Source organism: Pelobates fuscus, chromosome 2, assembly GCF_036172605.1.
Source record: "Pelobates fuscus isolate aPelFus1 chromosome 2, aPelFus1.pri, whole genome shotgun sequence".
In the NCBI taxonomy this organism is placed as follows: domain Eukaryota; kingdom Metazoa; phylum Chordata; class Amphibia; order Anura; family Pelobatidae; genus Pelobates; species Pelobates fuscus.
This window is the reverse complement of record NC_086318.1, coordinates 12,752,957-12,825,045: the sequence shown is the minus strand read 5'-3', so window position 1 is coordinate 12,825,045 and position 72,089 is coordinate 12,752,957. Positions and strand designations below refer to the sequence as shown.

At 41.1% G+C, this 72,089-nt stretch overlaps 2 protein-coding genes across 2 annotated transcripts in view; one reads left to right on the top strand and one right to left on the bottom strand.

The window, feature by feature from the left end:
- Positions 1–8,456, top strand: part of LOC134586076 (olfactory receptor 2D2-like) — a 14,512-nt gene extending 6,056 nt beyond the window's left edge. Inside the window, exons 2-3 of the mRNA XM_063441586.1 lie at positions 6,389–6,454; positions 7,500–8,456. Coding sequence (XP_063297656.1) covers positions 6,389–6,454; positions 7,500–8,456 — 1,023 coding nt within the window. The remainder of the gene's footprint in view (positions 1–6,388; positions 6,455–7,499) is intronic.
- Positions 8,457–30,825: 22,369 nt separating this feature from the next.
- LOC134586075 (olfactory receptor 2D2-like) lies at positions 30,826–60,802 on the bottom strand. Its single transcript, XM_063441585.1, has 5 exons — positions 60,614–60,802; positions 51,355–51,456; positions 50,148–50,284; positions 48,036–48,150; positions 30,826–31,782 (listed from the first exon to the last, which is right to left on the bottom strand). Exons 1-5 carry the CDS (start codon positions 60,800–60,802, stop codon positions 30,826–30,828), a joined length of 1,500 nt encoding a protein of 499 aa, XP_063297655.1.
- Positions 60,803–72,089: the final 11,287 nt, after the last annotated feature.

Below are 72,089 nucleotides of genomic sequence, written 5' to 3'. Positions count from 1 at the left end.
AAACATGTCCTTGACAGACACCTGACTGTGGGCAGATGAGCGGGAACTGCTCAAGGCGAGAGACGGAGTGTCAAATGGTTGAGAGGGGGAAAGGAGGACAGCAGTGGTTGACGTGGCTGAAGATGCTGGACCAGGAGGAGGATTGCGTTTCCGTGCTGCTTGTACTCATGTGTTGATCCCATAGGCGTTTGTGCGATCATGTGCCTACGCAAAGCAGTTGTACCTAGGTGGGTTTTGGACTTCCCACGACTCAGTTTCTTTTGGCACAGGTTGCAAATGGCATCGCTGTTGTCAGAGGCAGACACACAAAAAAAATGCCACACTGCTGAGCATTCTGGTGGTGGACACAGCATGCGTTGATTTGCGTGCTGTCGGGCTGACCCCGGGTGCTGATGCATGCTGTCTGACTGTGCCACTAGCTCCTTGCGACGACCTCCCCCTGCTTTCAACTCATCTCCTCCTCCTCCTCTCTGTCTCCCCATCTGAACGTTCGCCCTGTTCTTCTTCTTGCCGAGCGGGCACCCACGTGACATCCATGGACGCATCGTCATCATCAACCGCTTCACTTGTATCTGACAACTCAGCAAAGGAAGCAGCAGCGGGTACAACATCATCATCATCACACCGTACATCCATGTGTGTAATGCTGCCTGCCTGAGACATATCCCTGTTATCTACATCCTCTGGCAATAATGGTTGCGCATCACTCATTTCTTCAAACGGATGTGTAAATGGATGTGTAAATAACTCCTCTGACATACCAAGTGAAGCGGCTGTGGTGCTAGTGTTTGTGGTGGCGGCAGGCGGGTGAGTGGTATCTTGAGAGGTGCCCGAAGCTAAGCTGGAGGAGAATGGTGCGTCAAGGTTCCGAGCTGTAGAAGATTGGGTGTCCTGTGTTAGCCAGTCAACTATGTCCTCAGAACTTTTCAAGTTCAGGGTACGTTTCCTCTGAAAACTGGGCATTATTCTAGGGCAAAAGGGAATCACAGCACCACGACCACGATGGCCCCTGCGGGGTGGCCTGCCTCTGCCTGTCATTTTTTTTTGGATTAGTGGTACTATGCGTGCAAGCTACTGTGAGACCAGATATGAGTGGCAATGTGCACTGGCAGAGGTTGGCAGAGTACACACTGTACACCCGCTTGAAGACAACTAACTTCTATTCAATCTATAACAGTGGAAAAAGTTTTTTGGTTTTAAATGCACGCTATAGTGACACCAGATATGAGTGGCAATGTGCACTTGCAGAGGTTGGCAGAGTACACACTGAAGGCCTGACACCCGCTTGAAGGACACTGACTGCTATTAGCATACAGTGAAAAACTTTTTTCTTTTTAAAGGCACGCTATTGTGACACCAGATATGAGTGGCAAAGTGCACTTGCAGAGGTTGGCAGAGTACACGCTGAAGGCCTGACACCCAGACGCTTGCAGACAACTAACTGCAATTAGCTTACAGTGAAAAACTTGTTTTCTTTTTAAAGGCATGCTATTGTGACACCAGATATGAGTGGCAAAGTGCACGTGCAGAGGTTGGCAGAGTACACGCTGAAGGCCTGACACTCGCTTTAAGGACACTGACTGCTATTAGCTTACAGTGAAAACCTTTTTTCTTTTTAAAGGCACGCTATTGTGACACCAGATATGAGTGGCAAAGTGCACTTGCAGAGGTTGGCAGAGTACACGCTGAAGGCCTGACACCCGCTTGAAGGACACTGACTGCTATTAGCTTACAGTGAAAAACTTTTTTCTTTTTAAAGGCACGCTATTGTGACACCAGATATGAGGGGCAAATTGCACTTGCAGAGGTTGGCAGAGTACACGCTTAAGGCCTGACACCCAGACGCTTGCAGACAACTAACTGCAATTAGCTTACAGTGAAAAACTTGTTTTCTTTTTAAAGGCACGCTATTGTGACACCAGATATGAGTGGCAAAGTGCATGTGCAGAGGTTGGCAGAGTACACGCTGAAGGCCTGACACCCGCTTTAAGGACACTGACTGCTATTAGCTTACAGTGAAAACCTTTTTTCTTTTTAAAGGCATGCTATTGTGACACCAGATATGAGTGTCAAAGTGCACTTGCAGAGGTTGGCAGAGTACACGCTGAAGGCCTGACACCCAGACGCTTGCAGACAACTAACTGCAATTAGTTTACAGTGAAAAACTTGTTTTCTTTTAAAGGCACGCTTTTGTGATACCAGATATGAGTGGCAAAGTGCACTTGCAGAGGTTGGCACTGTGAGCCTGACACAGAAGCTGGCAGGCAGGCAACTGCAATTACATTACACAGGAGAAAAAAAAAAGCAGACTGATGTTCTAGCCCTAAAAAGGGCTTTTTTACAGCAGAGATCAGATGAGTCCTTCAGGACTGTAGTGGACACTGAATACACTAGCCTAGCTATCAATTTCCCTATCAAATGAGCAGCAGCTACACTTTCCCTCCTCTATCTAAGAATGCATCTTCAGAATGAATCTAAAATGGATGCTGTACAGGAGGTGGGAGGGTCTGGAAGGGAGGGTCTGCTGCTAATTTGCTGGAATGTGTCTGCTGACCGTGAGGCACAGGGTCAAAGTTTACTCAATGATGACAAATAGGGGGCGGATCGAACCGCACATGTGTTCGCCTGCCGTGGCGAACGCGAACACGCTATGTTCGCCAGGAACTATTCACCAGCGAACAGTTCGGTACATCACTAATGACAAAGTGGACAAAAACCAGGGACGGAAAGTGGAGCTGGAAAGGGTGTGGATAGGAGTGATAAACCTCAAGTTGGGAGAGTAGTTTCAATAGATTGCAGGTGGAATATCTGAGATTGCTGTCCAGAAGAGTGCAGTTCTAGGAACAGCTAATTTACTGCACAAAAACCTCAGACTCTCAGGGCTCTGGAAGAGGATCAGAGAATACAAACTGCTCACCAGTTCTCCTTAACCTTGTTTTGAAAGATAGTAAGTACATGTATACTATATTTATTTGACAGAAAATGGAGGGACAGAACCTTAAAACTTCTTGAATCATAGATATCCATTATAATCAACTCTAATTGTTTTAGTGGTTAAACTGATCCTTTCAGTTTTGAAGATTGGTTTGATTTGTCCCCTTTTTGGCATACCAAACATTTGCATGTCTCGAAGGATTGATACACTCGTGTTGCCCTGTTTACCTATTCAGATCCCTAGCGAGGGACAACATAGTTCAGCTTTCAAATCCTCATTGAGTTATATGTGTATAAAAGATCATATTGAACACTGCACGCTTAATCTTGATATGATAACAGGTACTTCCTTTCTCCCAGAAAACTTCATCAAATGTCTGTATTTTTGTAACATTTAAGACTTGGAAAACTTCAAGATCAGAACTGTTTATACTTCTTGCAATGCAGGAGAATTGATTCCAGGAATCATGCATTTATATCTATCTTAACTAGACTATTACACAACAGAGTGTATCAGACAATTGTTATATTTCACTACATAGCAGCAAACTGTTTATCTACAGAAACATTATTATGGGAAACATTTACCAAAATAGGCAAATACAGTGTCACGCGTTTTAGGTTTTTATTATTACTCTTAACAAGGTACTGATAGTTAATCCTTTAATTGCTCGAATATTGTGAATAAAATATTTTCTTATACTAAAAAAATAGTGATTGCAGCAAAACTATATTGAGGTAAAGTATTTCAATAAAACTTTAAAGTTGTTATCGAAGTAAGTTGTTTTACAAATGTAACTGACATAGAGGGACAGTCAGTGACGTGATTTTGTTGCTATTAAAGTTATCCTCCTATTCAATATAGGAGAACAGTCATACATACTCTACCATATAAAAAAAGGTCATCAATTTTAATAAAAGCTGTAATGAAGCACATTATCTCCTCGGTGTTAGCTGTCATATCATGCTAAAACCGTTTGACACCCTACGGTGGGATGGTATCAGGGCACTCCTGGTACCATAACCACTACATCAGGATTTAGTAGCTATATTTTTTGGAGTGTTCCTTTAAATGAAACCAGTAGCCAGTATCCTGCTCTTATGGTAAAAGGTTATAGCTAACAATCAAAATGTTGGGACTTTAGATTCCATCCAGTCTCTCTTGGCTAATGTATACAATGTATGTATCGTATTGTGAGTATGCTACTGGTTTAATATGTATTTATTATTGTTTATTTCAGTTAATTCATGGAATAACATGTATTAGTGTCATTTTCATGTTTCATGTTCATATGCAGCCCCTCCAGGATTTTCTTGAATCTATTTGGGAGCAGAATTTAATAGCGCACACCCAAAGATATGTATTCTGTTATTCCATTTATATTGTACAAAGCTCAATTTTATTTATGTTTCATAGGCATTTGTTTGCTATTTATTTTCTGTTTTTTTCTCCTTAGTAAAACGTTAAAGCGATACAGAATATTCTTACTCTGTATAAATTATACGCTAGCGAGCAGTGACTGGATCTCTGCAATCGTCATGAATTGTTGGAGAATCGACCATACTTTTAGTTGTCAATTATTGAATAAAACTATCAAATTATTAATATTGTGCTATCTCATAATTGTTTTAAAATGAAAAGAGCACTTTCTGATTCCTTTCACACATATTAAAAGGGAAATACAGAAATGTAAAGATGATGTTAGCACCTAGTGTAGCTCTAAAAAATAAATAGATCTCAAAAGAATAAACTGAGACCTACATTTTTGGGTTTAAAAAAAAAATTGATATTTGTATGGACTGCTAATACCTAAGTGGCAAGAAGGTTTTAAATTTTAAAAGTATTGTCAATGGAGACACCGATTAAAAAAATTATATTTTATTTGTTATTTTTACACATGGTATATTTATTGGAGTGCCTTTGTAGAGAGGGGGAAATAGGACTAATAGAATTAACAAAATCTAAATTTTGGATTTACCGGTATAGAGCATGAAGTTTAAATATTGATATTGATTTTGATTGTTTGATTTTGTGAGTTTGTATATGTATTTTTCTAACTATGTATTAATTTATTTTCATTATAATTTGAAAATTCTTTTTTTTAAAATATATTGTTTTATGTTACCATTTTTAGATTTTATTTGTATTACATTTTTTTTATACATTTCATAATTTTTTTTAGATATTTATACTTACCGTAATCAATATATGTTTTTTGATTTGTTCCTATTTTTATTACTATTTTACCATTGATTATTTATCAACTATTAATAATTTTCCATAATTTTTTATTTGTATTCCTTTTTTATTATATTTATTTATATTTTTTATGGATTTTATATATCTGTTTTATATTATTTCCACTAAGTAGTGAGGGTAGTGGATACATGGAATAGCCTTCCAGCTGAAGTGGTAGAGGTTAACACAGTAAAGGAGTTTAAGCATGCGTGGGATCGGCATAAGGCTATCCTAACGATAAGACAAGGCCAGGGACTAATGAAAGTATTTAGAAAACTGGGCAGACTAGATGGGCCGAATGGTTCTTATCTGCCGTCACATTCTATGTTTCTATGTTTCTGTAAGTATTATTATTATTTTAAGCTTTATATATTTGCAATTATATATTAATCTCCCCCATGTACTCCATTCAATTTGGAGTTGTGATATATCTCACTTCCAGATAGAATGTTTACAGATTTGCTGTTGACTTTAAATTACTATGGTGAGCAGCCAGACAGAGTTGTATGGTATCACCTGAACCACCTGAAAGAATCAAAGAAGCAGTTTTGTATATGCCATATCTCTATGTCAACCCTACATAATAACGTAATCATGTGACATCAGAGCAGCAATAAGGATCAAGACTGTACAGGAGCCCTGAATGTAGACTGTCCATTTGGTCCATCTATCAGGACAAAATGGGTTATTAAAATGCCGGCATTTGCAGCGAGACATCATGGATTTATATTACAGGTTTTTATTGTGTTTTAATATAATCAGGAATTCTACTATTTTGCACTGAGGACCCCTGAGGAAGTCTGAACAGACAAAACACAAAGGGTGAGATAACAGTAGCAGCTAAATATCTGGTGAATTCTTGTAACTATTAATGCATCATATCCCTATTTCCATAACAATATTACTCTATTCTATATTTTTTTTGTATTTTTCCTTTCTCTTTTGTTTGTAGTTCTGATTATGTTTAGGACTTGGGAAGCAATTTGATTATTAAGTATCATTTTTCACTATCACTGGTGTTGTTTTTGGAGCACTATTTGTTTGCTTGTTTGTTAGTGAGGGATGTTATAATTTAGATGAACTGTGTTTTAGTTCAGTGTAATTGTTTCTGGATCTCACTGTCTTAGAAGAAAATATATCATTATAAATACATTGTCACTTTTATTTTTAACCATTAGTTTGGGAAACTACATTTTTTTTCAACTTAAATTTTAGATTTATGTTTTGATGGGACTTAACAAAAATGTGTTTCCAATGCTCCCTATTATCTACTATGAAAAGGTGGGTTTCAGAGAGTTTATAAATACAATTATAACAGAGCAATGATCTAAAAAAAAAAAAAATACTTAATGAGTTATAGTAGCATTAGTTACATTGTAATATATTTAATAACATATTGAACTTCACATTTCTTGTGTTACATAGTTACATAGCTGAAAGAGACTTGCGTCCATCAAGTTCAGTCTTCCTCACAATTGTTTTTTGCTGTTGAGATAATATTACCCAGCATAAAGCTCTTATCATCAGTGCATATACCAAGCGAGCATAATCAATTTATTATTTAACAGCTTCTGAACTTCAGTAACAAACTTCCGTAATATGTGATATTGCCAAAGTAAAGCCAGCCTTTCAATCATTGATAGAATCCTTCATTGAATAGTTAGACTGGTGCACAGTGAGACATCTGGGTCCATTTTCTATGAAGATAGAAAAATTTTCGGGACAGTTGAGATTAAATCGGATGCTGATTTGGCTTGGCCGAATGACGATTTCAACAATTGAATCAAAAGAACAAACCAAAAAGGCTACATGAACTTCTATTTTTCATTACACGGATAGGTCACAAAACAAAAAATGAAAAATAGAAGGAGAAGTGAAAAAACGGAAAAATAGATATTTTTACTGCCCCTCCTGTTTTACTCTCTGTGAAAAAAATGAGTGACAATTAGTAATCAAAAATTAGCCATTAATCGACAATTGTTCGCCCATCAGTCATCTCTTTTTTCCGCCACTTGCAGAATTTAGAAAATTAACCCCTTATCCCCAAACATGTACAGCATTTAATCCTTTGTTTCTGCTAGTCTGTACCCCAGGTAGTTCTGATTGGAATTTGCGGATTGTGCAGAACGCCGGATTGGACAAAATTCTGCTGAATTGCAGTTCAGTCCAAAATTAATTAATCTATTAGTCTAATAATAGTATAGTGACAATAATATAATCTGTTTGGGTAATTGATAAGGACTGCGATCAGTGTAATATTACTGATAATCCACATTTATATTATTTGATTTCACACATTTATAACGTTCTTCGTGTCTTTCTACAGAGCAAGATGGCCTCACATAAATTGTTTAAGGAAAGTGGGAACGCCAGCATTGTGACCGAATTCATCTTGCTTGGACTCTCTACAGACCTCAATGTACAAGTCTTATTATTCATAGTCTTTCTGATTATCTACATGGCCACACTGGCCGGTAACATTCTTCTCATTACAGCCGTGAAAACTGACATACATCTACACAGTTCAATGTATTTATTTCTCGCTAATCTCTCTTTTATGGATATTTGTTATACCTCAATCATCGTTCCCAGAATGCTTAGGGATTTTCTCACCATGAATAAACTTATTTCACTCAAGGTTTGCACAGTGCAAATTTTTTTCTATCTTTTTCTGGGAGAAAGTGAATGTATCCTTTTGGCTTTTATGGCATACGATCGTTATGTTGCGATCTGTAACCCCCTACGCTATAACATAGTTATGAACATTCCATTCTGTACTCGGATGATAGCTGCTGCGTGGATGACTGGTTGTGTTATATCGTTTGTTGATGCTTTATTTTTCTATTGGTTGAAATTCTGTGGTCCTAACATCATAGATCACTTTTTCTGTGAGAGTACGTCTCTAATACATCTAGTCTGTAGTGATACCCCTGTGTTTACTGTTGTAATATATGTTGGTGATGCAATTCTTCTTCCCATTCCTGTGTTCCTTGTTTTGTTTTCTTACATTCGTATTATTGCTTGTATTGTGAGAACACGTTCTGGAGGCTCAAAATCATTCTCCACGTGTTTTTCACATTTGATTGTCGTGGTCCTTTTTTATGGAACAGCAATGTTCACATACATGCGACCGAGGCATGCGGTAACAAATGCAACAGATAAACTGGTTTCAGTATTTTATACCATAGTCACCCCCATGTTAAACCCTCTGATTTATAGCCTGAGAAATAAAGATGTACAAAGAGCTGTAAAAAAAATTGGAAACTGTATTTCTTGTATATAAACTTTGAGAAGGGAGCATGGTTTGACCCAGTTTTAGGAACATTAAGAGCACTGAAAGAATGGAATTCAGAACATACCTTCCAGAAGCCAAGCAAGGCATATTTTTACGAAGAAAGAAGAGTTTTAAACTATGAAAGAAGCCTTGAATTCTTCGATATAACTTTGTAATATTGGGATATGTAACACACTTCAACAAAACTGCAGCACAGCCAAAGAGGTCAGATGGAAGTTTAAAATACACACACACACAATGGGCAGCAATGAGGCGGGTCGATAAGCATACACAGAAACAGGGTTAGCGGTGCAGACCAATACAGAGAGAGCTTAGATCACTATGTGCCAAGGAATCGATGTACGCAAATGTAACAGTATAAACAGTGTAAATGCCTATTCCTTTGTTCAATATGTGATATAATGTATCGTGACTGTACTCCCTTCCCCTCCTATCTTCCTTCTGTACCCAATCCCCCTTCCCCCCTCCTATTTACGTGTACGTTTATGAAAAAACAACAAACTACAAATTTCAAAAAAATACACACACACACACACATAGATATATATATAAATTGGAAAAGAAAGGGATATTAGGTGTAGTGCTCTGATGGTAGTGGATATATAGAAATAATCAAGGGAAACCTTGCTGTACCTTGACAGGTCATATACACTTATGGATAGTCCCAATGTTTTCAGGTTAACCTTAAATAAAAAAACACAAATATACAGAACATAGTGTAACCTGTATACAGAGTGTAAATGAAAATGAAGTGCGTCGATCACTAACTCACACTTTTTTGAGCTATCACACTAGCTCAGGTGTATGCGCCTTAGGGTCCGTAGAGGCGACCCTCACCCTCCTTTAGGTCCAAGTTTTCTCCAGGTGCAGTGTCCTAGGTAATAGGTATAGGAGGGAACATATAGCGTAGTACAGTCTGTGTATATAGGGTGTATATTATGAGGTAATGCTTATATACTCACAAACCCTGAGCCTATGTGTCGGCTCGCTTCATAAGGTGTATGTGGTTAAGGACCACATTCCTTCTTTATAAAAGCAGGTAGGAATAAAAGCCGTACGTGTAAAAAATATATATATGTCATTTATTATGTATAAAAAATAATATAACATGTAATATTAAAAATAGTATATAGATAAAATAACACTTGTGGCTATAGTCCAAAAGCAATTCTGTCTGCTCACTGTTCATCCAGGATGCGTTTCACCAAATTGGCTTCCTCAGCTGGAAAAATGTTCAGAAGACATTGAGGACTCCTTCCTGCTTATATATCCTGTTGATTGTAGGCTTCAGGCTTGTGTTTTTTTCGCGGGGAATCTCCATGGGAAAGGAGATGCCCTGCGTTTCAAGCCTCCTTTTCATTCAGCTGCTTCCGGGTATGATCAATTCCAATTCCGGCTCCATTTGCATCATGCGTTTCACGGTGCGTTCCACCGTGCGTTCCACCGTACGTTCCACCTATATGGCCGTATTAGAACTGTTCTGTGCCATATTAGTAGATATAGTCCTCGAAAAATTCATAAAGATACATCAAAGGGGACAATTATTCATCTAATATTGATGTACTAGCTCATATAACACTAGTAATGGAAAGTATATATACATATATTAATAACATGTGTAGCTAAAACTTAAACTTAATCTGTACTGAAGAAGAGGAAAAGGCAAAAGGGAACAGGCAATATCTAAGAATATAAAAATATACTATATATAAAGAACCCCTAGTGGATTACCATACTAGATGGAAGCATAAAGGGATATAATTATAGCTTGTGAAACCAAATGAATATAAGTGCATACAAAATGTATGGGAGCAAACCTATGTATAGAAAAACTCCAAGTTGAATAAATACACCCCAACACAAATAAGTCTAGAGAAAAGGGGGTTGTAGTTGAGGAATGAATATATATAAGACAAATAAAATAAAGGGGTAAATTAAAAGCAAACTAATATCATAAAAGGTGAACTCACTATGTATAAAAGAAATAATAAGAGGAGTTAATAAAGCTGATCCATTAAAAAATGGCACATTTTGAAATCTGAATTTAGACCATTGGGGATAAGACTGTTTAATTTAAAAATCCATTCCATTTCAACTTTACTGAGTTTTAAATTAAAATCACAATTATGATAGGTTTTATAGTGTAATGACACACTGTGTTTTTCAAAACCTTTACTAATGTTTCGACCATGTTCTTCTATTCTTAAGTGTAAAGCTCTTGTGGTCTTACCTATGTAATTTAGCCCACATGGGCATTGAATGAGGTAGATAAGGTTTTTAGAATGGCATGTTATAAATTCTTTAATCGGATATTCCTGCCCTTCATTACATATGAATTTTTTTTATGTGCCTTTTTTATTTTCAGTTCTTTTGCAGGCTAAGCACGTCCCACAACCAAAGAAACCTTTTTCTGTGTTTAAGAAAGTCATACTAGTTTTGGGTTTGTCTTTTATAAAGCTAGAAGTTAAAGACTTCTTTAAATTATTAACTCCTCTATGTATAAAGCGGGGTTTCTCTGGGAGAAAGGTCTTTAAAGCTGGATCTTGTGCCAGTGGAGGATGTGCCAGTATTTTGACACAGTCTTTCTTATTTTATAATTATTAGAGCTATAACTACAAATAAATGGAATTTCATTATTAGCATGTTCCTCTTTCTTTTTATATTGTAAGATGTTAGTTCTCTCTATTTCTTTAATTTCCTGTCTTGATATTTCCAATTTCGTTTCTTCATACCCCTTTTCTATAAAATCTAATATAATTTTATTGGACTGAATTTCAAACATTTCTACATCTGTGCAATTCCTTCTTATTCTACGGAATTGTCCCTTGGGGGCATTTTCTAGCCATGGTAGAAAGTGACAGCTGTCTCTTCCTATAAAACTATTGGCTTCAACAGTTTTGAAATGATTTTTTGTTTTAATAAAATTATTTTCTATATATATATATATATATGTAGATCTAGAAAGATTACTTCTTTTTTACTCCAATTACTTGTTAATTGAATCCCCCATGTGTTGGAATTTAAAATGTTTAAAAAAGTAGATAAATCTTCTTCTGGTCCCTCCCATATAAAAAAGATATAATCTATATAACGTCCATAAGTAACCAAGTTCTCCACCCAGTCATGCTGCCCATAAATAAAATGGTCTTCCCAGAATGCCATAAATAAAGTAGCATAACTGGGGGCGAACTAGGTTCCCATGGCCGTACCTTTAATTTGGAGAAAGAAATCTTCATTGTACCAAAAATATTTTTTGTTTAAAATAAGCTCTATAGCTTCTAAAATAAATTGTATTTTTATAGGGGTAAGATCTGAACGGTTTTCCATAAAGTGCTTAGTTGCTTCATATCCGTACTCATGCGGGATATTGCTGTATAGAGCTGTTACATCACAAGTGACTAAAAAACAATTCTAAATAACTATTTCTCCTCCGTATATATTAAAGAAGAACCCATGGCAATAGATGTGCAAATGATTGCTACTAAAAACTTGCAGAATAATTGTAATTGGTTAACTCAAGACAATGTGCTGCAGCAACTAAAGAAAGTTAATATAAACAAAGCTCCAGGGCCTGACGGTATCCATCCACGTGTACTTAAGGAACTAAGTGTAGAAATAAGTGAACCTCTGTTTTTAATCTTTCAAGATTCTTTTCTTTCAGGAAGTGTTCCGGAGGATTGGAGGAAGGCAGATGTGGTTCCTATATTCAAAAAGGGTTCAAAATCCTTGCCTGGAAATTATAGACCTGTGAGCTTAACTTCTGTGGCTGGTAAAATATTTGAAAGGTTATTAAGGGATAATATTCAAGAATTCCTTGAGAAGAATATGGTTATCAGCAAAAATCAGCACGGTTTTATGAAGCACAGGTCATGTCAAACTAACTTGATTGCGTTCTACGAAGAAGTAAGTAGAAGTATAGATCAGGGTGTTGCAGTGGATGTGATCTATTTAGATTTTGCCAAGGCATTTGATACAGTTCCACACAAAAGATTAGTGTTCAAACTCAAGGAAATCGGTCTCGATGAAAATGCTTGTTCTTGGGTAGAACATTGGCTTAAAAACAGAATACAAAGAGTTGTCGTTAATGGTAAATTTTCAAGCTGGACAGAGGTGGCAAGTGGTGTCCCTCAGGGGTCTGTTCTGGGACCCCTTCTATTTAACATTTTTATAAATGATCTTGAAGACAGCATTGAAAGTCATGTTTCAGTGTTTGCAGATGACACAAAACTTTGTAAAATAATACAATGTGAGCAAGATATTACTTTGCTGCAGAAGGATTTAGATAGACTGGAGGACTGGGCACTCAAATGGCAGATGAAATTTAATGTTGAAAAATGCAAAGTTATGCACTTCGGCGTAAAGAATACACAAGCAACGTATACCCTTAATGGAAGTGAATTAGGGATAACAAAACACGAAAAGGACTTGGGAATTGTTATAGACAACAAACTATGCAACAATGTGCAATGTCAATCAGCAGTGGCCAAGGCCAGTAAGGTATTGTCATGCATGAAAAAGGGCATTCATTCTCGGGACGAGAATATCATTTTGCCTCTCTATAAATCACTGGTAAGACCACATATTGAATATGCTGTGCAATTTTGGGCACCTGTTCTAAAGAAGGATATCATGGCACTAGAAAAAGTGCAGAGGCGGGCTACAAAATTAATAAAAGGAATGGAACATAACAGCTATGAAGAAAGGTTAACAAATTTAAACCTATTTAGTTTAGAAAAACGTCGCCTGAGCGGGGATATGATAACATTATACAAATATATTCGGGGCCAATACAAACCATTGTGTGGAAATCTATTCACAAACCGGACTTTACATAGGACACGAGGCCATGCGTTTAGACTGGAAGAAAGAAGATTTCGTCTAAGGCAAAGGAAAGGTTTTTTTACTGTAAGAACAATCAGGATGTGGAATTCTCTGCCTGAAGAAGTGGTTTTATCAGAGTCCATACAGATGTTCAAACAGCTACTAGATGCATACTTGCAAAGACAGAATATTCAAGGATATAATCTTTCAATGTAGGGTAATAACTGCTTGATTCAAGGATAAATCTGACTGCCATTCTGGGGTCAAGAAGGAATTTTTTGTCCTAGCTTGTTGCAAAATTGTGCTTCAAACTGGGTTTTTCTTTTTTTTTTTTTTTGCCTTTTGGATCAACAGCAAAAAACAGGTGTGAGGAAGGCTGAACTTGATGGACGCAAGTCTCTTTTCAGCTATCTAACTATGTAACTATGTAACTATGTGATTCCATCTACATTCGTACATTCATACACATTACATTTTTAGGTCTTTGTGGACTTAAATTTTGGTTAAACGTTCTTGTTTTATCTAATTTAACCAAATTTAACCAAAATCTAACCAAAATTTAAGTACACAAGAAAAGAAGGCTCTCAAAGACCTAAAAGAAGACACAGATCTCATAATAAAACCAGCAGATAAAGGAGGAAGTATAGTTTTAATGTCTAAAGAATTTTATCATAGGGAGGCTGAAAGAATCTTAAATGATGCAAAGACGTATAAAAAACTAAGTAATAATCCTAGTAACGAAATTAATAAAATATTTGTAATTTTTTTAAATAAAGGGCTGAACCTAGAAATTTTAAATCAAAAGGAATTCCAATTCTTAAATAATCAATATCCTAAAATACCTGTCTTTTATTTTCTACCTAAAGTCCACAAAGACCTAAAAAATCCTCCAGGGAGACCAATTGTGCCGGGCATAGATTCTATATTGAGTAGGTTGTCTCAATATGTCGCTATACATTTGCAACCTATAGTCAAAAAAAACAAATCATATATTAAGGACACTATGATGATGTTAAAACGTTTAAACGAATGTAGATGGAATAACAATAGTTTTTTAGTCACTTGTGATGTAACAGCTCTATACAGCAATATCCCGCATGAGTACGGATATGAAGCAACTAAGCACTTTATGGAAACCGCTCAGATCTTGCCCCTATAAAAATACAATTTATTTTAGAAGCTACAGAGCTTATTTTAAACAAAAATAATTTTTGGTACAATGAAGAATTCTTTCTCCAAATTAAAGGTACGGCCATGGGAACCAAGTTCGCCCCCAGTTATGCTAATTTATTTATGGCATTCTGGGAAGACCATTTTATTTATGGGCAGCATGACTGGGTGGAGAACTTGGTTACTTATGGCCGTTATATAGATGATATCTGTTTTATATGGGAGGGACCAGAAGAAGATGTATCTACTTTTTTAAACATTTTAAATTCCAACACATGGGGGATTCAATTAACAAGTAATTGGAGTAAAAAATAAGTAATCTTTCTAGATCTACATATATATATATATATAGAAAATAATTTTATTAAAACAAAAAATAAGAAAGACTGTGTCAAAATAATGGCACATCCTCCTCCAAGATCCAGCTTTAAAGACCTTTCTCCCGGAGAAACCCCGCTTTATACATAGAGGAGTTAATAATTTAAAGAAGTCTTTAACTTCTAGCTTTATAAACGACAAACCCAATACTAGTATGACTTTCTTAAACACAGAAAAAGGTTTCTTTGGTTGTGGGACGTGCTTAGCCTGCAAAAGAACTGAAAATAAAAAAAGGCACATAAAAAAAATTCATATGTAATGAAGGGCAGGAATATCCGATTAAAGAATTTATAACATGCCATTCTAAAAACCTTATCTACCTCATTCAATGCCCATGTGGGCTAAATTACATAGGTAAGACCACAAGAGCTTTACACTTAAGAATAGAAGAACATGGTCGAAACATTAGTAAAGGTTTTGAAAAACACAGCGTGTCATTACACTATAAAACCTATCATAATTGTGAGATAAAGGGTACAATGTTTTTGGGAATTAATAAGATATTGAAAGATTGGAGAGGAGGTAATTTTAATTTAAAACTCAGTAAAGTTGAAATGGAATGGACTTTTAAATTAAACAGTCTTATCCCCAATGGTCTAAATTCAGAGGAGGGTGAGGGTCACCTCTACGGACCCTAAGGCGCATACACCTGAGCTAGTGTGATAGCTCAAAAAAGTGTGAGTTAGTGATCGACGCACTTCATTTTCATTTACACTCTGTATACAGGTTACACTATGTTCTGTATATTTGTGTTTTTTATTTAAGGTTAACCTGAAAACATTGGGACTATCCATAAGTGTATATGACCTGTCAAGGTACAGCAAGGTTTCCCTTGATTATTTCTATATATCCACTACCATCAGAGCACTACACCTAATATCCCTTTCTTTTCCACTATCTCAAATAGAAAGATATACATGGTGGTATAGCAGCTCACGAAAATATTTTTGGTACTATCTAGATTGAAATCCATATATATAAGCGCTTGTACTTTCCATTCTATATATATATATATATATATATATATATATATATATTTTTTTTTTTTTTTTGTGCTCGGAATCTCTATTATGTTAATGGAATGTAGAGAAGGAGCAAAGTTGGTTGAGGTGTGCCGAAACCAACGTACGAGTAGGCCTGTAAAAAAGAGGGCAAAAAGGAATTCAATGTAAAAACACTTTATTGCAAGTTTAAATTGCAAGATTTCTGAAAGCCTGCCTGAGTTCCCTTTCTGGTCGAGGGATGTAGGAGTTGTATATTAAGGATTTCCAGCGACCCAGCCTCTTAATGATGTGTACCGGGGTGTTAGTGCTAGAGGCTGATGATGCTGCGCCGATGCGAAATGAGTGACACGAGAAGGAGGCTGGGTTGAAGCCTAACCTAGACAATAGAATTCTGATGTGTGACATACATTTAGCTGTGGTGAGTGGGTGTCCTTGGAGTAGAAGTAGTGGAGTATCTGGTGAGTGAGTGAGGTGAGAAAGCAGGAGCATATCCAGAACATGTACAGGGCACCACAAATTTTTGGTAGTAAAAAGAGGGGAATGATAGTGTGATAGGCAGAGTGATTAGTCTTGGTAGAAGGCAAAGAGAGTACAAAATGGTCACCTACTCTCTTTAAGTAAGAAAGTTTGAGGCATCATACTGTGTCTCCTTGACGTACCACTGTGAACTCTCTAGGTCTGTGGAACCCATAAAAGGCCAAAAAAAATGGCAGATTTCATGACTAAATTGGTATTGTGGTCAATAAGTCGCTTAGGAGCCGGAATATTGGACCGTCTATTGGTAGCCTAGTCGTACTAGGAGAGACTGAGACCTTGAAAATACCTTTGAGGATTTTCTTAATGGGGTAGGAAGACAGAAAAGTAGCATGGCTAGGGAAGTTAGTGAGGATGTGGTGTTGTACTCCGGTGAGGTAGAGTTTGATGGTATTATGAGAGAGTTTAAGGTGTAAATGGCAAAAGGAGGCAAAAGCCACCATGGTTTTGATGTAAAGGTCACCTTGAATTTGTTAAAGATAGACAGTGCCCTAGCGTAAGAGATAGTGGTGTTGGGAGACAGTGCTTGGTGCGTGAGTGTTTGTGCGTGGAGTAATAGTTTGTTTAAACCAGGGTTAGCCATAGGAATGATGGCGTCCTGGCTGATTGAAGGTGTGCCGGAGGGGGAGCCCGGCCGGAGACCTGTCATTTAAGAGCATAAAAGAGTGTTAGCAGCTGAGTAGAGGAGGTGTAGAGAATGAGATCTAAGATATATCTATATTGCTTAAGCATGTATCCTTATATGCTGGAATAGTAGAATGTAGGCAAATTACATCAAAATTATAGATTGGTATGACTGAAACTATTTCATGAACTGGAGGAAAAGAAGAAGGATACAAAAATGTGAAATCACACTTTATTACTTGGAGTGCAAGTAAGCAGCCCCCCGAGATGAGTAAGGTTGTGCAGAGAAAGTGCCATTAACTGGACGTGGAGTCGTCGTATAATAAATGTGTGCTTAACCAGCTTATTTGTTCGGTGTCAGATGTGAGGGAGTGGTGGGGTGAAAAAGTGGACGTGGAAGGGTCTGCATCCCCAGGGCATAGATCGGTGGAGTGTGAAGGCCTGAGTCATCAGCAGTTTATAAAGTTCTGCTTTCCTGGCGGTGGCTGGAAAGAGGATTCCCCTGAGCCTAAGTTCAGCCGATATTTTTGGAATGGTCCAATATCTTAGGGAGCTGGGAGTAGAAGGAGTGAGGGATTCCACCGGAGACCCAGGCCTGACTGGCGTGCTGGGTATATCGTCTGATGGGGGATCGATGATTGGTTCTTGCGACATCCTGAAAGGAATAATAATATGGATAAGTAGCGATTAGAGGAGGTGGGATGAAACCTCCGGAGAACTGGCCTGCTAGCTAATGCCGAAGCGAAGAATTCAAATTTTTAGAACCAAGTGACAGATGAGGCCCTGCTATTGCCAAGTGGCGGTGAGAGGCTCTACCTATGATTTGGGCTGAGGGGATTTTGTGGCCACTAGTGATGTCGCGAACACAACATTTTCGGTTCGCGAACGCCGAACGGGAACTTCCGCAAATGTTCGCGGACCGGCGAACCGGGCGAACCGCCATTGACTTCAATGGGCAGGCGAATTTTAAAACCCACAGGGACTGTTTCTGGCTACAAAAGTGATGGAAAAGTTGTTTCAAGGGGACTAACACCTTGACTGTGGCATGCCGGAAGGGGATCCATGGCAAAACTCCCATGGAAAATTACACAGTTGATGCAGAGTTTGGTTTTAATCCATAAAGGGCAGAAATCACCAAACATTCCTAAATCGCAATGGATATGGATTGACACCTGACATATGACATATTGACACCTTGACATATGGATTGACACCTTGACATTTGGATTGACACCTGTCCTCAGAGACCCTGATACACACTGACACAGAGCAGAATAGAGACTGTTTGTCATGTCCTAACTGCCGGCATTACTGCTACCTTGACACTTCCGGGTAGATGGAGCTCGGCCACACCCCCTTCTCTGACGCGGTCTCCCCACGCTAGGGAGATAGGGAGACCGCGCCAGATTCAAAACGCTGGATTATTGAAAAGCTTTACCGCGAATCTCAAAACCGGCTAGCAAGAATCTTCTACCCCTTATGTGTACCGAACCCGGACTGGAACCCGTTGACCCACTCTCTCCTCACCTCGACCACGGATTGTAAAAAGGACCTTCTCTCTCCTGCTAAATCCTCTCTCCTCCTCGGAGAAGAACTTAGGCAACCCTGGACTTCCCCCATTGTAAAGCTAGGTAGTAATATCTTCCGTAATTGGATTCTGCCTGCTTGCAAGTCTGCTTACTTCCTATAACTCCAAACTAACTATTACCTGCTGCAACTTACCACTCTTATTTTTGCTCTGACTCCATGGACTAGCAATTTCCTTTCTGCTATACTGCATGCAAATCTGAAGCTGCTTATTCAAGTTAACAAACCTCCACTTAATCCTAGTCATTAAACTAAATCCTCAGTTATCTGCAGTTGTGTTCCATATAAATCTCAATTAAGCATTACACTGTTCCCCGTCCTCGGAGACCATGATACACACTAACACAGAGCAGAATAGGGACTGTTTCCCCTACATAGGGTCACTTGGCAGATATAGATTGACACCTGTCCTCAGAGACCATGATACACACTGACACAGAGCAGAATAGAGACCGGGGGTCTAGTAGCGGGGACACCCAGCACAGGTCGTTCTCCTTCAGCCTTTTTATACGAGGGTCCCTCAACAGGCACGACAGCATAAAAGACCCCATTTGAACAAGGTTGGATGCTGAGCTACTCATTTCCCGTTCCTCCTCCTCACACAGAGTAGAATAGAGACTGTTCCCCCTACATAGAGTCACTTGGCAGATATGGATTGACACCTGTCCTCAAAGCCCCTGATACACACTGACACAGAGCAGAATAGAGACTTTTCCCCGTCCTCAAAGCCCCTGATACACACTGACAAAGAGCAGAATAGAGACTGTTCCCCCTACATAGGGTCACTTGGCAGGTATGGATTGACACCTGTCCTCAAAGCCCCTGATACACACTGACAAAGAGCAGAATAGAGACTGTTCCCTGTCCTCAGAGACCATGATACACACTGACACAGAGAAGAATAGAGACCGGGGGTCTAGTAGCGTGGACACCCAGCACAGGTCGTTCTCCTTCAGCCTTTTTATACGAGGGTCCCTCAACAGGCACGACAGCATAAAAGACCCCATTTGCACAAGGTTGGATGCTGAGCTACTCATTTCCCGTTCCTCCTCCTCACACAGAGTAGAATAGAGACTGTTCCCCCTACATAGGGTCACTTGGCAGATATGGATTGACACCTGTCCTCAAAGCCCCTGATACACACTGACACAGAGCAGAATAGAGACTTTTCCCCGTCCTCAAAGCCCCTGATACACACTGACAAAGAGCAGAATAGAGACTGTTCCCCCTACATAGGGTCACTTGGCAGGTATGGATTGACACCTGTCCTCAAAGCCCCTGATACACACTGACAAAGAGCAGAATAGAGACTGTTCCCTGTCCTCAGAGACCATGATACACACTGACACAGAGCAGAATAGAGACCGGGGGTCTAGAAGCGTGGACACCCAGCACAGGTCATTCTCCTTCAGCCTTTTTATACGAGGGTCCCTCAACAAGCACGACAGCATGAAAGACCACATTTGCACAAGGTTTGATGCCGAGCTACTCATTTCCCGTTCCTCCTCCTCACACAGAGCAGAATAGGGACTGTTCCCCCTACATAGGGTCACTTGGCAGGTATGGATTGACACCTGTCCTCAAAGCCCCTGATACACACTGACACAGAGCAGAATAGAGACTTTTCCCCGTCCTCAGAGACCCTGATACACACTGACACAGAGCAGAATAGGGACTGTTCCCCTTACATAGGGTCACTTGGCAGGTATGGATTGACACCTGTCCTCAAAGCCCCTGATACACACTGACACAGAGCAGAATAGAGACTGTTCCCCATCCTCAAAGCCCCTGATACACACTGACAAAGAGCAGAATAGAGACTGTTCAGCCTACATAGGGTCACTTGGCAGGTATGGATTGACACCTGTCCTCAAAGCCCCTGATACACACTGACACAGAGCAGAATAGAGACTGTTCCCCGTCCTCAGAGACCCTGATACACACTGACACAGAGCAGAATAGGGACTGTTCCCCTTACATAGGGTCACTTGGCAGGTATGGATTGACACCTGTCCTCAAAGCCCCTGATACACACTGACACAGAGCAGAATAGAGACTGTTCCCTGTCCTCAAAGCCCCTGATACACACTGACAAAGAGCAGAATAGAGACTGTTCCCCCTACATAGGGTCACTTGGCAGGTATGGATTAACACCTGTCCTTCAAGCCCCTGATACACACTGACACAGAGCAGAATAGAGACTGTTCCCCATCCTCAAAGACCCCGATACACACTGACAAAGAGCAGAATAGAGACTGTTCCCCCTACATAGGATCAATTGGTAGGTATGGATTGACACCAGTCCACAAAGCCCCTGATACACACTGACACAGAGCAGAATAGAGACTGTTCAGCCTACATAGGGTCACTTGGTAGGTATGGATTGACACCTGTCCTCAAAGCCCCTGATACACACTGGCACATAGCAGAATAGAGACTTTTCCCCGTCCTCAGAGACCCTGATACACACTGACACAGAGCAGAATAGGGACTGTTCCCCTTACATAGGGTCACTTGGCAGGTATGGATTGACACCTGTCCTCAAAGCCCCTGATACACACTGACACAGAGCAGAATAGAGACTGTTCCCCGTCCTCAAAGCTCCTGATACACACTGACAAAGAGCAGAATAGAGACTGTTCAGCCTACATAGGGTCACTTGGCAGGTATGGATTGACACCTGTCCTCAAAGCCCCTGATACACACTGACACAGAGCAGAATAGAGACTGTTCCCCGTCCTCAGAGACCCTGATACACACTGACACAGAGCAGAATAGGGACTGTTCCCCTTACATAGGGTCACTTGGCAGGTATGGATTGACACCTGTCCTCAAAGCCCCTGATACACACTGACACAGAGCAGAATAGAGACTGTTCCCTGTCCTCAAAGCCCCTGATACACACTGACACAGAGCAGAATAGGGACTGTTCCCCTTACATAGGGTCACTTGGCAGGTATGGATTGACACCTGTCCTCAAAGCCCCTGATACACACTGACACAGAGCAGAATAGAGACTGTTCCCCGTCCTCAAAGACCCCGATACACACTGACAAAGAGCAGAATAGAGACTGTTCCCCCTACATAGGATCACTTGGTAGGTATGGATTGACACCTGTCCACAAAGCCCCTGATACACACTGACACAGAGCAGAATAGAGACTGTTCAGCCTACATAGGGTCACTTGGCAGGTATGGATTGCCACCTGTCCTCAAAGCCCCTGATACACACTGACACAGAGCAGAATAGAGACTGTTCCCCATCCTCAGAGACCCTGATACACACTGACACAGAGCAGAATAGGGACTGTTCCCCTTACATAGGGTCACTTGGCAGGTATGGATTGACACCTGTCCTCAAAGCCCCTGATACACACTGACACAGAGCAGAATAGAGACTGTTCCCCGTCCTCAAAGACCCCGATACACACTGACAAAGAGCAGAATAGAGACTGTTCCCCCTACATAGGATCACTTGGTAGGTATGGATTGACACCTGTCCACAAAGCCCCTGATACACACTGACACAGAGCAGAATAGAGACTGTTCAGCCTACATAGGGTCACTTGGCAGGTATGGATTGCCACCTGTCCTCAAAGCCCCTGATACACACTGACACAGAGCAGAATAGAGACTGTTCCCCATCCTCAGAGACCCTGATACACACTGACACAGAGCAGAATAGGGACTGTTCCCCTTACATAGGGTCACTTGGCAGGTATGGATTGACACCTGTCCTCAAAGCCCCTGATACACACTGACACAGAGCAGAATAGAGACTTTTCCCCGTACTCAGAGACCCTGATACACACTGACACAGAGCAGAATAGGGACTGTTCCCCTTACATAGGGTCACTTGGCAGGTATGGATTGACACCTGTCCTCAAAGCCCCTGATACACACTGACACAGAGCAGAATAGAGTCTGTTCCCCGTCCTCAAAGCCCCTGATACATACTGACAAAGAGCAGAATAGAGACTGTTCCCCCTACATAGGGTCACTTGGCAGGTATGGATTGACACCTGTCCTCAAAGCCCCTGATACACACTGACAAAGAGCAGAATAGAGATTGTTCCCCGTCCTCAGAGACCATGATACACACTGACACAGAGCAGAATAGAGACTGGGGGTCTAGTAGCGTGGACACCCGATACAGGTCGTTCTCCTTCAGCCTTTTTATACGAGGGTCCCTCAACAGGCACGACAGCATGAAAGACCACATTTGCACAAGGTTGGATGCCGAGCTACTCATTTCCCGTTCCTCGTCCTCAGTGATCTCACTGAAGGTATGTTCTTCCCCCCAGCCACGTACAACACCACGGGAACCAGATAGGTGACAACGAGCACCCTGGGATGCCTGTTGTGGTTGGTCTTCCTCCTCCTCCTCAAAGCCACATTAATCCTCTGACTCCTCTTCCTCACAATCCTCTTCCAGCATTGCCGCTGGTCCAGCAAGCGATGCTGATAAGGCTGTTTCTGGTGATGATGGTGACCACAACTCTTCCTCTACCTCTTCACGCTCATCTACGGCCTGATCCAGCACTCTTCGCAGGGCACGCTCCAGGAAGAGAACAAATGGTATGATGTCGCTGATGGTGCCTTCGATGCGACTGACTAGGTTTGTCACCTCCTCAAAAGGACGCATGAGCCTACAGGCATTGCGCATGAGCGTCCAGTAACGTGGCAAAAAAATTCCCAGCTCCGCGGAGGCTGTCCTGGCACCCCGGTCATACAAATGGTCATTAATGGCTTTTTCTTGTTGGAGCAGGCGGTCGAACATTAGGAGTGTTGAATTCCAATGTGTCGGGCTGTCGCAAATCAAGCGCCTCACTGGCATGTTGTTTCGCCGCTGGATATCTGAAAAGTGCGCCATGGCCGTGTAGGAACGCCTGAAATGGCCACACACCTTCCTGGCCTGCTTCAGGATGTCCTGTAAGCCTGGGTACTTATGCACAAAGCATTGTACGATCAGATTACACACATGTGCCATGCAATTTAATGCCGCCAACACATTTCTTCCGTTGCCAAAAAACACTTTTCCGATCTCCAGTTGGTGCGGAGTCAGTCACTGATCCACCTATGCGTTCAGGGCGGACAGGAGTGCTGTTCCGGTGTGACTCTCTGCTTTCAGGCAAGTCAACCCCAAGATGACGTGACACTGCCGTATCCGGGATGTGGAATAGTACCGGGGGGTTGTCGTTGATGTGGAGCAAGACGCAGCAGCAAAAGAGGACTCAGACGAGGAGGTTATGGAAGAGGATGGAGTAGGAGGAGTAAAGGAGGTGGCAGCAGGCCTGCCTGCAAGTCGTGGCGGTGTCACCAACTCCTCTGCAGAGCCACACATTCCATGCTTGGCAGCCGTCAGCAGGTTTACCCAATGCGCAGTGTAGGTTCTATACCTGCCCTGACCATGATTTGCAGACCAGGTATCAGTGGTCAGATGGGCCCTTGCCCCAACACTGTGTGCCAGACATGCCATTACTTCCTTTTGCACAATCGAGTACAGGTTGGGGATTGCCTTTTGTGCAAATAAATTTTGGCTGGGTACCTTCCACTGCGGTGTCCCAATAGCTACAAATTTTTGGAACGCCTCAGACTCCACCAGCTTGTATGGTAAAAGCTGGCGGGCTAAGAGTTCAGACAAGCCAGCTGTCAGATGCCGGGCAAGGGGGTGACTTTGTGACATTGGCTTCTTACGCTCAAACATGTCCTTGACAGACACCTGACTGTGGGCAGATGAGCAGGAACTGCTCAAGGCGAGAGACGGAGTGGCGGATGGTTGAGAGGGGGCAAGGAGGACAGCAGTAGTTGATGTGGCTGAAGATGTTGGACCAGGAGGAGGATGGCGGCTTTGAGTTTGTGTGCTGCTTGTACTCATGTGTTGATCCCATAGGAGTTTGTGATGTGCGATCATGTGCCTTTGCAAAGCAGTTGTACCTAGGTGGGTGTTGGACTTCCCACGACTCAGTTTCTTTTGGCACAGGTTGCAAATGGCATCGCTGTTGTCAGAGGCAGACACACCAAAACAACTGCTGAGCTCTGCAATGACGGCATTCTGGTGTTGGCAACAGCATGCGTTTATTGGCGTGCTGTCTGGCTGACCCCGGGTGTCGATGCATGCTGTCTGACTGTGCCACTAGCTCCTTGTGACGACCTGCTTCCAACTCGTCTCCTCCTCCTCTCTGTCTCCCCATCTGAACTTTCCCCCTGTTCTTCTTCTCTTCTAGTGGGCACCCACGTGACATCCACGGACACATCGTCGTCATCATCAACCGCTTCACTTGTATCTGACAACTCGGCAAAGGAAGCAGCAGCGGGTACAACATCATCATCATCATCACACCGTACGTCCATCTGTGTAATGCTGCCTGACTGAGACATATCCCTGTTATCTACAACCTCTGGCAATAATGGTTGCGCATCACTCATTTCTTCCAACTGATGTGTAAATAAGTCCTCTGACAGATCAGTGAAGCGGCTGTGGTGCTAGTGTTGGTGGTGGTGGAAGACGGGCGAGTGGTAACTTGAGAGGTGCCCGAAGCTAAGCTGGAGGAGGATGGTGGGTCAAGGTTCCGAGCGGAAGCTGTAGAAGATTGGGTGTCCTGTGTTAGCCAGTCAACTATGTCCTCAGAACTTTTCGAGTTCAGGGTATGTGGCCTCTGAACACTGGGCATTATTCTAGGGCCAAAGGGAATCACAGCACCACGACCACGACGGCACCTGCAGGGTGGCCTGCTTCTGCCTGTCATTTTTTTTCTGATTAGTGGTACTATGGGTGCAAGCTACTGTGACAACAGGTATGAGTGGCACTGTGCACTGGCAGAAGTTGGCAGAGTAGACGCTGTAGGCCTAACACACACGCTTGCAGACAACTAACTGCTATTCAATCTATTACAGTCAAAATTTTAATTTTTTTATAAATGTACACTACTGTTACACCAGATATGAGTTGCACTGGTGTGACACTGTGCCCTGGCAGGCCCTGAAAAGCACACGCGTGAAGGAAACTGACTGCTATTATTTCAAAGTCAAAAAAGTTTAGTTTTTTTTTAAATGTACACTACTGTTACACCAGATATGAGTTGCGCTGGTGTGACACTGTGCCCTGGCAGGCCCTGAAACGCACATGTGTGAAGGAAACTGACTGCTATTATTTCACAGTCAAATTTCTAGGTTTTTTATTAATGTACACTACTGTTACACCAGATATGAGTTGCACTGATGTGACACTCTGCCCTGGCTGGCCCTGAAACGCACACGTGTGAAGGAAACTGACTGCTATTATTTCACAGTCAAATTTCTATATTTTTTTTTTTTTTTCAATATGAAAATTAGGTTTTATTTGTGTTTCACAGTATTTTGTGTGTGGTGCCTGCTCGCCAGGGTACAGAATGTAGAAAGGGATAATGCATGAACATTTCGTTACAGCATAGGGTATATACACAGTTTACTTCCTTTTCACTCCCTTAAGTCTACCCAGTTCCCGTTTCCCACTTTCGTCTTTTACTCCCTTAGGTCATGTCCCGTCCTTTATAGTTTGGCTTGGTTGTCCCTTAGTGTTTTTCCACTCTTTCTAAGCTTTTTACTATGTTTTGTTTATTACCCCTGATGTGTCTCCTATCCCTCTTTGTCCCCCACCTTCGTTGGTATTGCTCCCCCTGATCCCTGTGTCATGCCGAGTGTGGTACTTTCCCATCTATGCCTTCCATTTCTCACCAGCTTTGCCAATATGTGTCCGCTGTCCTAGGTGTTTGGCAGCCATCTGCTCGTATTTACAGTTGAGGGAAATTTGGTCAAGTAGGGCTTCTTTTGTGGGTGCTATCTGTGACTTCCAAGCCCTGGCTATGAGTGTTACAGCTGCTATGAGCAAGTGGAATATTAGCCCTTCTTCCGTTTTGCTTAAGGTATTTGGTATCACGAATAAGATGCAATGTTCAATAGTGAGTGGCCATCTTCTGTCTAATAGGTTTTCTGCTATGTCCTCCACTTCTCTCCAGTAATGCCTAATTAGTGTGCATGCCCACCATATGTGACTCATCGAGCCTTTAGTGGCTCCACATCTCCAACATATGTTGGGTGAGTTTGGGTAAAGCGCTGCCAACTTCTCCGGTACCATGTACCATCGATATTGTAGCTTCTGTATGGTCTCTAGGTGTGTGGTGCATAATGTATTCCCTTTGTGTATCGTGAATGCCCGCTTCCAGTCATCTGTCCCCAATGTCTTCCCCAGTTCTGTGTGCCATGCTTTTTGGAATGTCATGATTTCCCCCGATCGTTCCTCTAGTAAAGCGGTACATAGGTTTGAGAGTATTTTCTTCGGGGGTCTGCCCGTCAAGCAGAGGGTTGCTGCTTTGTGTGCGGTTTGTGGCTTATGATCTAGTATTTTGATTCCCGTGAGTAGTGATTTAAGTTGTCAGTAAGAGAACAGTGCTTTGCTGGGTATATTGTACTTTGTTTGGAGTTCCGGGAAGGGGATTAGGCGGTTGTCTTCGTAAGGTGATTATCATGGTGCAGCCTGCATCCCCCGATGTCCTAGTGTCAAGGGATGGGATACCCACTGCTAGGCATGAGATTGGGGCACACCCTTTTTTTCCCTGTGGTCTTCCTCCTCTCCCCTTTGTTTGTCCCACCCTTTCAATGTTAGGGCAGTGGTAGGTAGGGGATGGAAGAGCTTGGGGCGTAGGTGTCCCGGTAACCAGAAAAGACCCCGTAATTCTTGTGTTTTGGCCCAGTGAGCTTCTATCTGGGTCCACTGTAGTGGTTCCCCCCTCAGCTGTTGCTGTTTTGACCATGGCCAATTGGGCTGCTCTGTAGTATGTCTGTACACATGGGAGGAAATTTCTACACTACTGTTACACCAGATATGAGTTGCACTGGTGTGACACTGTGCCCTGGCAGGCCCTGAAACGCACACGTATGAAGGAAACTGACTGCTATTATATTACAGTCAAAAAGTTTTTGTTTTTTTTTAAAATGCAAGCTATTGTGACACCAGATATGAGTGGTGGCACTGGGCAAGTGGGTACAGTATACGCTGTGAGCCTGACACACACGCTGGCACGCAGGCAACTGCAATTAGATTACACAGGAAGAAAAAAAAAAGCAGACTGATGTTCTAGCCCTAAAAAGGGCTTTTTGGGGTGCTGTCCTTACCGCAGAGATCAGATGAGTCCTTCAGGACTGTAGTGGACACTGAATACACTAGCCTAGCTATCGATTTCCCTATTAAATCAGCAGCAGCTACACTGTCCCTCCTCTCACTAAGAATGCAGCTTCCGGGGGCCTAGCTGTCATGGAGGAAAGACGCACTTCGTGTGAGCTCCCTCAATATCTCACTTTAAGCAGCTATGAACAAGCAAATTTCACCCCAGAAGGGGATGACCCAGCAATGTTGCTCCTACCTGATCGACCCGTCATGCTTAATAGTGGTCAGCAACTCGACAGAGTCTTACTTACCTCCGCGTGGCAAGTGTGACCTGGTGCTCACCGGGTGAGAGAGGCGGCCGATCTCCCGATCCTGGGATGCCCAGGAGCAGCTACTTCCCGGCAGGAGCTCCGTTACCCCCCCCCTCGGACCGGTGGGGGTTATCCCGGTCCACCCCTGAGAGGCTGTCTGGAGCTAATGGACGCACAGAGCACAGTCGCCCAGGCTGACATACTCATCTGCGACTCTCCCAATATGGCGGCCTCCTGGTACCAGCAAAGCATGGCAGGATATTGAGTCTAAGCTGGACATACTCTTTAATCAATTTTGGAAGCAAAAACAAGCAGGAAGCCCCAACAAGCTCCACCACAGCCCCAACAAGCTCCACCACAGCTAAGTGAAGAAGTCCCCATTAAAATCCACCAACGCAAAAGGCGTCGAAGACGGGACCGGAGGCACAAACAGAAATGCAGAGCCTGCCCCTCGTCAAGCACTTGCCTCCACCTTAAGCCACCACAATCCCGCACTGGACGTGAAGCACCACCAGGACAGGTCCGACCACCCGACAAAACAAGCTTCCACCACCTCAAGCCGTGAACCCGGCACTCAGCCAGAGACTTGCCTTTGTTGTTCCAGGTATCAGGGACTCCCGGGGTCTGCACCTGGCGCCCAGAAGGGATCGGATGAGCACAAGCAGTAAACAGCAGCCTGCCAAGCATGTCCCACTATAGCCGATCCTCCACACCATGCCTTTGATCACATGAACTGCTCTCTGCACATTAACTAATCGTGAAGTAGCAAGCGTTTAAATATGTCATTATTTCACCTCCTAAAGAGTTTATTGTCGCAGTTCCTTACATGCCTTTACCTTAACCGTTCATGTATTATGTTATTCACTAGTCTCATCTCATGGGGCGACTCACACTTGATTTATAACTAGTGGTGGAGCTGCTGATATAAATACACAGTTGATAACGTGCAAGCTACACCCTAAACATGACAGCCATCTTTCACAACAATGGACTGCTATATACTCATACCCTTAGTGCAACTAGCCATGATATATGCATGTTCAGCCTAGCATGCTCAAATATAACACACTTCTGTCTAAAAAAAAAAAAAAAGAATGCAGCTTCCAAATTAATCTAAAATGGATGCTGCCCAGGAGGTGGGAGGGTCTGGGAGGGAGGGTCTGCTGCTGATTGGCTGGAATGTGTCTGCTGACTGTGAGGTACAGGGTCAAAGTTTACTCAATGATGACGAATAGGGGGCGGACCGACCATCGCATATGTTTGCCCGCCGTGGCGAACACAAACAAGCTATGTTCGCCAGGAACTATTCGCCAGCGAACTATTCGGGACATCTCTAGTCAGAAACTAATACTTGTTAGAGAAAAGTTACACTAGTTAGTAAATAGCATGTTTGACGTTCATATGCTGAAACACCAATAAGTTTAACATCAGGCTCTAGTGAATCAATGTGATTTTATCTTTTTTCTTCTTTATTACATTTTTAACAACATAAAATAATGTTTCACTTTTTAAAAAAAATTCACTTTTCTTGTCATCATACTTTGAAAACCAGAAGTATTCATAGATGAGACATCAGATATCTGTTATTTTATTTTATACGTCAGAGAAATTATAGATTAATACATAAACGTTGAATTTAGAAATGATTTTATATTGTTTTTGACAATCTTTGTTTTATTGTGGCAGAGATTTAACATGTAAAACAATGGTACAGTTGTCACATTGACAGTATGAGCCATAAGGAGACAACATGAAAACAGGGACATATGTCTGCAAGGAGGCAGAGTATACACAGTATTAGTTAATGTCACATTATGAGTAAACAAGCCACTTTTGTAGGTAAGGAAAACATAAGATAGCTCTGGAATAACAATCCAGGCTAGACAATAATAGGTTAACTGGCTTTATGACAGGCTTGGTGTAAAAGATCATAATTCCACTGGAGCCTTATGATATCGCATTGCAACACAGCAGAAAGCAAAAAGCAAACGTAATGGCACAACAAAATAAAATTAAAATTAAGATCAGTGAGTAGTACTGAGCAAGATCACATAGATGGAGACTGGCTGGCATGTAGTAAGGGGAGGGAAGCTATGTCAGAAAACTGGGAGAACGGCCTTCTCTCTTCATCTCAAATTCAAACAGGCCACAAGCCTCGGTCCAGATGATCCTGTGCTGAAAATTCTTCTGTAAGGTATTCCTGGGTGCACCGAAGGTCGCTTAGCAGTATGAGAACTGATTGAGATCAGAATGAGCTTGTGGCTCGCAGTTAGACCTAGATCTTCGGTAACAGAATCAGAAACTCCCACAGAGCATCTCTTCCCGGCTCAGCAGTCAAGCACTGCCCCTTTAAAAAAAAATTATACTAACTTTCCATTTTAGTAAAAATAACAGGAAACAGAAAATCAAATAGTTAAGTTAAGGATACAGATAACATGATGTGAAAAAAAAATCTGTTTTCGTAAATAAACAGAATGAAATGGTGAACATTAACCAGCAAAATATATATTTAGGGAACAATGAGAAAGAGGAGGAAAGCCCAATAGCAGTCCTGTATTTATTTTATTTTTTACTTCCTTTATGACCTCTTTTGCTGGGCTGCTGTTTTGTTGAAGTGTGTTTCAATTCCCAATATTACACGTTTATATATCCAAGAATTGAAGGCTTCTCTCAAAGTACAATAAAAACATTTTTCTTTCAAAAATAGGAACTATGTCATGCTTTCTGAATTCCATGTTTTTAGTGCTCTAGATGAACTATACAAGTCAAACTATAGCAAAATGTTATGTAAAAGAAATACATCTTGCAATTTTTTTTACAGCTCTTTGTACATCTTTATTCCTCAGGCTATAAATCAGAGGGTTTAACATGGGGGTGACTATGGTATAAAATACTGAAACCAGTTTACCTGTTGCATGTGTTACCGCATGCCTCGGTCGCATGTATGTGAACATTGCAGTTCCATAAAAAAGGACCACGACAATCAAATGTGAGAAACACGTGGAGAATGATTTTGAGCCTCCTGAACGTATTCTCACAATAGAAGCAATAATACGAATGTAAGAAAACAAAACAAGTACTACTGGAGTCAGAAGAAGAATAGCGTCGCCAACATATATTACAATAGTAAGCACAGGGTAATCATGACAGACTAGCTCTATTAAGGATGCACTCTCACAGAAAAAGTGATCTATGACTTTAGGATCACAGTATTTCAACCAGTAGAGAAATAAAGCATCAACAAAAGATATAACATAACCAGTCATCCATGCAGCAGCTATCATCCGAGTACAGAACGGAATGTTCATAACTATGTTATAGCGTAGGGGGTTACAGATCGCAACATAACGATCGTATGCCATAAAAGCCAAAAGGACACATTCACTTTCTGCCAGAAAAAGATAGAAAAAAATTTGCACTGTGCAAACCTTGAGTGAAATAAGTTTATTCATGGTGAGAAAATCCCTAAGCATTCTGGGAATGATGATTGAGGTATAACAAATATCCATAAAAGCGAGATTAGCGAGAAATAAATACATTGAGCTGTGTAGACGTTTGTCAGTTTTCACGGCTGTAATGAGAAGAATGTTACCGGCCAGTGTGGCCATGTAGATAATCAGAAAGACTATGAATAATAAGACTTGTGCATTGGGGTCTGTAGAGAGTCCAAGCAAGATGAATTCGGTCACAATGCTGGCGTTCCCAATTTCCTTAAACAATTTATGTGAGGCCATCTTGCTCTGTAGAAAGACACGAAGAACGTTATAAATATGTGAAATTAACTAATACCAAAGTAGATTATCAGGATTATTTCACTGATCACAGTCAATTTTAATTATCAAACAAATTATATTATTATTATCATTATAATACTAGTATTAAACTAATGGATTCACTTCGGACTGATCTGCACTCAGCTGAATTTGGGCTGATCGGATGTTCTGGAAAATTCCTGAATTCTTAACAAAAATAACTGAATTGCAGACTAACTTAAAGGAGAAATGAAATGCTGAACAAGTTTGGGGATGGGGTGGGGACGGACGGACAATATTCTAAATTCTGCCCATGGTGTAAAAAAAAAAAGACTATTGCTGGGGAAAATATGGTGATTGATGGCTAATTGTTGATTACTAATTGTCACTAATTGTTAATTTGTTTTCACGTAGGGAAAAAACAGGTGAAACAGTAAAACAAAATATCAATATTTATATATTATGTATTCAATACATATGTTTTTTTTATTACTCATCCTCTGTAAACCAAATGGCAAGACAATTTGGTTTGTTTTTCTGATTCAGTTACTGAATCGACATTCGGCCAAGCCATACTGATATCCAACCGAATGTCAGGTTGCCCAAGTATTTTTCAATCGTCAAAAACAATTAACCCAAGTTTCTTACTATGCATAAGTCTAATTGTTAATATAACTAATTCTATCAATGCTTGAAAGGCTGGCTTGACTCTAGCAATATCATCTATTACAGTAGCTTGTTAATAAAGTTCTGAAACTGTTAACTAACAAATGTATCATGCTCACTTGGCATATGCACTGATGATAAGATGTTGGCTGAATGCGAAGTGATATCTTGACACAAACAAAAATTAAGTTACATTTGCTATTGAAATATATTGATATTAAACTAATGATAATATAACTCTTTTTATCTGCTTATCATTACGTATTTATCTTAGATCATTGCTCTGTTTTAATATTGTTAACATACTCTCTGAAACCAACTTGTTTTATAGCAGGTAATAGGGAGCATTGGAAACATATTCCAGTTATGTCCTTTCTAAATATGAATCTAAAAATAAAGGTGAAAAAAAATGTAGTTTACCAAACTAAGGGATGAAAACAGAAGAGACATTTTATTAAAAACAATATATTTTCTTAGCACAGATACTTAGTCAGTGAGATATGTAAACAATTATACAGTCTAAACACATTTTATCTCAATTATATATATAAGATATGGACAATAATTAAGAGCATATTTTTTTTATTTAAAAATACATGTTCAAGAAGGTAATAAACTTTAAAAAATAATAAAATATATATTATCAACCTCCCTCATTAACAACAAAAACAACAAAAAATATTGTCCCAAAAAACAACACTAATGAAAGTGAAAAAGTATACCTAAAGGGACACTGTAGCTGTAGGCACCTAGACCACTTCAGCTTATTGAAGTGGTCTGGGTGCAATGTGTCATGTTCCTTAAAGGGAAACTCCAGTGCCAGAAAAACGATCCGTTTTTCTGGCACTGGAGGGTCCCTCTCCCTCCCACCCACCAATCCCCGGTTACTGAAGGGGTGAAAACCCCTTCAGTCACTTACCTGGGACAGCGGCGATGTCCCTCGCCGCTGTCTCCGCCTCCGCGACGCTCCTCCTAATGATTACGTCGGCCGGTGGGCGAGACTAATCTCGGTCACCGGCCGAGGAGACCTAATGCGCATGCGCGGAAATGCCGCGCATGCGCATTACGTCTCCCCATAGGAAAGCATTGAAAAATAATTTCAATGCTTTCCTATGGGGTTTTGAGCGACGCTGGAGGTCCTCACACAGCGTGAGGACGTCCAGCGACGCTCTAGCACAGGAAACCTGTGCTAGAACCCAGGAAGTGACCTCTAGTGGCTGTCTAATAGACAGCCACTAGAGGTGGAGTTAACCCTGCAATGTAAATATTGCAGTTTATGAAAAACTGCAATAATTACACATGCAGGGTTAAGGGTAGTGGGAGTTGGCACCCAGACCACTCCAATGAGCAGAAGTGGTCTGGGTGCCTGGAGTGTCCCTTTAACCCTACAGTGGTGATTAGTTTATTAGAAACTGCAATAATCACCACTGAGGGTTAACTCCTCCTCTAGTGGCTGTCTACCAGGACTCTCGGAATCGAAACAAACGTTTGGTCTGTTATCTGACACTGGATGTCTTTACGCTGTATGAGGACGTCCAGCGTCAGATTTTTCCTTATAGGAACGCATTGAATACTGTTTTACTATGGGGAAATCCTAATGCGAGCGTGCCTATTGCCGCGCATGCGCATTAGGTCTTCCCCGCCGGCGAGGGAAGAGGGTGGTAGGAGCCTGACCCAGCAACAAGGGACATCGGCGCTGGATTAAGGCGAGTGACGGGGGAGGGGGAGGAAAGGGGGAGCCCTGCAGGAGTCTATAGTGCCAGGAAAACTGTTTTTGTTGGACCTCCCAAGTCCCAAAGCATAACCACAAAACAAAATTTACAAACAATTGGAGTAAACCACAAAGCTATAAATGGTAAAATATAGAATAAAGTAATATTGTTAAGGAAATAGGGATATGGTGCATTAATATTTCCACTCACAAGCCAAAACATGCAATGGTTGTTGAATATAAGTTCAAAGTATACAGGATGAAATACAATCCTTCTTATGGTGGATGCATGTATTTACTTTCATGGTGTTGCTTTCTGTAAGTTAGGTTCCTTTTTATTACACTTGTATCATTAGATTTAGAAATGCCTCCTTGGCAGTCAGACAGTAAAGTATGTTCCCTTCCTCTCTCTGTTAGCTCCCGTGAACTAATGGAAGTGGCAGGTGTGCGCTCTACATGAGCACCCCTGCTTTCTCCCACATTTCTGCTCACTGACCAGCATCCGCCAGTTCCTTACTAGACACAAAGATAGGTGCACATGCACACAGAGGGCACAGATGGTACTGATACAGAAGCTTTTTCAATTAGAAGACTCTGATTGATTATTTATCCATGACAAAAGTAAAAAAGGCTTGCAAAGGCTACAGTCATAAAATCTAAGGCTTTGACAAGCTCTTTTTAGATATATCCCCCAATGACGACATGTATAAATAAATATGTGCATGCATTCATTAGGTGTATAGCCACTATATGGGATTTATTACATTTCTACTGTGTAGTGTTCCTTTAAATGTAAAAATCACTTTGACATCACTTTGAATTCTCACTTTAGAGAAAAGCCGTGTTAGTTTGTATTTCCTTTTTTATCTGTGTGAAAAGATTCATAATGTGCATATCACATTCTCCAACACTGTCTGACAGGTGCAGAGATCCAGTCAATGCTCACTACTGTGTCATTTATACAGAGTAAGAATATTCTGTATCAAGTTATGCAGGAGAGAAGCAACTTTGTAAATATGTAATGAAGGGGAGGGATGGGGTAGCAAGAAGAGAAATGAAGGGTAGGGGAAAAAGGGGGAAGTATCGGAAGAGAATTATTAGAGGTAAGAAAAGGGGAAAGATAGGAGCAGGAAGGGGGGAATGGGGAAAGGAAAGAAAGATAAATAAAGGAGAGAAAAACAAACCAGAGTAATTTTATAGTGGAAGTTTATATTATGGTTCACTCACTGCCCCAAGGAAACAAATTGTATTACCTGAGTTTCCAAAAAGTGAGAATCTAGGACCCAAAATTAAAGGGTCGGAGGTGATACTCACAAATGTGCTACTAGAGCATAATTTTATCTAATTTTATTTTTTGTGTGTATTTATCGGTTTAAAGTTATTATGTTTATTTTTTGCATTTTTTTTCTTTGCATCCTGTTATGAACTAACAACCTACTGTAATAACAGTAACATTGGCTTAAGAGCATTGTTAAGATATCATTTTAAGGAGGTAATAAGAAATGCTTTCGGTTGTTCATACCGTATAGAACTCAGAAAAGCTATTATTTAATTAATGACTGTGAACATATTTTCTGTTAATGCCCGCGGACTTAATACTCCACATAAACGAAGGCTATTATGGGATACAGCAGCAGAATATTATGCTTCCTTGTGTACAAGAGATCCATTTCGCTATATCCCTTATATCAAACAGAAAAAAATTCCCACCATGATTCTTTTGTCAAATAGAATTACAATATGTGGCACTGCAACGATCTTTTAAAAAAAAAAAATAAAAAAAATTATATTCTAAAGTGTTCTCATTTTGAAGACCCTTCTGGTCATAAATGGAGGAGATCTAACAATAGTTAATGTTTATTTACCACCACAGAACCCCTTTGAGACACTAGAAAGGGCACTCTGCAAGATTTCTATAGAAAGACATAATAGATTGTTTATATGTAGAGATTTCTAATTTAATTATGGATCCATATCTAGATGCATCAGGTTTCCAAATCCATAAGGCAGAAAAAGCAGCTCATAAAAAAATGTAGGAGATATGGAACCATAATGCAGAAACAAAATCTTTTTTGTTGCATGGAGGGTTTTAAACCCAGGCCTGCGTGACTACTCATGTCACTCTTATGTACACAAAAAATATACCCGCATAGACTATTACTTTGTTAATTACTCCTTTCTCTCTAATTTAAAAGATATAACAGTAGGACCAATAACATGGTCCGATCACAGCCCAATTCTGTTGAAATGATCAATTACCAAAACATTAAGACCCTTTGTAAGCTGGAAGATGAATAATAAAATACTCCCAATGGTCGGAGACCAGAAATTTAATTGATTCTGCATTGAAGGAATATTTAACTACAAATGATACTTCCGATATTGGTCCTTAAAGTTTGTGGTTAGCTCACAAAACAGTAATTAGAGGCAAATTTATATCCCACGCATCATATATAGCTAAACCAAAAAAGAAAGTATTACCAGACTTTAAAATCCAACTAAAAGAACTTGAAAAAATACAAAAAACTAGACCTTCAGAAAACTTGATAGAAGAAATACAATCAATTAGAACAAAGATAGACTGACAAGAATGGGCGAAAACAGAATATTATATGAGACAGTTAAAATCCCAATTTTTCACAAACGGTAATAAAGCAACTCGGCTATTAGCAAATAAATTAAAGAAACAGGCAGCTACTTCTATACCCTTTTTGACAAATGAGCAAGGAGAAAAAATGTACGACCCACAAACTATGCCGGAAGAATGTTCAAAATATTACTCTTCTCTTTATAATATAAAACACTGTCCAGAAAGATCCCAACCGACCTCTAAGGAAATTTCTAATTACCTTTCTAATATTCAAATTGTTGGAATTAATGAAACTCAGGCTCAGGCCGTACAAGATGCAATCACAGATGGAGAGCTATTACAAACTATAAAAACTATGCCACAGGGAAGATCACAGGGTCCAGATGGGGTTGGAGCTTTATATTATAAACAACATTTTAATCGTTTGAAAGTTAATCTGTTATTACTCTTGAATTCATGTATGTCTTCGGGAACAATGCCAAAGGAAATGCTAGAAGCACACATTGTTGCACTGCCAAAGCCGGGGAAAAACCTATGCAGTGCAGCAATTTGCGCCCGATCTCACTTCTTAACTCAGGTTACAAAATCTTTACAAAAATAATGGCAGCCAGAATCTCTCCTCTTTTGCCTTACCTTATAAAAAAATGATCAAGTTGGCTTCATAGAAGGTGGACACGCCTCAGATGCAACTATATAAATAATACATTTGATAGCTGAGGCAAAAAGAAGTAAGGTTGAATGCCTTCTCGTGTCACTCAATGCAGAGAAGGCATTCGACCGCTTACACTGGAATTTTTTGTTTCAAACTTTAATTAAATTACGGTTTCCCAACAAGACTTATAAAAGCTATAAACGCATTATATTAAAACCCTATGGCTTCTGTACTTCTTTCAGGATCTAGGTCTAATTAATTTGGGATCAGTAATGGATGTAGACAGGGTTGCCCTTTATCTCCCATTTTATACACTCAGGCTTTGGAGCCATTGGCAATTGCAATTCAAACATAAATTAATATAAGTGGGATCAGCATTCCAAATATGTCTCAACAAAACATAATACTTAGCACAGATGGTATACGAACAGTATTAACTAACCCTATCTAATCTATAAAATATTTACAAAAATTCTTATGCAATACGGGAAGGTTTCTTACCATAGGGTTAATAATCCAAAAAACGCAAGTTCTCCCAGTGAATATTAATGAACATCAAATATCTGACTTTAAAAAAAATGGATTGGAGATCAACTTACATTCAATATTTAGGTATTGTTTATATGTGAATCTGTCTCTTATGTCAGCTCTAAATTTTAAATCTGTTTGGGGGAAATCAAAAGAAGAGCTTGCACGATGGAGGGAGTTTGATATATCATGGATTGGCCCTATTGCTTCAGTCAAGATGATGATATTGCCAAAGTTTTTGTATTTATTTTGAACGATCCCCCTTCCTTTCCCTACTCTTATATTAAAGCTGGGGAGAGAGACGGGTTGTTTCCTCTCCCTCGAAGGTGAGCTGCCACTGGGGAGTCGGCCAGACTGTCTCAACTCTCGGTAATGCTGCCTGTTGCTGAACCGCGTTGCTGAACTATTTATAGCCTGAAAATATGGGCAAAATTATAGCAAAAACTACTGTTGCTCCACCTATTACAGCGCTAAGGAATTTGCTGGTGTTATATAAATATTTAAGAATAAGACACTATCTAGTTACCCTAAATCGATCCTCTGAGCTGAATTTAGATAATTCTTTAAAAATGTGTTAGAATAAGCTCCAAAAGGGAGTAAATCGCTGATGATGTGCTAATATAATATATTTACAGCTACATACTCAGCAAATCCAACATATAGAAAAGGCTGGGAAAAATAGAGATAGGTAAACCAAGGAGGAAGAATGGAACTCTTTAGTATGTTTTACTGCTAACATTTCACGCTCATCAAACCATGTGGAACTGTCTTATAAAATCTTAACAAGGTGGTATTTAACTCCTGTCCATTCAGCGCATATATATTTTATTGTTCCAAACAAATATTGGCGACAATGCGGAGAGATTGGAACGTTAAGTCATATATAGTGGTCATGCAAAAAAATAACTCCAATCTGGAGAATGTTATACGATTTGATCGAACCTAAAACATACTTTCAGATTGCTTTTTTAATGGAAGAAGCGATCTTGAACACTTTCCCAACCACAATATGTTTACATGAAAAAAAATGTATATCTTTTTTTTTTTGCATTGAAAGTTTTTATTGCCAAAAATTGGAAAAACTAAAAGATTTCAAGCATAAAAACGTTGATAGATATGTTACAATATATTCGTCAGATGGAATATATGGCACACCAAGCTAGCGACACTCTAATGGCATTCTGAAAAATCTGGGGGAAAGTTTTGCTAGGAGGACAAGAGTTAATTAGGAGATGGCCGAAACTGCCATTCTAGTTGGTTAAAATTTGGGTAGACTAAGGAATAAGCTGCAGGCAAAAAGAGAAGGAGGAGGAAAGTGAAAGGAGAAAGAGTAGCATACAAATTAAAAGGAAAAGAAAGGAAGGAAAGGAAAAAAAAGAAAAGAAAAGAACAGGATGCTAATTTTTAGTTTTAGTTTATTTTTGTTTTTTATGTTTATTTTAATTTTTTATGTCTTCTTTTTGTTTTGTTATTGATTTTATTTTAAAAATTTTCTTATGATGCACAATGCCACATAACAAATTGAATACTATGTAGTTGGAAAAAAAAACTTACAAAAATATATGTAAAATAAAGTTATGCAGGAGAAATAAAACAGCAAATAATTAGCAAACAAATGCTTATGAAGCATAAAAAAAAATTGAGATTTGTACATTATAAATGAAATAACAGAATACATCTCTTTGGGTGCCCGCTAAGGGTGTATCTTGCCAGCCTGCAGAAAGTGGGCTTTAATGCCACAGGGTGGCATCATATGCCCTAGGAATCAACACCACCCCCTTCGCCACACAGCGATCCACGGTGCTCCAATTCTGGTGGCATGCCTGACATCCCAGACAGTCCCCCTGCTGCCAGTTAGGGCCATGTGATCGTGATGACAATATCAGACTTCAGAACTGCCTGCAGGGGGAATGTCTGGGATGTCAGACAGTCCCTTGAAGTGTAAAATAGAGTTAAAAAAAACATAATTTGCCCAATTTAATAATAAAACCAACTTAGATCATATATACACAGTCCTTAAACCACTCAGGCTAATACTGGTTAATGCTGGGTCCAGTCTAAGGCATGCATATATAACAATATTCAGAAATAGGCTGCACTCACGGTCTTTGGAGTAAAGGTTCCAATTCTTTATTCTGTATCTAAGCAATGATTCAATCCACTATACTTTGTGGTAAAAAAACACAGGAGAGATTAACATTTCAGCCGCTTCCCAGTACTTTCCTCAGGACCATTTGATTCGATCACTACTCGATACTAAATAAAGGAATATTATTATTTGTCCTCACAACTAAACGCGACCCTTTTCAAGTGAAGGTGGAGATGTACAAACTGCAATGGACACTCTACAGCAAAGAAATTAGAAAAGAGGACATGAACATACAATCTAATCTATTTCCTACCTGAAACAAAAGTGGCAATAGAATCCCTCTATTTAGACGTTTACGCAAACATCAAATTGGACACAGAAAATGTAATAAAAAATCCACTTAACCATCACCACAACCTGACTAGTGGTAAAAAAAAGATTTGAAAGCCGCCATACAGGATCCACATATCATCATCTGTCCCGTACGTTTGATCCAATCGGTAAGTTCCAGAAACATATCAAAAACCATATTGATCTCGGAATACAACATGGATACCTGGATCCTAACACAGTCAAATTCTTATATGTAGTACATCCGAATCACCCTGCCATATAGACACTCCTGAGAATACACAAATACCCTTTGCATCCACTTGCAAGACCCATAGTGTCGGCCAGAGAAAACTCATTGAAACCGATTGCTAAATCTATCGCTGTATTTATTAAGGCGTGTTATTAAGGTGTGAGTAGATCAACCAAGCATCATTCAAGGATGAAGAATACCAAAAAAATTTTTTACAACTTTCTGGAATGGCTATGGGGGCACCATCTTATGCCAATGCATTTATCTATATGTTTGAACGGACATACATCCTGCAGAAATATTTAGAAAATATTAGGCATTACCATCGGTTTCTGGATGATATCTTCATGGTTTGGAAAGGCACATCTGAAGAGCTGGAATGAACGGTACAACAGATTAATCAATCCCCGCTTCCTGTAACTCTGAGCCTATGCTAGGATGAAACCTCCATACAATTTTTGGATGTGATCATCAAGATAAACTGGGTTACACCCTACACAGAAAACCCACGGATCTCACATTTCCACCCACAACATTTGAAAGATTCCTTACCGATATCCCAATTTCTGAGGGTGTATAGGTATACAAGTGAATCATCGGAAATGTGGAACAGATTCAGAACCAGAGGATATTATGCATGGACTCTTGAAACAGCTAAAAACAGAGCCATGGATATATCCGTTTGCACTAGGGGCACCCATTCATTCCCTGTCTTATTTAAAGCTATATACACTAACTACATGGGGCCCTCTGATGTAGTATATCGACACTAGCGATTTACCTCCAGACATTTTAATATTTATTTTCTCTTTTCACTTTTCACTTGGGTTTGCACACTATAATACTATTATTTTTAATTTTGATCATTTCAGACTTATATATTAATAAAGGCTAATACTACGTATATGGAATCTTAACAATTTAGAGGTTCTCCTTTTTGGAGGTCGGACCTCCCACAATTTCGTGAGGGGTTATTCCTACTCCATTCAAGTATTTATTTTTCAATTGTTTTAGGGTTGATGCCCTTGAGTTCCTAAGTAACAAGTCAAGAGGCATCAGTGCTGACTAGTTTAGCACTGTAGCCTCTTCCCCCCTTTTGGTACTTACTATGATATCTATATGATCACATGTCCATGCGGACTTTCATAAGTCGGCAAAACAGATCTCACTCTATGAGACTGAATCAGAGGACATCGATCAACCATTACCACTGTATTCCAGGACCGACGTAGTGCGAAACCTGTGGCGAAGCATTTTATAGCTTTGCAACACAGACTTTCTACTTTAAGATTCAAAACTATAGATCACATGGAGGGGATAGATCTAAAAGACTTCTACAATGCAAAGCACAATTAAATACAGTGGCCCCAAAGGGGCTTAATGAAAATATTATATACTCTATGGTTTTGAAAACAATGTCTATTGAGTTCCTCTAATATGGTGAGATATAACTAGGAGGCCTCTAGATTATGAAACTCTTTGGTTTGGTCCTATTACTGCTATATTTAATTCTATTCTATTCTACCTGGGATAAAAGATATATTTTAGGCAGACCCTACATGATTTGTACAGCACAGTTAGTGCCTTTCCGACACGACTTTCACTTATGTTTGCCTGTCACTTAGCAACCAGAATTCACGACACACAACTTTCACTTATGTTTACTTGTCACTTAGCAACCAGAATTCATGACACACGACTTTCACTTATTTTTACCTTTCACATAGCAACCAGAATTCACAACATGCCATGTCATCGTGATATGCATGTGACGTGCTCCCAACTTACGCCGTTACCATCCATAATGAGTGCGGCAGTGAGGCTCATCTTCCTGTCCGCCCGCACTTCCCACACCTCACCCTTCTTTCAGTCACTACATTGGCTTCCTGTAAGATATAGGGCTCAATTTAAAATTCTGGTTTTTGCTTTCAAATCTCTACATAATGCTGCTCTCACCTAGCTGTCCTCCCTAATACACAAGTATGTCCTGTCTAGGCCATTAATCTCTGCTGAAGACTTAGGCCTATATTCTGTCCGTACTCCCACCTCTGATGCTCACCTTCAAGACTTCTCGAGGGCTGCACCATTCCTGTGGAACTCGCTTCCCTCTTCCATTAGATGCTCACCCAGTCTCCACTCCTTCAAAAAATCATTAAAAACCCACTTCTCCATAAAATTTAATCAATTAAACTGTTAATAGCTTGCGACTGATTCCTCGCTTGCAACTGTCATTAGTCTAATACTATCTTTACCTTTTGTTTCACTTTACCTCACTTCCGCTAGCATGTAAGCTCATTGAGCAGGGCCCTCAACCCCTCTGTTCCTGTGTGTCCAACTTGTCTGGTTACAACTACATGTTTGTTCGTCCACTCATTGTAAAACGCTGCGGAATTTGTTGTCGCTATATAAATAATAACATAATAAAAATAATAATATCACAAGACCCTGCGTACTTACTTCCAGATTGGCACGGACCGAAGAGAGACTTCACACATTATTGGTGAGTACACTATACACATTTCTTATAAATTAAGATGTTTGTACCGGTCACATTGATCTTGAGAAAGACCCGATAGTGTTGAAATGTTGATAAACACCTATGTGATGTAATGTAATATTCAAATAAACACAATTGTATGCAGTGTAAAACCTTAGAGTGCACCTGCTTTCAGAAATATGTATATGCAACAACACAAGATTGCATCAAGGCATTTATCAGTCTAAAGAACAAAGAAAGGTTGAGTGCCAAGCTATTTACAAATATATATCTATATATATCAAAATACACTTATAATGACATTCTATATATATATATATATATATAAAAATATGAATACATTCTATAGTTACATTTATGAACTTGTTTTACATAATTATATGATTTTATTAATTTTAATTTCAGGGACCTCCCTGACAACCAAGGTTGAAAGCCCAGATAATTTCATTTGCAAAGCCTATATTTAACCGTGTAACTTTTCAAAACACCATAGAACCTATATATATAGTAGGGTACTGTTGTACTCGAGTGATCTCGCTGAACACAAATATGAGTATTTCAAAACAGTAAAATGTATCATGAAAATGATATCATTGGTGAAATTGCAATTTGTGTGTGAAAAATGCAAACAACAAATATGAACGCTAACTTTGGCCAGGGTTTATGACTAAGTGGCTACAAAAAAAAAAAAAGACTGGACATATCCCACTTTGAATACCCTGTCTATATGGTATACCATGATAGAGTTAATTTTCATTCCTGGGCTGCCATGTGGTCTCAAAGGCAACATAGATCCAGTAAATCAATTTGGGAATTTTAAATGTGTACAAACTAAAAAGGGGAAAATGCAGCATTTCCCCTGTAACTTTCAAAACCTCACAAAACCTGTTTATGGGGGGTACTGTGAGACATCGCTGAACACAAGTATGTGTATTTTATTGCAGTAAAAGATAACAGTATTACGACATTCACAGTTAAAATGCCATGCAGGACTACGAAAATAACAACATTTCTTAATTTCTCACACTTTGTTAGGTTTTATACATATTAAATTGTGTTCTATTATAAATAGTTGATGTGCACTGAATTTTCCCCTGAATAAAATGAAATTTAATAAGTGTGGGTGCACTTAATATGAAAGAGGTAAATTATGGTTAACAGACATATAGCTCATAAACTAGGTTTTGTTTTGATCAGAACTTGTTCAATTGCCTCCATCCTTAAAGGACCACTGTAGGCACCCAGACCACTTCAGCTCAATGAAGTGGTCTGGGTACCAGGTCCCTCTAGTTTTAACCCTGCAGCTGAAAACATAGAAGTTTCAGAGAAGCTGCTATGTTTCACCGAGGGTTAATCCAGCCTCTAGTGGCTGTCTCAATGACAGCTGCTAGAGGCGCTTCTGCGATTTTCCGAAATCTTCACTGAAGATGGACGTCCATGGGAAAGCATTGAGTAATGCTTTCATACGGGCTGTTTGAATGCGCGGCTTTTGCCGCACATGTGCATTCGGTTCTGACGTCGGCAGGGGGTGGAGAGTTCCCCAGCAAAGATGGAGCCTGGCGCTGAAGAAAGGTAAGTGGCTGAAGGGTTTTAACCCATTAAGCCCAGCGGGAGGGGGGCTCTGAGGGTGGGGGGGGGAAGGAGGGTGGGGGACCTAATGACCCTATAGTGCCAGGAAAACAAGTTTGCTTTCCTGGCACTATAGTGCTCCTTTAAGGGGTTAAATTGTGCTCTCATCACACAAAAATAGATCCTGTGGGAGCTGCACACGGAAAGCTGCACTAATACATATTATTCCATGAATTAACTCAAATAAACAATAATACATATTAACCCCTTAAGGACCAAACTTCTGGAATAAGAGGGAATCATGACATGTCACACATGTCATGTGTCCTTAAGGGGTTAAACCAGTAGCATGCTCACAATACGATACATACATTGTATACATCAGCCAAGAGAGACTCAATGGAATCTAAAGTCCCAACATTTCGATTGTTAGCTATAACCTTTTACCAGAAGAGGAGGATATTGGCTATTGGTTTCATTTAAAGGAACACTACAAAATTCGTAGCTACCAAATCCTGATGTAGTGGTTATGGTACCAGGAGTGCTCTGATACCATCCCACCGTAGGGTGTCAAATGGTTTTAGCATGATATGACAGCTAACACCGAGGAGATAATGCGCTTCAGTACAGCTTTTATTGAAATTGATAACCTTTTTTTTATATGGTAGAGTATGTATGACTGTCCCTCTATGTCAGTTACATTTGTAAAACAACTTACTTCGATAACAACTTTAAAGTTTTATTGAAATACTTTACCTCAATATAGTTTTGCTGCAATCACTATTTTTTAGTATAAGAAAATATTTTATTCACAATATTCGAGCAATTAAAGGATTAAATATCAGTTCCTTGTTAAGAGTAATAATAAAAACCTAAAACGTGTGACACTGTATTTGCCTATTTAGGTAAATGTTTCCCATAATAATGTTTCTGTAGATAAACAGTTTGCTGCTATGTAGTGAAATATAACAATTGTCTGATACACTCTGTTGTGTAATAGTCTAGTTAAGATAGATATAAATGCATGATTCCTGGAATCAATTCCCCTGCATTGCAAGAAGTATAAACAGTTCTGATCTTGAAGTTTTCCAAGTCTTAAATGTTACAAAAATACAGACATTTGATGAAGTTTTCTGGGAGAAAGGAAGTACCTGTTATCATATCAAGATTAAGCGTGCAGTGTTCAATATGATCTTTTATACACATATAACTCAATGAGGATTTGAAAGCTGAAAGATATTGTCCCTCGCTAGGGATCTGAATAGGTAAACAGGGCAACACGAGTGTATCAGTCCTTCGAGGCATGCAAATGTTTGATATGCTAGAAGTGTGCAAAACAAACCAATTTTTAAAACTGAAAGGATCACTATAACCACTGAAACCATTAGAGTCGATTATAATGAATGATGAATTTAATTATTATTCAAGAAGTCTTGGTGTGCTATTCTTCCATTTTCTGTCAAATAAAATATAGTATAAATATACCCTCTTTCAAAACAAGGTTAAGGTGTACTGAAGAGCAGTTTGCATTTCTCATAACACTGATACTCTACGAGAGGCCTGGAAGTCTGAGGTTTTTGCGCAGTATCTTAGATGTTCCTAGAACTGCACTCTTCTGGACAGAGATTTCAGATGTCACCACCCTATGACCCTAGATGTCACAGCTGTCAACAGATCAGAAATCCTCTTGGATTTATCCTGGTCCTCCCTCTGTTCCCATGGTGGCAACACAATGCCTCCATTTTGAAGCCGCTCCAGCTACACTGCAGCCACAGCAGCTCGCAGAGGAGGTGTGAAGGACCCTTCAAGAAGCCGTCCCAGTTCAAATAGCTGCCACGGACAATCGGCAACATCAACTCAAGCAGCATGGATCAATGAGGACTGTGAGATATGGGAGCCACACTGACCCTGGTAAAGCAGCACCTGGTTCGTTACATAGAGAAGACAGGAAAGTTGGTATTGTTACTCAAAGCAGGAGGAGCAGTGGCTTGGCTACCCACTGCTAAGATACATCTAAACAAGGTACCAATTCCAAAGTCATGGAAGTTGGCGTCAAGGTCCTACTTGGGAATGACCCAGGCAAATTAATGTCAACCTTATCCAGCTCCCATAACCAGGAACTGTTTAAAGGGCATTATGAGCCTATTAAAGATTTTAAAAATTTAAAATGGTAAAAAGCTTTTATTATAATGACATGTGAGTTTGTACACCAATATTGCACATGATAAGAGGTGTGCAGCTACTAGACATTTTTAGAAAAATCTGGAGAATTAGAACATTTTCAAATTGATTTTATTTTGAAAGGTATTAATATTATTTTTAAAAAACAATTTATTTTGGTTTGAAGATACATTTTATTTACAAGTTCAGCGTACAACTTTGGTGACTAGGTTTGCCCCAAGTTATGCCAATGACATTATTGCACAGTCGTTAGTCGGCATGTGCCAACCATTATTTTTAATAACACTCAGACACCCATAAGTTCTGTTGGAGTATAAAGTCCACAGCTTTATTAATTAGCATAAATATATAAATTAACAATTTAGGGTCATTGTCAACAGTACTCCTTTCGTTCCATTCCTTCCTGTACCATACCCCCGACAATGACCCTACCAAAGAACAAACATTAACATAACCAATAATACATCACATATAACTCACGGCCTACCAAGAGGCCCCACCTCCATTTGTTTAACTGCAGGGGTGTACCCAGACACCCCTACACCCCTTGGTTCGTAGCCACCGATGGGCAAGAACCTACCTCCACACTTTAACTCCGGTCTACTCCAGCCTAGACCTTGGCCTACCAATTTCCTAACCCACCAAACTTCCTGTTTAACCAAGACCTTCTCCACCACAGCACCTGCCTTGACCCCTTAAGGACATGTGCGACCCCCACCACACAAAAACAGGGCTTGCGCTATACCTTCCTGTAAACCTAAGTTAAAAAGGTCACAACCAACATCCGACAGGTGCACCCCATCCGCCCGAAAGTAACCGGGCAATTTTTCTTCCAATTCCCAAATGCGCACCACTACCCCTCCTAAACGCCGAACAAAAACCGCCATGGTTTTGTTCACCTTACCCTGACATCGCGCAACTGCAGCCGAATCCATGGCGTCTCCAACGCAATTGAGGCACCATTTCCGACCAAACCACTTTCACGCCAGGGATCAGCCCCAGCAGTCGATTCACATCCCGCTTCATTCTTTTAACCAGTTCATGCTGGGGGACCAAACCTAAGTCGTTTCCCCCCCCCCCCGTTAACTACTACTACATTTGGTAAAGCCGCCTTTGCGACCTCCTGAAACATTGCCATACTAATGCGCTGCCAATCAAACCCCTGAAAACCAAACCAGGATAACGCCACTCAGTCCACAGGAAAGCCCAGCTGTGTTCCGTTCCTTCGAACTGCAGCCCTCTTCTGTGCCCAATAGATATACGAATGGCCAAATATCCACACCGTCCAACCTAAAAGAAAACAAAACATCGATAAAGCAGCATATATTCCCCAACTCTCCCCACATTGCCCAATTCCTCACACCAATCTGTCCGGCCGTACGTACGAACGGGACCGCAAGGATTCCCATCCCCCGATCCGTTTAATCCTTTCGTCACCCAAACCCAGGCACGCTGCTTCTGTCGCCGCCCCTATACGAAAGGAATGCGTTCCGAATTGCATGGGCTCCAGTCCCAACTTCTGTAAGCCCAAACGGAAAACCCACACAAATTGGAAGCGCGACAACGCCGTTCCATCCGCATGTATAAAGAAACATCCTTTCACCTCCGGAAGTTTTTTCAAAAACCCAGCCCCACTCACCACCAGACACGAACTAGACCCCGGTAATACAAACAGCGTGACCATGGAACCTTTCCCAAAGACATCCGTCTTCGAGTAAACCAACCGTATCGATACCCTGTCCCCACTGACCGTCACGTCTTCCAACCTGAGCCCACCAACCCCTTTCTTGTTGGCACTAACCAATTAACCAGGCAAGCACAAGTCCACAAAATACCCTTCCTCAAAATAGCACCCTAACAGGTGATGACAATCCGGGTGTATGGGAAGCAGCCTGAACGCCGCTTCCACATCTACCTTCGCCATCAGAGCCCCGCGACCTGCCCTCCTTACCAACTCGACAGCCTTGTCGAATGATGTATAGGAAACAGAACACAGGGCCACATCAATACCATCATTCACCGATGTCCCATTCGGGTACGATAGATGATGTATCATGCAAAATTTGCCCGCCTCCTTCTTGGGTACCACCCCAAGTGGAGACACTCTCAAGCCTTCCAATGGCGGGGAGGCAAAAGGCCACGCCATCCTCCCCAATTGTACTTCCTTATACAACTTTTCCTTAGCCACCCCCGGATGCTCCCTTACCGATCTAAGATTCCCGCATAACTCACCCAAAGCTGTGTCCCAGAACGGAATCACGAAACCATCCGTAAAACCTTGCCACAAGAATCTTGCCACTTCTTGATGACAGTTTTAGCCAAGGCAGCATCGCGCCTGGCCTCACCGGAGACGCCCCCATCCGCAGTCGTGGAGGCTGACGATCCGGCTGGCGCCCCTCCTGCATTCTTTTTCCCTTTCTTAAAGCATCGTGCGGCCCCGTGATTACCCCCGCAACTGGAGCACTCATGTTTGAATCTGCATGACGTACCCCACTTGCACTGCCCCTCATTATAAAGCCAGCAGAAACCTTTTTTCTGCCCCGCCGACACAGACCCGCTCGGGCCCGCGCCGGCCACCCCGAGAAAGGGAGCGCTCTTTTGCGCCATCATCAGCCTCATCCATAATGGCAAGTCCATCTGGTCCCAGCGCATGGATGGATTCGCCGCCAACCTCTGACGAAACTGTTCGTCATATCTCCACCACGCTAACCCCCCATATGTCCGATATGCATCCCCTATACCATCTAAATAACAAAAAAGCTTCGAGCAGCGATCTGGGCACTTTTCCCCTATAACGCTCGCCAAATACAAAAGGCCCTCAATCAATTCCCAAAAGTCTTGGGTATCTTCCGATACCTCCGCCTTTTTTCCTCCTCCTCCTTCTTTGCATCCTTCCTATCCTCCTCTTTTAGGTCTAAAAATTCTTCCAAGGGGAGTAGCGAAAATATCTAAACAAAGTCCCCTTTCCAGATTTTATCTTTAACCTTTTTAAATGACAACCTAGTGGTCCCACAAAAGAGACGTGCATGTTTTGCCGCGTTGCATCCGATATCTCCATACACTGTTCCCCAGGTCCCTCGTCCGACCCCTGTGAGCCGGTTCCACGGCGCTCTCGCTCCCCCCTTTTGCCTCCGCCCCTGAGGCTCTAATCCCCGCGTCCGAACCGCCTGCCGCAGTCCACACCCTCCCGAATTGTGGAGACGACCCCGCCGCCCCTGACCATGTTTCTAATAGTGATTGTAAACACCCCAATAGATTCCCCGAGTGTTGTGCAGTGGTGGACTCACCGCTGAAGCCCCCGGCCGCCGAAGGCCGTGGGGGAGCTGTCCTTCTGTCTGCCTCGGCTGGCACCAGAGCATCCATGGAACTCCGACTCCTGTCCGCCTGTTCCCGCTATGATCTCGTGGATGACCTCCTTGGCGACCTGCAAGGAGAAGATAATGTGGGTAGACCGTACAGACGTGGCCTCACCCGCCCTTCATCCCTGCGCTCCAACTTATCGGTCCTGCTCCCACCACCATGCCTGGCCTCCGCAACCCGGCTGCTCCCCTGCCTCCTCCGATTCGTGTAACTCCCCTCAGACGACACTGAAGCACTGCGCCGGTACTCTGACCTCCTGTCCCTGGAACTGGACCGCCTTCTACTGCTCCTGCTCCCCGCTGTGTTCCTTTCTCTGCTTCTCCATCGTTCAATTGACTTCCTGCCACTGCTACGCCCATGCACATCTCCGCTCAGCATACCCCCATCACCCCTCGTGCTCACGCTCCTGCGTACCTGAGGTTCCTGTGAGCAACCCCTGCGGGCCTCCCGCTCCTTGATGTCCTGTGCCCCTTCCTTCCAGCCTGGCCCTTGCTATCTCCACTCACTCGCTGCGCCTGGCCGCATTGTGCCTCTCGCCCCTGAGCGTCTGGTTCCTCCCGGCACTTGGCTGCCGTTATTCACATTACTGCACATTACTGCAGTCACTGTCCTCACTCCCACTCCTCTGGTCCCTGTCAGCACCGTCTGTCTTGCTCCTCACCTGACCACTTCCCCTTGCCTCCTGCTGTCCTGCTCCCCACCTGTGACTGGCAGGACCGCTGACCGGGAGCTGCGCTCACTCTCCACCCCCTCACCCCTCAGTGCTGCCCCCAGGGGTCGACTCACCGGGACACCGTGCACTGCTCCTGGATCCGTCTGCCTCCAACTCCCCCGTCCTCTCCACGCTGCCACCGGCTGTCTGTCCTGCTGTCCTGCTTTCCCCCTTCTGGCAGGGGGCGCTCTGCAAGGGAGGCCTCTTCCTGGCCTGCAACCTCGCCCGTCCGGCACTGTGCCTGCCAGGCAGCCCTGTCCGACGTCCTGTACTCGCCCGCCTCACGGGTGCCGCAAACGATGCAGCCACACTGCTCTCCTCCGACCTCTTCTTCCTCCGCGCTGCTGGACCCGGTCCCGGGCTGAGCCGCTGGGGCGGCCGCGATCTCCGCTCCGGCCGCCTGTCACTGGGGGGGAGCAGACGTGCTCGGGGCTTCCAGCTGCTCTTGCAGCCACTCCATGCCCTTCTCCTCCACGATCGACCGCACTCCCTTCAGGATCTCTTCTAAGGACGCCATGCTGCACCTGAAAAAGAAGAAAAGAAAAGCCCAGCCGACCTGCACAATTTACAGGTAAGTAGGGCTCAAGTTAAAATGGCCATAACCCAAAATGGCCACTATTTAACTTCCCTTCAATCCCCCTCCCCTTGCATTACCCTAAGACAACCCCCTTGACCTAAAACTCACCTGCCTACTCCTGGCTCTGTCAAGGCCCACTCCTCCCTCCGTTGCTCCGTGGTTTCATATAGGGAGGAAATATTTGTCCTCACTAAAATGAACTTAGGGGAAGGCATAGTCCTATATAACAGATACATTGATAATATTTGTATTGTGTGGAAGGGGGATGAAGACTCATTGGTGAAGTTTTTCAATTCTCTTAACAGCAATGAGTGGAACATTAAACGTACGCATGAAATTAGTACGCAATCAATTTCATTTTTAGAATTAGAAATTTACATAGAGCATAATTATTAAAAACAAATCATATTTTAAGAAAGTTGATGTTAACAGTTTTATTGATTCAAAAAGCTGCAATTTTCAAGCCTGCCTTGTAAATGTACCTAGGGGACAATTTCTCGGATTACAAAGACATTGTATAGATTTTTATGAATATCAAAAACAATCTAGAATTTTAAAACAACAATTTTTGGAAAAAGGATATGACCCCATTTATTTAGGGAATATTCGAGAACAAATAGGCCAAAAGAAGGCCTTAGAATAGAGACTGAAACATTTCCACTTATCTTGAATTTTAGTTCCAATAATAGAGCCATATGTAAGGTTATTCATAATAATAAAAGAAGATTTAGCTATTAATATCTTTGTTGGTAATAAACCAAAATGTATTTCCCACAGTGCAAAGAATTTTAAAAAAAATTAACCAACAGTTTTTTAGACAATAAAACAAAAAATATAATTTTAAGGTTTTTATTATTGTGGAAATTGTGTGGGATATAGACTTCAGAAATTAAAGATTTGACATCAAACATTACCAAGAAAGAATATAAAATGAAATCCCTTATTACATGCAATACAAATTTTGTTATTTATTTACCTGCCCACGTGGCTATCAATATGTAGGGAAATAAACTCGAAAATTAAAAGTTCGTATCTGGGAACACTTTAACAATATTAAAAATAAATGTATGAATCATAGTGTTTTAAAACACTTTTCTGACATGTATAATGGTAACCTAGACGGATTACAATTTTTAGGAATGGAAAAAATTAAATTTGTCGAAGAGGAGAATGCAAAGATAACATGTTAAGCAAAGCAGAAATGAGATGGATGTTTAACCTTGAAACTTTAATCCCAAAAGGTTTAAAAGTTGACTTTGAGATTGCATCTTTTCTATACGTTATTCATATGATTTTTATATATGTCTGTACATGCCTATTTATGAAGTCATCCATTTAGGAAAGATCTTCCATTTATTAGGATATGATTAATTATGTAATTTTAGCTATGTGTTCAAGTGGCGGAAAGCCTGGCACCCGACTGGGTATCTCTACCAAATGCTTCCTAGCTATCGCCAAGTACCATAAGCACTGTACTGGGACACCATAAGCACTGTAGCCCCTAACCCGCCACAGCTTGGCTTGAGTCTCACCTTCTCTACCGACCCTAGACCCAAGTGCTGGATCCAGCTCCCGGTGGGTAGACCTCTCCCCCTGAGTATAGCAATAAATAGAGTAGCATAGCTGTTCCCCCCCACACATGAGCCGAGGCTTAATGCTGGGAGTGAGACTGATTTATTCAGGGTCACACACAGCCTTTTATGACAAGGCCCATGCAAAAGGTCTCTTACACAAAACAGCGTTTTCTTTTTGACCGTGGTGAAAATTGTTCCATGAGAAAGCGGTCGGTCAACTTCGGCAGTTTGAAAAAGAATAAACTACTGAACATAGTTTATATTTGAACTGTGGAGCTTGTCCCCCTCATCCAGGTGAACGATTCCACCAAACAGTGCCCGTCCATGATGTACCGAAATGAACACAGGCGATGATGGAAGTTCAGCGGTCTGCGGGAGTTCAAGTGTCTGATTTTAGTTCCATGCACTCAACGACCAAACACCGCTACCTGCGTTCGTGCGAACAAGATGGCCACCATCACGTGTCCGTACATTCGAACAGTGGCCAATGAGATAAACACTTAGAACACTGCGGTTATAATCGATAAGGTTTTAATAGGTTTAACCCGAACAGTCCAGGGAAACCACCCAAACCCAGTCTTTTTACATGGCCCATAGTCCTTGGGCAGGAGGCTAGCCAGCATGCCCCTCCAGAAACATGACAGAAAAAGAAAGGTTGTGCCAAGGAATAAATAGATAAAAAAAATATAAAATGAATAAAAATAAAAATAAAACTACAAATATAAAAAATAAAACAATAATAGGTAAGTTCCAATGAGTATCTGGAGATAAGATAAATATAGTCACTGATTCCGCTGTGGGGGTGATTTCTCTTGTTGTAGTAGTTCACACCATCTCGTGATATGGAAAACACAAGAAGAAAGGACCAATCGTGCGGAGTGTATATAATTAATGTAGCAGTATATAAAACATATATGTTGCACTCACATTTAGGTGAGCTATAGCCAGCTCAGGGTTTGTAGGCATATAGCGGAATAATCCCCTCTTACAGGATGTGTTGGTGCTTGTCCTTCAGGGTCCAGCTCTCAGGAGAAGAGGGAGATAAAAACAGAAGATAGTGCTCTCTGATAATATATATGAGGTGATGAGTAAAATAAAATAAAATATACTCACAAGTAAAGTGCAGGTCACACTGCACTTTCGAAATAGCGATAGTGGTATAATCCCCACTTCAGGATATGTAGTATAAAATGCCAGGAAAAAAGTTAAATAATAATAATTATAGTAGTGTGCAAAAAATGATAGTGGTGCAAATTTCTTACCATAAAATCCCTCCAGAAACATGTGGCATAGGCCTCTTTGTCACAGTTAATTTTTTATATTTTTTAGAAATGTACTATTTATTAAGCTGCTTTTTATTTATGGTTTTAATCTTTTTCATTTTATTCCTTTCTCCTGCTCACTATATTTGAGAACTTCCTCTTTTCTTCTTATTTTATTTTTCCCTCTTTATTATTAAAAATAAATTGCAGATAAACTGGATTTGAGGACAATTTTTTTTCAATTTTGGACATAATAAAGATTTATTTATTGAGGACAATGAGACTTTTTTTTAGCAGATCGATATGCTGCCGTTAAAATTGACTTTACAAAGATGGCGCCGGAATACGTAAGATATGATGCCACAGAACCAAGGACGTTGACTCCACAAAGATGGTGCCGAAATATGTCATAAGCACAACATAGTAAGCCAGCCCGATCCGGTCAGGTGATGGGACTCAACTAATGAAAAGACTGTGGCTGATGGGTATCCAATGCCCTGGGTAGACAAGCCGTAAGACTGCATTGCCAGGAAAAGATACCCTACCTTTATAGACCTATGCAAAGGCTATTGGAAAATTCACTTGGCTGAAGATGCTATCCCTAAGCAAGCTTTCATCACCCTGTTTGTCCTATACCAATTTAATTTTAAGCTATTCAGGATGAAGAAAATCACGACTACTTTCCAGCAGATGGTAGACTGACACCTCTATATCCTCCAGGACTATGCATGTGCATACCTGCACAACAGCGCTACCTACAGTGCTAACTTGGAGAAAAATTGTAACGGATCACCTGGCACCCCGACTTGGTACCTCCGTTAATGGATGCTCCTAGTGCTTCCTGAGGACTCCAAGCACTCTGGCAGACACCACAATCACCGAATCCGAGAAACCTTTTAAATTCTCCCAAGCATATGAATGCTGTAGACCATTGAATAGGAACCATACGAATAGGCTTGTACTCCTAGCAGTCAACTGGAACAGCATGCAATAAATCCTTCCCCCCAATAATGAGACGACACATCACTTTGAGGGTAAAACAGGAACTCTGGACTGGCTCATCCAGCCTGGCTTTTATTACACTAATCCACATACAGGCCACACCCAGGGGGAGGCATGAAATAACCAATCACATACATGGTTCAGCCCACACATCCCCTCCCCTCAGATAACATTAAACTCAATTATCCGGTACACTTTTTCAGCCAAGTTCTGGATGTACCCCAAAACCCGGGGGTACACCTTTAAATCCAGCATCGCTGGATAGCCCTTATTCAGGGGGACAACATATCCAAAATTCAAGTAATTCGGATGAATGGTTCGGGAGATATGGGGTTCCAAAGATTTGACCGACCGCATGGGTAAAGTATCCGAAAACAGTTCCATGCATTTTGGCCCTGCGGTCGGTCACAAACAAGGGAATGAAAACAGACGAATTGCCTGTGTTATAGAGCCTGGAGAGGGTTTGAATGAATTCCCTTGTTTGTGGGGTTCTTTCTACCGAACGGCGGGTCATTCGGTAGTTTCCATACGAATTTCTGGAAGTATGGAGGTCTCAGCGGTGTTTGCCTAGTCAAGTGTCCGATTTTAGTTCCAGACACTCGACGGCAAAACACCGCTGTTCGGTAGTTTAAGATGGCCGCCGCCACGTGTTTGTTTCCCGAATGGCGGCCACCCAGAGGACAAAGAATACATTACACGGATTGCCAATTACCCGTTTGCAACATTGTTGCAAACTGTAATTGGAGGCACACTTATTCCTGGGTGGTCTGGTTGTTCGGTAGTTTCACTCAATGTAATAAATGGAGTGATTCTACCGAACAATCAGATGAATGCTGCATACATATCCCAGGTTAAACTTAATACACATATAATATTACAGGCAGTACACTAGAATATGTATCACAGTCTTAAAGGGACAGTAGTCCCAAAAGTCCCAATATGTCCATAGATGCTGTTAAAAGGGCCAGTAGCAGCAATATACAGTACAATGTGCCCCAAATAACCCAGGGGCCATAGTCAGTAGGTAGGAGGCTAGCAAACAGGCTTCTCCAGGGCCCAGTGGCGAGGTTGGTTTCGCCACAAAAATCTCACCCACATTGGAGCTGTACTAGCAGAGCTGGTGCCTGCCACAGGGCTTACCAGCCTGGGGGCACAGAAACTGGCTGGCAGGAGGAGACTGCACTGCAAAGTGCTCCCCTCTTGCCAGGCTCTGTCTATAGCATGTTCATGCATAGAACGTGGAAGATGAGCTGGTTTCCCTCTACCCTGTCTGAAAGGAAGCACTCACTGAAAGCTTCTAACTGCTTCCTGTCAGACCGGGGAGAAAGAAACAAACTCCTCTCCCATGGTCTGCGCTTGGCCATGCTACACACAGGAGGAGGGAGGTGAGCTGGCACATGGGGGCAGAAGGTGAGCAGGCACATGGGGGAAGAGAGAACAAGTAACATGGGGGAAGAGAGAACAAGTAAGGGAGGAGAGGGAGTGAGACACATGTGGAGGCTGTGGGATTGAGACACAAGGGGGAACAAAGGGGGGTGAGGGATTTAAACACATGTGGGACTGTGAGAATGAGGCACATGGGGGCAGATAACATGAGACACATGAAGGGGCTGGTGGAATGAGACACATGGGGCAGGAAAAATGAAATACATGAGGAGGCTCAGGGAATGAGACACCTGGGGGCTGGGAGAATTAGACACATAGGGGGGCTGGGAGAATTCATTTTTGAGATGTTCATATAGAATGCTTAAAGCGTTATACTTCAGCTTTTTGATAATTTCCTCTCACACAGGTGATTTACTGGATTCAGCCATATTTCTATTCACTAAATTAATCTCAACACAAAACGCTTTTCTATATCAGGATTAATATTGCATGAATTACACAATAGCAGTGCGTCCAATTACTGTGTGCAATATTATTTCCACTAAATAATCACCCACAGTGAGCACACAATACATACCTATATTTAGGTATAAAGGAAAAATGATATCATCTGTAAAAGATAAAAACAAATACACATAGTGCTTTCTGTATGAAAACATTAAATATACAATCTTTACAATAATACAATATACAATCTTTTGGAAGCAAACTCACAGAATAAAAGCCATATACGGCTCTGTAGTGACAGCATCAAGGGTGCCTGTGTACAGGCTAACAATAAAGGCCCAAATTAAGTTCATACTTTATTATAAAAAATAAAAAAAATATCAAGGAATTACAGGTCTTATTATTATTATCTTGGATAATAGCTTGATATGCTAAACTTGGCAAATTACCAGTTGTGTCGAACCCATCTGTATAGACTTATATTGCTGGTTCATCTGTTTGCCTTGATTTCATGGATTTCCTGTCCGTATACCCTTGTTCGTATGTTTTCCCTAATACCGATTGAAACTACCGAACAAACGGCCACCCAGGAGAGGAGTATGCTGCTTGTTAACACCTTGACCACAATTAGAACGTTGCGGTTAACCGCAGACACCTCTCCATTCCATTCGTACGGGTGGTCGTCGTTCGTATGCCGACCACGAGGCGGCGGCCATTTTGGGACACGAGGAGAATCAGCGGTGTTCGGTGCAAAACCTATGGAACTAAAAACGGATACTTGATCTGCCGAACACCGCTGGAGGCTGCCGCCCGCCTTCTATTTCGTTGAGGCGTACGAACACCGGCTAGTTCAGGAGTTTCTATCTTTCGTATGGACTTTACTCAGATAGCCGTCCCATGGAGTCATTCGTATACCGAAGGACTTGTGAGAGACTTTGACTCCATGGCGATCGAACTATGTACATCGGATCTGAGCGCTATTCAGTAGGAATATGCACTCAGATCCAGGCTATCTGGGGATACGTTACACAAACCATATGCAATCGGTATTTCTGACTTTATGTATTTTATTGTATTTTTGTTATTATGTTTTAAAATGGCGATGGTCTCTATCCTTGGAGATAATTAGGTTTCTTCCTAATTATCTCCGGGATAGAGAAGAAGGATTTATGGGTAAAATGGGAAGGGCTTATATTGAAGCCACTGCGATTGGCTACTGTCCAATATGTTTTACAATCTTCCACAAGGTCCCCTAGGGGAGTGTCCACCCTGTGGAGACCCGCATAAATACCGGGCAGGTAGCCCCCATTAAACACATTCCTGTTTGACCTTCAAGACGGAGCTTTGTCTCGTTTGTGGAGGGATTTACTATTGGGACAGCATTTTCGTTTATTTCTAGCTGTGAAAGGATTTCGGATGGATTGCTGATCGGGAGTTGCCGTATTCGTATACTCCGTTCGGGAGTTTGACGATCGGCTGGACTAAAACTGCATTTCTGGAGAAAGGGGATTATTTACTAAACGGCGGCTTCGTCCCCCTGGCGGTGAGTGTCGTAACACCAGTGAATCAATATAATTCACTAATATCAGCTGCAGTCTTTTATTATTATTTAAAAAATAAATAATCTGATCAGCATTATCCAGGTATATTTTGCCTTTTTTCTTAGTGCTTTCTACGAGGGCTGTGGCCTGCATTCAAGGGTTCATATCCTGTCTGTGGTGAAACCGACCTCGCCACGTGTCCTTGGAGGGGGCTGCTTGCCCGCCTCTTGCCTTTGGACTATGGCCCTGGGAGATTGGGCCCTTTTACAAAACGTATTCGGCCCTAACAGAGTGCATGTCACTCATTCTGGCCCTTTAAACACAGTGGGGCCATTCGGTACTTGCCCTGTGTGAGCAGTGATACCCCCAGATAGCTATGCCATGGAGCCTATTCATATAATGAAAGACTATGGGAAAGACTTTGGCTCCATGGCAATTAAACTGTATTTGTGTGGTCTGCGTGCCATTCACCTAATAATGTGCACGCAGACCTGAGCTATCTGGGGATATGTTACATGTCTGTGTTTAATGTATAAAAAGTAACTTTATATATTTTAAAACATAATCCTGTATTTAGGTCCCCACATGTGTAATGGAGTTTTGTCTTTGACCTGGGAGATAATTGGATTACTTCTCCAATTATCTCCAGGGCAGAAGGGAGGAAGCCAGGATGCATTGTGGGGATGTTTTACTTTTACTGTTTGAGCCAGATTAAAATACTGCCAGCCAGGGGGAACAAAAGGTACTTTTACTAACTTTTGAACCCCTGGTCTGATTAATGCCATTTTTTAATATGTTGTTCCCCTGAATGGATTGATTGTGGATATGTATTTTTATGTGAATGTGATGTATGGTTTTAAAGTTACAGAGTATGTGTGGAAACGGTATTTTTACTGTATGTAATAATTATGTTAATTGCTTATCTGTGGGTTGTACTGTTACTTGATTGGTTGTTTTATGCCTCCCCCTGGGTGTGTCCTGTATGTGCACAACTGTAATAAAAAGCAGGCTGGGTGTTCCAGACCTCAGATTCTGCTTGACCCTCAAACCGATGTGTCGTCTCGTTTTTGGGGGAATTGGATTGTATGCTGACTGCCAGCGGATTGTATGCTTTTCCTGTTCGGCTGATTCCAGGGTTTGTGTGTTTCCAGTTCGGGAGTTTCCAGAATTCGTACAGTTTGCAGTTCGGGAGATTGGTGATTGCTGTAGCTGCTGGTCTATGAAAAGGGGGATATCGCCTAAACTGGGTTTTATCCTTTTGAGCGAAACGGTCTGTTACACTGTCCACCTGGGGTGAACCCCCCTACTATATTTACAATACACTGTGCTACTGTATGGAGACATGCTGATACAGTCTCTGTTAACTGCTGGACAAGAGTTCCAGGACATACTGCTTAAAGGAATTAAATTAACTGTTTGAGCACAGATTAGTACTCTCTGTCAGGGCCGTAGCCAGCACTTAAGGGTTCATACCTTGTGCACCTGGCGGGAGCCCCCTACTATATTTACACTACACTGTGCTGCTGAGTGCAGGCATGCTGTTGCAGCCTCTGCTTACTGAGTGAGCCCCAGTCTATTTTATTTGGCCACTGTTAAGACTACAACTTTGTAGGGTTTCTGTGAGCATTGTCTGCAACTATTGTAGTCTGGTCTGTTTGCCTTGCATCCTGCAATTGCCTCCTAATTTGTGCCTTCTACAAGGGCATCCCATATCATGATAAATCTACCTGTCTACTTTTTTGGATGAGCCCCAATTCTGTGCCACACAAGTTGCCACTTTGGAAGATTCCCAGGCTAACCCTGGAGAATTTCAGGTCATGATACCAGCAGCAGTGGTACCATTCCTGGAGAAAACACTCTAAAATGTGCAAATGTAGTAGGCCGGCACCTACCCCATTATCTGTCCATTCTGGACAAAAGGCAAGCAGAGGTATCGGGATCTGACGACAACGACTTTGTGCTCGGAATCCACATATGGCTCCGCATTTGTATGCAAGACATTTCTGGGTGAGCCCCAGATGGCTGAGGGTGATGGTACCTTGCACACTACTGCCCAAGAAGACACAGAAGTGATCCTGCATCCTACTAGTCAATATCTGTTTAACTCACTCAACATCCATCACCCACGTTTGGGAGACTGGTCCCCTCCCAAACACCTAGCCAACTTTATGCACCTGTGGCTTAGCTAGCTTCTGGATAAAGATATCTGTAACTGCTTGCGGTCAGACTGCCCACGCCCTTCCCTCCCAGACAAAAGGACACAGACACTTGTGTTTGATCAGCAGATGATGATCTTCATGACTATGGGTGGCTGCAATCCCGCAAGGGAGTCAGGAGAGGATTCAAAGATGCCCAAGACACATTGCTGGATTCTATTGTCTCCCTCTCAAGGATAAAATACCTGATGATACCAGCACCATCTGGGAATGGACTCACGATATCCGTGAATGGGCACAGAGATGTTTCTGTTTTGTCGGAAACACTAGTTTGCCTTTACTCTGAGAAGCGCATAGCAGAACTCCTCCGTATTGACTGAAAGTTGGCGGATCTGGGGGCCAAAACATTGGGATCCCAGGCACAAGGCACGCTCTTCTTATTACACATGTTAATGTTCTCACTAACTAAGTTATCATCAAGATCCAAACCTCCAGGAGGAAGGTGTTCCATTGTAACCTCTCTAGGTGGGTGTTCAGCAGGACTGGTTGACAGTGGCGCCATGTCACCAACCGCTTTGGGCCATCAGACCCCTGTTCCTTGCTACTACATCCTTTTTCCCTGGAGTGGGTGGGAGACAACCCTTCTGGTACTCCAGGCGATCGGACGGAGGACATGGAACGCACAGATGCACTAGATTCAGTTTTTCCTCAGGTAAGCGTCTATATGGTATTATCAAATGTGCTTCCTACAATGCCCATATGAGATACCATCGCTTTAGGGTGGAAGGCATTCAAACTTAAAAGGGTCTTCGTCACATAGAGGACTGGTTTGCGAAACTGGACACGAAGACATGTCCTGTCGATCCCTTTCCACCCCTCTTGCCGACGATATATTTGTTCCCTGTGATGCGGTCAACCTTGGCACTTCACCTTTCTCCTCAGCTCCTTGGGTTGAGTTGCATTATTTACCTAGACAATATACTTATGTTTAGTTCCGCGTGGTCGAGACTAGTTCAACATTCATGATACTCTGTGGTCCAGCTGGAATCGTAATGAGTCGACTGGAGTCTGCGATGGCCCTTCCTGGATGGTTCACTTCTTAGGATTCGTAATCGACTCTGCATCTTGCATCCTGAAGCTTCCCCCTTCAAAGGTCTTCCTCAAGGAAATTTGCAAGGTCCTCCGTTGCAACATGTGCTCCTCCACAAACTTGCACAGCTCGTGGGCTACTGTCCTCCTCCATCCAGACTATCTTCCCGGGCTCGTTACGTTACCGGCACATGCAGCGCCTCATGGTGAGGTTACCTTGGGCGAATCCCACCTACGACCAACTGGACTTCATTCTGGAGTCGGACACCAGCCTGTGGCGCTGTGGAAACAACCTGCAAGAGTGTACCCACGGAAGTCATGTGCACAACTCAGGAATTCTCCTTTTACATTGACTCTGCCTGGAACTCTGAATAGGATCCTCCACTATCCGCAGCCTGGTGAAGGAGTAATCCGTTTGTTGCATCCTACTCCAGATGCATGTAGTGTCGGCAGTCTGGTATATCAATCACATGGACTCCTATCAGACATCACAAAAGGCATCATCAATGTCTCCCTCCTTTGCAGCATCCTCCTGAGGGTAGACTACCTCCTGGGGGTGACACATCTCACCACAGATTGGTTCTCCACCTTTAGAGGGATCACCAGACTTCAGGGTTCTTCAATTGGTGGTCGGATCCGGGGTGCACGATGGTGGACGCATTCCTGCAGGCTGGTCCTCCCCTGGGGGCATAAGATTTTTCCTCCTTCACAATGATTGTAAGAGTTCTACATCACCTCTGTGTGCAGTGAGTAACACTGACCTTGGTCACCCTGCTGTGATGGAGCCAACCTTGATCTTTCGGGGACTGTCTGGTGAGGATCTCCTCCTCCTACACAATGCTTCTCATGGACCTGAAGGAAAACCCACACCTTCTACTCCTGGAGAGTCGGCTGACCCTTGTGGCCTGGACTCTTTCTGGGGTTCTTAGCAGATCGGCAGACTACCGCAGGCTGCTAGGGACCTGTTATGGGACTCTTGGGCCCCAGGGACACGACAAAGCTACCTTTCCATCTGGGCATTCCCGGTCTGGTTGGTGTTTGGAACAGAACCTCGATCCATTAATGTGGTAAGTTCAGCCAGTTCAATGGCCCATGTCCCAGTCTGGGAACTCCCGGTGGGCAAGGATCCTCTTGTGATATCCACCTCCAGCGTAGAAAATGTGAAGATCGTTCTCCATTTTCTACGGGACTGGGCATCTTATGACAGACTTTCTATCTGACTGTTTTCGGCCAAGTTTACGTTATGCTTGGTCTGGTGTCTTTCAGTCATGTATCAGATGTTCGGGCGTTCAACGTGGATGTTTATCCCTTTTTCCCCAATGAGGTTATCGTCCATGTCTCTCATTGCACTATTCAGATTCTTTCTTGGTTTTTCTATTCCTTTCTAAGCATTAAAATTGCAAAATATGAAGCCTCCTGTCATGTTGTAAAATTGAAGATTATACTAGCTTTTGTGTACTAATAATGTTCATTTTAGTAATGACAGTGAGTATTTTCCCACCCTGCTTTGCTATCCCCTTTCTGTTCACATTTTTTATATGTCTCATTGGTCTAAGGTAGGTTTGGCTTTTTATGTTTCGTGTTTACATTGATGATTGCATTTCCATTGATCTGGAATTGTCATTGGTGTTTTATATGATTGTTGTTCAGTTACCAGATTGTAGTTTACAAATTACTACTATGAAATTATGTATACTGTGTGTTACTTGGATTTCCACGTTCATGACTACGTGTCTAAATCTGTCACACATTCTCTTTCAGTTTGATTCGTCCCTGAAGACATTTTGGTTGTTCGTGTGGAATTCTCTGGAAGTTTGCTCCTTCGGATGTTGTATTTAGGAGTTATTGTTATTGCTTGTTATATGTTTGCCACTGCTTGATGTCGCTGTCTGAAAGAGGAAGTGCTTAGGTCACTATACCGAATGTACTTCCTACTCTCTTGTGATGGGTTATTTTTTTCTAAGTATTTCTTTGCTGCTGTGGAGCTAGTAAAGAGAGATTATGCAAAATACTCACCTCCTGGCATTACTAAAATTAAGATTAAGATCTTCAATTTTTCTACAATGGATAGATAGTTTAATTTTTAGACATCAAGTCATCATTTCCTACATATTGAAAGCCACAATGGCATTGCAATAAGTATATATGATATATCCTGCGTTACTGTGTCCTCCTGATCCTGCGTTACTGTGTCCTCCTGATCCTGCGTTGTTGTGTCCTCCGATCATGTGTTCTGGTTCCATGGTCTCTGCTTTATTACCAGTGATTCTGGCCCTGCAGCCTTGTTCATTTATTCTGCTTCTGATCTTGCTTCCTGATGTCACTATATTAGTCTTGTGACTCTGGATCTGTGCCCTACCTGCTACTCGTGGTAACTGCACAATCCTGCCCTTATACCAAAGGACTGTTTCAGTATATGTTGCCTGCGCGATTCGTGCTTATTCTGATTTATTGTAGATATTTTGTGGCATTGTATATATATTGTTTTGTTTTCTCCTTTGGTTCTCTGTAAATAAATATCTATCTATCTTGATTTACCCTATTCATTTGTGTCTTGGCATTTATTTGTTTGCTGTATTGGTTCCCACATTTAAAGTGACAGTGCTGTTCCAGGGCAGCACCCCTTCATGTCATTACATACCCCTTACATGTCATTATGTGGCCATCATAGAGTATTTTGCGTTAGAGTACCATTCTGCTGTAATTTTAGTATTTTCGCTCTGAAACCCAATTTATTTGCATAGTAGTGGCAATTTGTGTTATGTTTTATGTTTTTATGTTATGTCTATCTAAACATGAATCTAAAATGAAAGTTGCAATAATAATGTATTTTTTACCAAACCAAGGCCATAAAATGAAATTGGCTCTTTAGTTAAAACAAAATAATAATTAGATATATGAAATATATTGTATTTTTAGAACTTTTAATATACATTGCATTAACCTGTCTTCATAAACAGTGCTTTTCCAAATTATGGGAGATGTAGGATACAGCATATTATCCACAGAAATGCTTCACTTAGATTGACCATTGAATCATTTTGAAGCCAATTTTATTCCAAAAGTAAACGTGTTTTTTCTCATTCTCTTAGCACAGCTTCTAAGACAGCAATATATTCACACACTTGCACTCAGCTAAAATGCTGTGTATCTTAATTTACGATATTTATAGTTATGAAAATCATTTTTAAAATAAAAAAAAACAGTGCTTTTATTGTGTAATTGATGTGCTCTACTATTTGTGACTAAACAAACTCTTACTGTTTTGAATTCCTTTTTTCATGTACGTAAAAAGATTCAGAATGTGCTCTTTTTGTAACTAACCTATTATGAGACAGCACAATAATTACTAAGTTTACTTTATTCAAAAGTCGATAACCAAAAGTATAAAACATTCTCAATTGTTTGTGGATGTGGAGATCCAGTCACTGCTCACTACGTTATCCTTTATATAGCGGGAACATATTCTGTATCACATTTTACTAAGCAGAAATAAAACAGCTAATAAATAACAGGGACATGCATATGGATCATAAACACAATTGAAATTTGTGTATTGTAACTGAAATAAAAGAATACATATCTATTGGTAGTGAGTATTAAAATCGTGCTCCCATCACTCAAAAATAGATCCAGGAAAATTCTGAAGGAGCTGCACACTAAAAACAACACTAATAGATGTTGTAATCAAGTAAAACAAATAAAGAATGAACATTATAAGTTAACGCAAACCAGTACATACTCATGATATAACATAAACATTGTATGCGTTGCCCAAGAGAGACTTAATGGATTCCTAAAGCCCCAACAATTTGGTGATTAACTACAACCTTTTTCCAGAAGAGCTGGTTACTAGTTCGCTTTGAAGGAACACTCCAAAGACTATAACTACCAAATCATGATGTAGTGGTTATGGTGCCAGGAGTGTCAACGTGCCATCCCACAGTTTTAGTAAGGTTTTACTACTAATAATAAGGAGATAAAGTGCTTCATTACGGCTTTTATTGAACTTTCTAACCTTTCCTAAAAACACAGAATATTTATGATTGTTCTCCGTTACTGAATAGCAGGAGAACGTTAAATAGAAACAAAACCACTTTACTCACAGTCCCTCTGTGCCAATTTATGTAAAAAAAATGTCCTGGTATAAAAAAAATTGCAAGTTTAACTGAAATACGTTACCTAAATATAGATTTGCTGAAATTTCGAATACAATAAATGTTAGTGCCTTGTTAAGAAAATAAGAGTAATAAAGAAAATTGAAATGTGTGGTTCTGGATGTGTAATTGCCAGTTTGGGTAAATAATCCCCATAATAATGTTTATGAAGACATATACAGTTTGATGCTGTCGATAATGACTGTATTCAAGACACGGTTATTTTATGTGTTCTTTGAAAGAAATTCCTTGGCAAAGCCTTTCTATTCTCATTTGTGAGTCTGATACACTGTATTGTCCTGCATTGCAAGAAGCATGTATGGTTCTTGAATTCTTCCAAGAGTTAAAGATTAAAAAATACAGAAGTTTGATGAACTTTTTCTAGAGGATAAGATGTCTCTGTCTATTGTTCAATGTGATCTTTTATACACATGTAAATCGATAAGGATTGAAGGCTGGAAATTATTTTTCTTCTCCAGGGATCTAAATAGGCAATCAGTGCCACACACATGCACCAGTCCTGTGGGAAATGTGAATGCTGGTTGCTATAATTTTAAATGGAAAACTAGCCAGCCTTTACAGCGGAAATAATCCGCTTGACCACTGTAACCATTAGAGCCTGTCTCACTTGGTATGATTCAAGGAGCCTTGCAGGGATGGCCCCTCATTTTCTGTCATTCCCTTTTGAGCAGTTTGAAAAACATAAACAGAAATCTAGCAAATACCGTATTTATCGGCGTATAACACGCACTTTTTCCCCCTGAAAATAGGGGGAAAATCGTGGGTGCGTGTTATACGCCGATATCCCATAATTACTTACCTGTCCTGAAGCGTGGGCAGGCTTCACAGCTTGCACCGCGGTACAGGAACTTTAATTTCATGTTCCGGTTTCCGGCGGAACTGAAAGGAAGTGTGCACAATAGTGTGCACACTTCCTTTCAGTCCCGCCGGAAACCGGAACATGAAATTAAAGTTCCTGTACCGCGGTGCAAGCTGTGAAGCCGGCCCACGCTTCAGGACAGGTAAGTAATTATGGGAGGGGAAGTACACTATGGGAGGGGAGGGGAGGGGAGGGGGGGGGGGAAGTACACTATGGGAGGAGAGGGGGGGGGGAAGTACACTATGGGAGGGGAGGGGGGGAAGTACACTATGGGAGGGGAGGGGGGGAAGTACACTATGGGTGGGGAGGGGAGGGGGGGGAAGTACACTATGGGAGGGGAGGGGGGGAAGTACACTATGGGTGGGGAGGGGAGGGGGGGAAGTACACTATGGGTGGGGAGGGGAGGGGGGGAAGTACACTATGGGAGGGGGGGAGAATACTATGGGAGGGGAGGGGAGAATGGGATGGGAGGGGAGGGGAGAATGGGAGGGGAGGGGGAGAATACTATGGGAGGGGAGGGGGAAAATACTATGGGAGGGGGAGAATACTATGGGAGGGGAGGGGGGAGAATACTATGGGAGGGGGGGAAATTTCCTGGAATTTCTTTCTAAAAATGAGGTGCGTGTTATACGCCGATAAATACGGTATATATATATAGTTACATAGGCTGAAAAGAGACAGGTGTCCACTCTGTTTTTGCTGTTGATCCAAAAGAAGGCAAAACAAAAAAAGGATTAAAGCACTTCCAATTTTGCAACAAAGTAGGAAAAAAATCCTTCCTGATCCTATAATAGCAGTTAGATTAATCCTTGGATCAAGAAGCTATTACCCTACAACTGAGAAATTTAAAAATGATATCCTTGCATATTGTGTTTTGGCAAGTATGCATCGAATTGCTGTTTAAACACCCGCACAGTCTCTGATAAAACCACTTCTTCAGGCAGAGAATTCCACATCTTTGTTATTCTTACTGAAACAAATAATTTCCTTTCCCTTAGATCTTCTTTTTTCCTATGTAAAGCCTGGTTTGTGAATAGATTTCCAGACAATGGTTTGTATTGGCCCCGGATACATTTGTATATTGTTTTCATATCCCCTGTAAAGTGAAATTTTTCTAAACTAAATATGTTTAAATTTGTTAACCTTTCTTCATAACTAAACTGTTCCATTCTTTTTATTATTTTGTAGCCTCTACACTTTTTCTAGTGCCATAATATCCTTCTTTAGAACAGGTGCCCAAAATTGCACAGCATATTCAAGGTGTGGTCTTACCAGTGATTTATAAAGAGGCAAAATGATATTCTCATCCCGAGAATGAATGCCCTTTTTCATGCATGACAATACCTTACACTGGCCTTGGCATTGACATTGCACATTGTTGCCTAGTTTATAACAATTCCCAAACCCTTCTCTTGTATTGCTATCCTTAATTCACTACCATTTAGGGTATAAGTTACGTGTCATACTTTACCTCATAGTTGCATAAGTTTGCATTTTTCTACACAAATCCCTTAGTGACCAGACCGTTTTTCAATTTGCTTACCGTTAAGGACCAGGGCTGTTTTTACATTTCTGCTGTGTTTGTGTTTACCTGTAATTTTCGTCTTATTCATTTACTATACCCACACATATTATGTACTGTTTTTCTCACCATTAAATGGTCTTTCTAAAGATACCATTATTTTCATCATATTATATAATTTACTATAAAAATTATATATATATTTTTTTTAAAGTAGACAACCCAGGGTATTCAATATGGGGTATGTCCAGTCTTTTTTTTTTTTTAATAGCTACTTAATCACAAACACTGGCCAAAGTTAGCATTCATATTTGTTTGTGTATTAAAATGCAAATAACAATGATGAGCACTAACTTTGGCCAGGTTTTTGTGACTAAGTGGCTACTAAAAAAGAATGAACATATCCCATATGCAATACCTTGGGTTGTCTTCTTTTGCAAATGGTATTCCATTATGGGGGTAATTTCCATTCCTGGGCTACCATATGTTCTCAAAGGCAAATTTCAATGTGAAAAAATGGAAAATCAAGCCTTATATTTGAACCTGTAACTTAAAAAAAAAACAAAAAAAACTATAAAACCTGGATGGGGGGTGGGGGGGGGGTACCCCCATGTACAGGTTTTAATGTGTCTTGGAAAGTTACAGGGTCAATGTAGGGCTTGCCCAATTCAGTTTGCCAGATTGGTTTGCTGGGTCTATGTTGCCTTTTGAGACCATATGGTACCCCAGGAATGTGATTTATCCCCATCATGGCATACCATTTGCAAATGTAGACAACCCAAGGTATTCAAAATTGGTTATTTCCAGTCTTTTGTATTTTGAATTTAAACATATATATATACATATTTATATGTTTGTAGTCTACGTGTATATTTATGAAATCATTTATGTAATTATGTATATGGACATATGTATGTTTCGTATTATTTGTATTTATTTATTTATATATATATATATATATATATATATATATATATATATATACATATATATATATATATATATATATATATATATATATATATATATATATATATATATATATATACATATATATATATATATATATATATATATATATATATATATATTTATTCCAATTCTTAGTGTGTTTTGATATATATATATATTATTTTATTTTATTATTTTTACTTTTTTAATTTATTTTTAATTAATAATTATTTATTTTTTATTATGTATATAATTACCATTTGAATATAAGCTCACCTGCCATGTCAAGGCAAGTCCCAAAAGGAGAGTCCTACACTAACCATTATATCTGCTGACATCAGCCAAGAATCTCCAATGAGACAGGAAGAGGGATTTTATAAACCCTTTACATTTAACCCTTTATAAAGACATGAAGTGGTGCTTTATTAGAGACGTTTACCTTTGTCTGATACCAGCAAAGTTTATTGTATGTGTAGAAGCCCAATAAAGGGTTAAATGGGAAAGGATTTATAAAATCCCTCTTCCTGTCTCAGTGACTGATATCAGCAAATCTAATGGCTAGCCCCACCTTTTGTGGCTTGCCTTGATGTGGCAGGTGAGCTTTTATTCAAATGACCATTGAGGAAAACTAAAGAGCCTCCATTATGTTTAAATGTACATGGGGATTTAGGACAGAGCGCGGGTAACATTCTCTTTGTTTTTACTATGTATTTTGAGCTGTAAGATACTAAGCCACTGCAAGTGCGGTGCTTTATTTTTGTGAAAGTAATATCCTGCTCACATCGTATTACTTTACAGAGTTTTGTGTCATCTGCAAACACTGATACATGGCTTTCAATGCCTATTTTAAGATCATTTATAAACATGTTAAATAGAAGCGGTCCCAAAACAGAACCCTGAGGGACACCACTTACCACTTATGTCCAGCTTGAAAATGTCCCATTAATGACAACTCATTGTACTCTACCTTTAAGCCAATGTTCTACCCAAGAACAGGAATTTCAATCTAGAACAATTTATTTTAGTTTGAACACTAACCTATTGTTAACATATTGCGTATCAAACGCCTTTGCAAAATCCAAATACCGTATATACTCGAGTATAAGTCGAGTTTTTCAGCACATTTTTTGTGCTAAAAAACCCCAACTCGACTTATACTTGAGTCAATGTCTGTATTATGGCAACTTACATTGCCATAATACAGACCAGGACCGCCGGGCTCATTACGGCGGTCCTGTTGGGGGCTGGCAGAGAGCTGTTACTTACCTTCACAGCAGCTCCTGTCAGCTCCCTTCTCTCTCCTCTGGTCCGGTCAGCTCCACTGCAAGTCTCGCGAGAGCCGCGGGGTCAGAGCGTTGCCACAGGTTACCGGGGCAACGCTCCGTGTGGCCGCGAGACTTACAGTGGCAGCTGACAGGGGAGCTGACCGGAGGAGAGAGAAGGGAGCTGACAGGAGCTGCTGTAAAGGTAAGTAACAGCTCTCTGCCAGCCCCCTCCTACACAGCCCATCCACTGGACCACCAGGGAATGAGACGCCCCCCTTCCTGGCCAGCTAACAAGCAGGGAGGGGGGACGAAAAAAATCCAAATAAATAAAAATTTTAATAATAAAATGAAAAAATATATTAATAATATTAAAAAAATAATAATAAAAAAATAACATAACAAAAAAATAATACAATTAAAATAATAATAATTAAAAAATAATAATAAAAATGCCCACCCCCTACCAAGGCTCTGCATCACACACACTGCATTCACACACACACACTGCATTCATACTCACACACACTGCATTCATACTCACACACACTGCATTCATACACACTGCATTCATACACACACACTGCACTCATATACACACTGCATTCATACACACACACACTGCATTCATATACACACACACACACTGCATGCATACACACACTGCATTCATATACACACACGACATTCATACACACACTGCATTCATACACAAACTGCATTCACACACACACACACTGCATTCATACACACACTGCATTCATACACACACACTGCATTCATACACACACACTGCATTCATACACACACTGCATTCATACACACACTGCACTCATACACACTGCATTCATATACACACTGCATTCATATACACACACACTGCATTCACACACACACTGCATTCATATACACTGCATTCATACACACTGCATTCATACACACACTGCACTCATACACACACTGCATTCATACACACACACACACACTGCATTCATATACACACACACACTGCATTCATACACACACAATGCATTTATACACACAATGCATTCACACACACATACTGCATTCATACACACACATACTGCATTCATACACACACTGTATTCACACACACACTGCACTCATACACACACTGCATTCATACACACACACTGCACTCATACACACACTGCATTCATGCACACACACTGCACTCATACACACACTGCATTCATACACATACACACACACTGCATTCATATACACACACACACACACTGCATTCATACACACACACTGCATTCATTATATACACACACTGTAAATAAATATTCAATTAATATAATTTTTTTCAGGATCTAGTTTTATT

Excerpts from the sequence above, each read along its gene's own strand:
- LOC134586075 (XM_063441585.1), bottom strand. The coding sequence starts at position 60,802 with ATGCAGGATCACTTCTGTGTCTTCTTGGGCAGTAGTGTGCAAGGTACC. Across the intron at positions 50,285-51,354 it reads CAGCTGGAAGCCCCGAGCAC|GTCGCCAAGGAGGTCATCCA; the intron begins GTCTGCTCCCCC and ends TTCTCCTTGCAG. Across the intron at positions 31,783-48,035 it reads GACTGAGTGGCGTTATCCTG|AGCAAGATGGCCTCACATAA; the intron begins GTTTGGTTTTCA and ends GTCTTTCTACAG.